Below are 72,089 nucleotides of genomic sequence, written 5' to 3'. Positions count from 1 at the left end.
TGAGTAGTGGGATCTTGGATTCCACTTTGCGCTCTAAAGGCTTCGGGAGCCCCAAGACGACTCAAAGGTGTATTCTCTCCCATTTTTGGGGGTTTCAAACTCTCAAAGTCAAAGGTAAAAAAAAGATTGATTTTCGAACACGGTGAAGAACTAGGACTACCTACGTCTTCACTTGAGGGTAAGGAAATGCTCATTCATTGAAGTTGAAGTTCTACAAAGAGATTGACTAAGCTTCTTCTTCAAATTCCAAGCTCAACAATGAAGTAATCCATACTTTCTCTCTCTAAAATGCCAAAACTAATGGTGTTTCTCTCTCTAGATTAAGCTAAAAATCAGAAAATTAAAACTAAGCTAATCTCCCCCTTTAAAACGTTCAAAAAGGGGGCTTATATAGCCCGTACAAAATTGGCTGAAATCAAGAAAAGGTTCGACCGAACTCTGGGTAGGTTCGGTCGGACATCTGGGTATGTTCGGTCGAACCAAGGGTAGGTTCGGTCGAACCTCCCTGCTCTTGGTTCGGTCGAACTTCTGGGGTTCGACCTCTCCTGCAAAAATGCTGAAAACTGATATGTCTCTGCCTCCAATGTTCGGCCGGACACTTGAGTAGGTTCGGTTACACCTCAGTTCGACCGAACCTCTGAAAGGTTCGACCACACCTCTTCTTGAATTTGCTTCCCTTGGCTCCCTTCAACCTAAAACCTTCTCCTCTTTGAAAACCCTGGTTCCTACAAGACACAAGCAAGAAAATCAAAGTAGAAAGTAGGCAAAAGAGAGAAAATCTAGGAAAGAAGGCAAATAAAAGAAAGGAGAACTAAAGGTAAGAGAAAGGGGGGCAAACAAGCTACAAGTATGGGGAAAACTCATTAGAATGAACTCTTAATCGTGGCATAAATGCCACTCGTCAATAACCCTCCTATATAGTCATGTGAATTTACCAGTTAGCCCTCCTATATGCATCTCAAATAAATAGCTGCTATGCACCTAGTAGCACTCCAATGATGAATCTATCTCTAAACTTGGGCAAAAGTAAAATATACCCGGCCTCTATAAATTTCCATGAACTCTTCTCTCTATAATCTCAATGCTAATAATACAACATTTTCATCTTGATTTGGAACTCTACTACTAATTAAACTAGCTTCTTCTGATCTTCTTGATACTCTTAACACTTTATTTGAATAGAAGGAAATGGAAGCTAAAGAAGGGAAGAGAAAGGGAAGAGGACAAACTCTCTTAAATGGGTAAATGATTGGGAGAGGAAGGGAAAGGAGAGGGAGGGATCCATTTTCCCTCTCTGTTTAATAAGCATAATCCTCTAAAATTGGGAGATTTGGAGGGAAAATGGAGCTCACATCCCCCCGTCCCTTTCTTTTCCTTTCTGTTCCTCCTCTTTCCCCCCCCCTTCATTTCCTTCCTTATTTAAGTTATTTTCTATAAATCAAAACAAAGCATAAGTCTTATGCTCAAGCGCGAATTACTATTTTCAGTAGCTTGATTAATACTAATGTGGAAGTGTTGAAGAACTTGAACAATTAGCAGCATCAATAACAACATTTTCCTACTCCTTTTCTTTGGTATTTTCTTCAACTTTCTTTGATAAATCACTTTTAACCTTGTATGCATCTAACTTATCATAAATATCCTCAAATTTATCAGTAAATTGAAATTCATAACTCTAATTTTAATAGTTATTATTAACCCTTCGACCCTTTTTGGTTCAATATTAGTTAAGCAAGGAAGAGAAAATAAAGGAAAGGAAGAGAAAAGAAAGAAAGAACAAAGAAGGGAATGAACGTAAAGTGATTTTATTTTCCAATGTTTGATAAATGTAAGTTAATGAAGGGAAGAGAAAGGAAACATCTTTCATTTTCCCCTTAATTTGAGAGGAAAGGAAAGTGAAACCCCCCAAAAAATTGAATTATCTACCTTTAAGATTGATATTAGAAGATTTATCATCAACATCAAGAACAAGATTAAAAACTGCAATGAGAATCACAGGGTGAACTCATCTTCTCTTTCTTCTAGAACTAGTAGAAGGAGATTTAACGAGTAAAACAAAATGTTTCTTGTCTCTTAAGTTTCTTTCAGGGGTATCTTCGACGACAAGAGTAGAAATTAGGGTTTCTTCATCCCAACCCGTCATTGCTTCAGCTGATTTGAATCTTAGGCTAAACATACTCATTGAATTATTGGGATTTGGGTTGAATTATTTGATGGGGGTGTTTATGATTTTGGAGTTTTGGGTTGAATCTTGTGACACCATTGACAGCTTGTTTGTTTAGAGGGATAGAAGAGGAGGGACAAGGATAACTTGTCTTTTGTTTTGTTTAGAGAAATGGGGATAGAAATTAAAAGGGAGTTATCCCTCTAAAATAATAATTATGGGAGGTTGTATAAGGGATGAGGATTAAATTTAATGGGTTAAAGAAATTTCTACCCTTAATAAAAAAGGAAAAGGAGAAGAGAGTGAATAAAGGATAGTAAGAATAGTTATGTATTTTTATTAGATATCTCAATCTAATCCAAACTACAGTAATTATTAATTTTTTTTATATTTTTTTCATTATCTTGCTATTAGGTCGATATCAATTCATTCATGTGTCATTTTTCCATATCGTGTCATTTATATACGTTTAAGTTTAAAAAAACAGGAAAAATACACTTTAATAATCCGCCCAATTTACTTTAAATAATCCCAACATACGATTATTCTACAATAATAATCCTAACTTTCATCTGCATTTTATATTCTTCATTCTTCAATCCCGATTACCGGTAACCTTGATATAGGGTTAAGTTTTTAGTATAAAATTTAATTGCCACGTGTTGCTTGTTTATTGGTTTTAAAAAAAATTGATAAGTTATTTTTTTATTTTTTATTTTTTTCAAAAAAAAATAATTTTTTTTAAAAGAAAAAATATCAAACCCCAAGCCATGACTGTAACACCCTAGAAATTCCTTCCTTTTTCAAATACCTGTTTTGCCCCGTTTAAAACTTTAAATAGGAATATCTAAGACATTACCGTCACCGTGAAAACGGCTAAGACAACTATCAAAGACACACAGCGGAAGACTAATTTCAAAACAAGTCAACTTGAAAAGTCAATTAACGAAAGTAAAGTCAAACTAAAGTCAAACGAAGTAAAATAAAATCAACCTGCAACTTGAAACCATTATAGACCCTTATTAAAACCAAACCAAATTCAAAACATTTTCGTTAGTCATGCATAATATCAATATCATAAATAATTAAGGCAAAAAACACATCATATACTTATAGAAACTAGCATGATTCGCTCTTCACTCATGCCCATTCATGAATATGCTTTATCACCTGAAAAGCTTATCTCTACCTATTTCCACTACTCTCCATTAAAAATGGGTCATCATAGGGCCAAGATAAAGACAAGGCCAACAAACACACAAACACACAATCAACAAAGCTGAGTACATAAGCATAGTTAACACACTAGCATACAATTACCTATCAACACACGACTTACCTTGTTGCACCTGTCTTTTTCAAGCATACAACATTCAATAAAAGTTCTCACTACACACTAAATAATTTATTTAGCGTTGATTACGCATCGAACGAGTTTCCCACTAACCTCCCCCAATAAATTGAGGTTACTGACACGGGAGCTAACCGTGCCAGCATCAAAAACCACTCGTAAGTGGCGGAATTCCTGCGCATAATAATAATAAAAGGAATGTACAGCGTCCTGTGCTCCAGTAGAAGTTATGGTTAAATATAAAACCCCATAACTCCCCCCATATGTTCATACTCAAGGTATATATATTCCAAGAGTTTGGTGTGTAATCTCTTTCACTTTACATTATTTACAGATTATTAAACTTGGTGATGACCCTCAAACCATAACCATTCAATCAACAATAATTAATCAAACAATCAATAAATACCAATTTAATTCTTGAATAATTAGTGACCACATAATATTTAATGTTGAACCCTTTTTAATTCTACCTCGGTGCCAATGACACCTTAAACGCATAAAGCGCCACAAATCCTATCCCTCGGTGTTAAAAACACCTTAAGTGCACTAAGGCACCAACATACAATTTATTCCTCGTGTACATAGAAACTTATATAGCTCCCTCCTCATGCTTAAAGCATCAATAAAATTATATGAACCATAATAAAATTCCTTTTCAATATCTCAAATCAAATTAAACATTTAGTTTAATTAAACATGCTCTCTAACATGCCACAAATAAATATGTGGTTCATAAACAATATTCAAAACTATAATTTTCCATCCAATAATCCAGATCAATTAAATCATGCTTCATAATCCAATCACCAACAACATCCAATTCATAATTTCCAATCCAAACCTAGCATGATACTACTTGAAATCAATTAAACACCTTTAGCATGCTACTACATCAATATAATTATGCTAAGTACGCGAACGTACCTTGTATACGATCTTAAAATTGCCACAATTAATAAAAATCACTCACTTCAAAGTCTCCTACAATTTAAAATCATAGAAGAGTATTAAAATCCTCTCTACACAAATTTCCAGCAATATATACTATTATAAAATCCCTCATAATTTAATTAAAATAAGCTGAAATTATATTTAAAACATCATACTCTAATCCCAATTAATGGGTAATTAAAATTCCTTATAGAAACTTGATTTTAAATGCTCTACTTAAAATTCCAGCACTATAATTTAATTAAAAATTGCTGTAATTAAGCTTTAAAACACTTTAATCAAAGGTTTAACCCATTATACATAATAACCCTTCAATAATTTATAAATCATGAACCTAGGGTTTCAAAATTGGGGCTTTTTAATTTAAAACATAATCTGAAAATTAATTAACATAAGACTCACAATCAAATATCAAAAATCAAATCACAAAACCCATAATTAATATTTAGATCTAGGATTAAATTGGTTTTTAAAACAAAGATTTATTTTTTTTTTTGTTCGAAAAGGGTGGATGGCCGGCCACCACTGCCAGCTGCCGCCAGCCGCCGGCTGTTGTTGCTGGTGGCTGGCGCCGGCGGCCCTCCGGTGGTTGTGCTGGCCGGCGGTAAGGGGGAGGCCAAAAAGGGGAAGGGGAAAAGAGAAAGAAAAAGAAAAGAAAAATAAAGAGAAAAGGGAGAGAAGTTTACCTTGGGTTTTCTCCACTCTAGGCAAAGTTGATTTGCCTCTTATGTGGGATATTTATACCCCTTCTCTAGAAACCCTTCTCCCAAAACTTTCCTCTTTTAATTTTCCTAATCCCTTCCCTAATAAAACTTTACTTAAAATAAAACTTTCCTAAATTAAACCCAAACTTAATTAATATAATTAATTAAATAAACTTTCCTGTTATAAAATATTTCCAAACTTATTAAAATAATTAATTAAAATACAATAAATAAAACATTTCAATTTAATTAAATACTTCTCAAAATACTTATTTTAATTAAAATACGTATAAAAATACGAGGTATTACAATGATCATCGCCGGTGGCCACAACCTCCCTAACCCAGCCCAATTTCGAACCCAAATTTTCGTTTTCCAGCGCCCAAAAATGTAAGCAACTTTGGGAGGTTGGGGACAGATTTCGAAGCTAAGGTGGGAAAGGGAGAAGGTCGGTTTCCAGGTTGAGAAAAGGGAGGAAAGACCAGTTTCGATGTTGTGGGAAGGGAGGGGGCGCCGATTTCGACGGTGTGGGAAGGGAGGAGGTCCAATTGGGGGGTTGCATTGGGGAGGGAATTGGTATAGTGGCTGATTGGTGGCGTTGTGAAGAGTGATGGCGGTTTTCGAGGTAGGGTTAGGGTGAGGGGGCCAATATCCGGTGTATGAGGTGGTTCGACAGTAAAAATCGGTGGCTGGCAACTGGTGGTTGGTTGGTCTGGGGTAGGCATGGGAGAAGGCCACCGTTGGTGGCTGGTGGTTTGGGAGTTTTATTTAATTTTTTTCTTTTTATTTTAATTTATTTTGTTTTTCTTTATTTATTTTATTTTATTTTTTTATTTATTTTTGAACCACTCACGTATCGACACGTGTCAAGTAACCTACAATAATAGATTGTTGACTAGTTTGGGATTATTGGAGGAAAACGGAGTTGAAAGTGGGATTATTGCAGAATAATCAAAAGTTGTGATCATTAAAGTGTATTTTTTTAAAAAAAAATGGAAAAATTGCCAAGAATAATCCCACCTTTGGGTCGTCCGCTAAAAATAATCCCACCTTTGGGTTATTTTTAAATAATTCCACCTTTGATATCAATCCGCTTTAAATGGTCCCAACCGGTCATGTAACTTGTTACATAGTTACTTGACGAGTGTCGGCCTGTAATTTGTCAAAATAAATAAAAATAAAATAAAATAAAATTTAAAATAGTTTAAAAAAATTTAAAGAAAAAATTAATAAAATTAATAATTATTTACAAAACCACCACTAGCCCAAGCCTTCCCCATCGCCCCTGACATCCCTGCCCCGTGGCTCCGGTCACCAGGACCCCAGCGACAGCGCCGACATTGGCCTGAAGCTCCTCACCTGAAGCACCAACTTGCCTCATGCCCTCACGAAACCAAGCAACATCCCCCTCGAAAACAGGTAATCGGACACCTGGGACCATTGGAAGTAGATTGGGGTTAAACGTGAGATTATTTAAAAATAACCCAAACGTGGGATTATTTTTAGCGAACAACCCAAAGTGGAGACTATTAAAGAGTATTTTTTCTAAAAAAAAAAAGGCAAATAATAAGTTGGGTTAGGTTGGTTTGAAATCATGTCAAGTCAATATTAGGTCGGGTGAAAATCGGATTAATACACTTAAGATAATTGCATGGATATTTTTCACTACACTAGTAAACTATTCCGTATTTTTGTTTTTTCCTTATACGTACTACTCTCTTTCTTTTGCACCCCCCTTCATAAACTCCACTCTCCTCTCTTCAGTCTTCACCAGTAGCACGGAAGGAGCTGTCGTCTTCTCTCTCTTGGGTTTTTACAGAGGTCAAGTTCTTAACTTTATTTATTTTTGTAAGTAATAAAGTTGTTAATTTAATGATGATTATGTTTGATTTAGTTGAAGATGACCGTAATTCTGTTTATTTGCTTACTACATTTCTTTAACGAAATTGCTAAAAAAAAAGATGAAATGTATGTTTTTTATTGTTAATCTTTCAGGTTAAGGAAGGTTTATGATTTAGGTTTGAGAGTGAATAGGGGAAGAAGAAGAAAAGGTATATACTTGTAGTATGTAGTATGGAGTAGTATTAAAATAGGGAGTAATAATGAAGAAATATCAGTTATATTTCCCGCTTTGAGGGCCGTTTTAATGGTGGTCGGAGAAATCATCGGCTAAAGATGACCGCCGTATACGGTGGTTACCATGGAAGAGGGGCAAAACGGTCCTAGAGGCTAAAGACACTTATTTGATTTAGTTGAAGATGACCGTAATTCTGTTTACGCTTTGATTTAGTATGTTTGTATAGTTTTAACAACATGTCATGACCCTTCTTTTGCTTACAGTTACTGTTAGTTTTGGATGTTTAAAATGTCACGACACTTCATTTGTGAAGTTTAGCTATGTTAAAATTGGTAAGCACTGAATGGAATTTGTGAAGAAGATGAAATCAATGGCAAAAGAGACTCCTAGCTCCAGTTTTCTATTTATGTAAGATATGGTGGTCAATGTGACAATTATTTTCAGATGTATGAAGATTTAAGTATATAGTAATATATAGTGGTGCTGCAGTGGGATCTTGTATTTTCTGGTTGTGTTATTTAGAAATCTAAAGAATCTGTAAAATTGAATCTGTTCTACAAGCTATAGTCTTATAAAGAATTTTGAGACTGCCTCATTCAGAATTTTTGACTACTACCTAAATGGTTTATATTTTAGGTTGAAAATTTCTCAAAATGTATGGAGAGTCAAGGATTGACATTGAGAACATACAGAATGTAGAGCACCTACAGGCAGTCTCGAATCCGGAGCATCCTTCCTACCATCAAAGTAAACTGACCAGCTACTTTAGGCGTCGCACTCGTGCTGTGGACGAAGAAAATCCCCTTCAAATCTCTGAGGTAGATGATGATGTTTCTAGCCTTCGTCGTGATGCTATGGAGATGGAAATTCCCCATCAAGAAGATGATGTTTCTGGGGGTCGTCAACCTGGACCTGGTATATAGACTTCATGTGTTGCATGAGCAAAATCCTTTGGGATCAAGGTTGGTAGTTTGGGAGGAATTATCTAGAGTAAAGTCAAATCCTGTTCATCTCAAATTGGAAACTGTCTTAAGATGTGTCTTTGCTGCGGAAGAAATGGAGAGGCCAAAGGGGAGAATGGTGGAAGAATGGAGGGCCAAATAACAGGATAGAAACAAGAGATGTTGCCGCTATACTTGGGGTAACTATTGGCTACTGCATCTTTTTGGTGAAACTCTATTCTATGATGTTCGATAAGATTACCACCAAAACTGTACTGGGGAAAACGATCGAAACTAATTCAGGCGTTTTGGTATTGGTCATGCTAATTTTGGTGCCCGGTTACCCTTGTCATTGGTTCTGTGCTTCCAATCAATGCGCTGAAGTGTCTAACGATGATATATGAATGCTTTGTCAGGCCTCCATACAACACTTCCTCAACGTAAGCTGACCGTGCTAGCATGGATCTGTCTATGGAATCAGCAAATAACCAGCTTTTACGCCAGTGACAGAAGCATACTACAATATGTTATTAGTTTGTTGGTTAATGAATTGTTCGAATTCAAGTTGCATGAAGGGTTTCTTTTTCTTCACTTTTATTGATTTTGTGTTCTTGTTTTTGAGCTTAGTATGTGTGAATTCTATGAACTTGATTCCATAGCTTAGTAATGCTCTTAATTCTGCTTAATTTAACTCGGATATTTGGTTTTCTAAACCCCGAGGACAGAGGGGTTTTGAGGTGTTTGAAGTTATACAATTGTTAATGTTGAACTTTTTGGAAACTATTCACTCTATTAGACAATTGATTTTCAATGAATTTATTGAAAGTATGTTTTCGTTTCGGAACAAGTGAGAAGCTTTTACAGGGAATTTTCACATCTTAAACTCTTAAAGTGGGTGATAAGAGATGGGTCAGGATCAGATGTCTTTCCTTTGTTTGACAACTAAATTGGCAATGGGCACCTTATACTTTTGCTTGATTGATATAAAGTCAATGGCCGAGAAGGTAATCGAGCTTAAACTGCAACATGTATGAGAGATTCGGCTCTCGTCTGAAGGAGATTGAAGAGATAATACATCGAAGGAATAAGGATTTTAGTCTAAGGATTAGAACTGGTGTTGGTGTCCCTCCATATGAACTGCTTCTACCCCCCTTCTGGTCCGGGAGTCATTGGCCGTGGCATCCCTAATAGCATTTCTATCTGAACAGGAACCATTATTATACTTCGAATTCTTTTGTACAAATTTGCTAAATATTCTGGCAAACCTTTCTTGAAATAATTTTTCCATTATGAATTTGAAGAATCTCTGATTTGCTAACTGCATTTACAGTAATCAAATATTAGAACAACTTAGAGTTTATAACTCGCAGGTTCAGGCAAGAAGCAATCCAAACTATATTACAAGTGGGATGAAAGGTTAAGCAGCCTAATATAATTTGACTTCACCATCATCTAAAGTATATTTCCAACAAAAATAAATAGGAAAAATTGCTGGGAATAATCCCACCTTTGGGGCGTCCGCGAAAAGTAATCCCACCTTTGGGATTTTTTTAAATAATCCGACCTTTATACCTAATCCGCTCAAAATGGTCCCAACCGGTCATGTAACCTGTTATAAAAAGTTACATGACACGTGTCAGCTTGTAATTGGTCAAAAAATAAAAATAAAATAAAATGAAATAATTTTTTTTTAAAAAAAGGTTAATTTATTTAAAGAAAAAATAAAAAAATTGAGAAACCACCCACCAGCCCTAGCCACCCTACCCCGCCGCCCTTGACTCCCCTGCCTCGTGGCTCCGGCCACCCAGGCCCCCAACCCCAGCACCGGCCCCGGCGCCTGACTCCCCTCCCCTAAACCATCACCCCGCCTCCCTCTCCCACGAAACCCAGGCTGCAATTTCGCCCGATTTCAGCCGCCCAAACCACCATCCCACTTCCTTCCCCCACAAAACCTAGGCTCCAATTAACCCACGAAACCCACCTCCCCACCCCTAAACCACCAACCCACCTCCCTTTCCCGGACGAGCCAACCAAGATTCACGCCGTTTCCTGGGGTTTGGTTTGGTGGATTTCGATTTTTCGAAGGGGGTATAATATCACCTTTGGGGTTTTGGGGTAGGGCTGGATAGAGTGGGAGCCTGGTCGTCGTCGAAGCGACGATTTATGGGTGGCGGTCGTTTCGGGGCTGGGTGGGATCGTGGTTTTGGGTATGGGTTTGGGTGAGGATGGTGGTGGGAGAAGCAGCTTAAGTGGTGATGGTTTTTTCTTAATTTGATTTTACTTTTTTTTTTTAAATTTTTTCTTTTTTTTGAACAAATTAAATTGTGACACGTGTACATTAATCTTAATGAAAAAAAAATACCTATTCAACCGGTTACATGTCACTTGGGACCATTTGAGCGGATTGAGTATAAAGGTGGGATTATTATCGCGGACGCCCCAAAGGTGGGATTATTTATCGCGGACGCCCCAAAGATGGGATTATTCGCAGCAATTTTTCAATAAAAAAACAAAATCCACTAAGGTTTTCCTAAGGCTTCATACTTGTAGATATCTTCTTAGATGTGTGCTAGGCAGCACAAAGCCAGCTCTTCTTTCCTCAAATGAGTATTCTTTCTCTTCATCCTTTTCTTCTACCAAATTATCACCAAAAAGAGGTTATAGAGGAGTTGGTGTCATCGATGTTTGCATAAGAGCTGAGACTGTCATCGGGATTGTAGGTGAAGTGGTGGAGGGAACAACATTTTTTTGGGAGTGTGGTTTTCTTCATCACCAGTCGGAATCTTCTTTGAAGGAGTAATTAATGAAGTGTTACTTATATTAGCTACTTTCTGGGATGTCTCATTTTTTGCCAAAGATTTCTGCACACTGTTGTTTTGCAGTATGTTCTGATCGTCAAAGAAATCTCCATTTTCTCTAGATGATGCCACAAAAGAAATAGGGGAGAAAGGTCTTCGTGCCACAGTAGTTGGGTGAGACTCACGACCGCTAAATGTGAAGTTTGTAGCCGGGAGATTGACAATGTCTAGTGCCCTCCTCGCTACAATTAACGAAACAAATGGTTGAACATTAGCAGTTGGAACAAGGAAATTTTAGCTGAAAAAAACATCTCTCAAACCTGTATCATAAATGTTCCAGGTGTGGATCCAAGAGTTCTGATGGCACGAGCTGGGTCTCGTCGATGACCTGCGCAAGGCAGCACACGTAAATTGCCCTCGGGGGTGGCTCGAGGAACCCCCCATCCGATGCTTAAGTTAGAATGTGTTTAGAGAGAGAAAGTGTAATTAGAGAGATATAGAAAGTGAAATAACTTGTGTGTCTAACCTCCTTTCCGTTATACTTTGTCCTTTATTTATAGGTGTACGATCTCCTTTGTGGTGAGTCATACTTGGTCAGCCTGCGGGCTGACTCTGTCGGGCTGAGGAGCCCCTTCGACTATTCTTCCAACGGTGAGTGCGCACCCTGGGTGCCACTCTAGGAGCCCGGTGATAGCTCACCAGGAGCTATCCTATACAACTAGCCACTCAAGATGTGGTATGAGGTCACTCATGCCGGCTCTTACTTGCGCGATGAATCCTTTTTTTAATGGTTCCGGCTAGAGGAAATAGCCCAGCAGGAGCTATCCCCTACAACTAGCCCCTCAATATGTGGTATGAGGTCGCTCATGCCAGCTATTCTGAGCGCATGGTCTTATCGGTCGTCGCTCAACGGGTCGTCTGGCTAAACTTCCTCATGTACCAGTAGCCCCTCAAGTCTCAGTGATTGACTACGCGATTCTGAGACTTAAGTGGTCGTGTTGAAGGTTGGTGGGGATGTGTTGCGTTTGTGCTTGGTGATAGTGGCTTTTTTCTGCATGTGACGTGTACGCCTTTCTATGTCGTTGTATGTTTCATTTATTCTTGCTGATGCTAGAGGAACAATTTTTCATGGACGAGACCTTAATTGTTCTACCTGGAATTTAAGACGTGACAAGCTTGCAGGAAGGAATTTCGATTACTCCCATTGAAGTCTGAGAAATGACGAGCTTGCAGGGAGGAATTTCAATTACTCCCGTTGAAGTTTTAGAAATGATGGGCTTGTAGAAAGGAATTTCGATTACTCCCGCTGCAGGGTGGAATTTCGATTATTCCCGCTGAAATCTGAGAAATGATGAGATTGCAGGGCGGAATTTCGATTACTCCCGCTGAAATTTTTTTTTGGTGGGAACAGTGTTTTTCATGAATGGGACACGTGTCGGCCATATGAGTGGTAAGTTTATTTTACTGAAGTGACATGGCAGTTTGGCTTTATTGCTTGACTCAACCGCCTATTTATTCCCCCATTAAATTTGTCTCGGCTTCTTTCTTTTTACCTTCTTCATTTTTTCATCTTCCCCTTTCTTTTTTCAAATTTCTCGCTCTTCATCTTCTTCATAGACGCGCGTCATTTCTCCATTGCCATTGTAAGTTCTCATCTTTCTCGTCTTTGTTCTTGCTTTATTTTCTTGCTTTGTTTGCTCGTTTTCTCTTACACTTTAGTTTCACTGAATTTTCTTACTTTTTAGTTGCAGTTTGAAATCCTATTCTCTGTTTGGTTTCTTGGATCGCCATTGTTGTTGTGTTTCGATGCTTCTGCAACTTCTTGTCATAAAGGTACTTACTTTGTACCTTTTCTTGTATGTATATGCCCAATTTTATTTCCTTTTGTATTTTTCTCTGCAAAATTGCGTCTTTTGATCAATTTTAATTGTCTTCGTCCAATTCATTCCATTCTGTTGTTGTATTTGTATTCTCAATTCTTTCTTCCGATTCTTGCGTTGCTTTTCTGCACTCGCTCTTTTGGGATTAGATTGATCTTTGATTTTTGGCACCCCATTTTCTTCATCTTCTTTGGGGATTTTAGAATGTCTGACGTTTCTGACAGTCAGAATATGAGTGAGCCTCGTATGGCCACTGATTCAGGCTCTTCTTCCGAGTCATCTCATTCAGATGAGCGCTCTGCGCACACTCCTTCTATTTCTCCCCCCTTCCTTTACAAATGGTTATGCCTTTCGATTATCCTCCTGCTGCGGGCAGGGCGATTACTGCTGCGACTCTACCTGCTGCGAGCAGGGTGAGTACTACTAAGACTCCTCCTACTGCACCTGGGTAAGGTATTAGTCATCCTGGTGAGGGCAGCGCTTTTCGTCCTTTTCGGTCCAGGTCTCGTCCTGATTTCTTTGACCCTTATTGCGAGCGGGTACTTATTGAGGATGGGGTACCTGTATCCCATCTCACTCGTTTAATGAGGCGCACGCTGCGCCATGAGATATTAGCTGACATGGTTAAGGCTAATCCCCCTAATGTTTCTCTTGTTAGCCCCATTCCCCATGTTCATCCTTTAACCAGTTTTGCTTGGCTTGATGACATGGCTGATGTGAATCGGTTTGACCATTATGTAGTGCGAGGTAGCAGCGTTGCGACTTCTTCACCATCTCATTCTCCAGCTGTGAATATGAGCGAGGTGGCTGAATCTCCTGGTGAGAGTGCTTTTTGTGACTGTCAGCCCATTTATGTGGAGGAGCCCGTTGAAGAGGGCAAACTTGACTTTTTTCTGGATGAAAGGTGTCATGGCCCCAAGAATTGCGTGCTGGACTCCAACTAGCGTAAAGATGCAAGGAAGTTGGACCTTGCTGATGTGGGGCAGAAGTTCTATGGTTTTGTTCAGGGCTACAAGCTAGTTTTTCCAGCTGAGGGCTCCAAGTTATCTACTCCTCCCACCGGTCATATTGCTGTCTTTTCTTCTCAACTAGACTTAGGCTTGAGATTCCCTCTTAACCCTACTTTGGATAAGGTCTTTCGGGCCTTTAACCTTTGCATTGCTTTGCTGCATCCTGCTTCTCTGCACACTTTGATATGCTTACGGTGGTTTCTGCGCTTTCGGAGGTATCCAGAATCACTACATCTATTCAAATCTCTGATGAGCCTGAAGAGGTCATCTTCTGGTTCTGAGTCTGGTGGTATTACGTGGCTCCCAAAGAGGGCCGAGTTTTGTCTTACCCTAAACTTGGCCGTTTTAGGGACTAGCCTGTCAAGTTTTTTTGGGTTGCAATGCCTTCTTCTTTTGTTGTGCCACGCAATTTTAGGGATATTCGCACTAATATGGCTGGAGTTACTGTTTCCCCCACTGAAGCTGCTCGCAAAACAGACGCTTTTGACATGCTGCAGGGAGCGGGCACAGGTGACACTAAGTTTCCCAAGTTTTAGTTGCCTAACTCCTTGTACATTGTGGGCAATGCGCAGCTTTCTGCTATGCGCTTGTGTTCTACTCATGAGCCTGGTAAGTCTTGTTTTTTATTCTACCTTTTATTTGTAAGGGTTTTTCTCTCCTCGCTTTTGTTTATGCTATGCTCTTATGTCCTTTATTTTGTCTCTTTTGCTGCCTGATTTTCAAGTTATGACAAATTGGATAGGGGAATTCTTGGGCTGAAAGACAACTGGAAGGACCCTCTTATTGCTACCCCTGATAATCCTCCTGAGCTTTTTGAGACCCTAGAGGTTTATGCTGGATCTTTGAAGGGTGAAGTTCGCTTAGCCCCAGCTGAACTGAGGGCTGTTTTTGGCACTATAACCACTGCTGATCGTGCAGGGTCTAGTCGTGTTGAAGCTGAGCCTTCCTTTTCCACTGTTGGGGGTCGACGGGAAACTCGCCCTGCAACTAGGGAAGTTACCTCAGGGTCTGAGGCATTAGTGGCATAGGGTGCTTCTCCTGAGAAGCGTTCTGCTGTGGCATTCGGGCACGTGGCACCTCAGAGTTCTTAAGTTTCCCGCTGAGGAGGCTGAGACTACTGCTGCGGTGGGTGAGAAACCCACAACTTCTGCTGAGCATGTTCTGCTCTATTCTCCCAGCATTGGTACTACTGTTGCTACTAAGGACGCTACAGGTCCTTTTACTGAAGCTTTTGATTTTCAGCTCCTAGATGAGACTATTATGGAGCTACCAAGGATTCCACCTCGTCCTTCTAGGTTGCGAGGCCGCCTGTGAAGCGCTAGCAGGGGAGGGAACTCTCAGCCTGGGGGTTCACACAAGCAGGATCATCCAGTTATTAATCTGGAGGATGATGTTGTGGTCTGTCCCTTAGCTGATGTTGATCAGCCTGCTGCTAAAAAGGCCCGTACTTCTTTTGCTCTTGATCCTTTTGCTTCTCACTCTGCCAACACTGGGCTTCTTGGTGAGAACACTGTTAGGGAGACTAGCACCTAGAACTCCAGTGAGCTTAATCACTGTGTTCACCGGTTCTTGGGTGATGCTTTTGAGAACCCACTCTCTACGACCTCAATTTCTACTGGAGGCACTTTTCGTCCTACTAGACCTATAAAGTTTGGGGAGGTTCCCATTGATGCTACTCTATGCCCTCTGTTGTGCCCTGTTGGGGCTGAGAATGCTCCATTCCGCCCCTTGATGAATGTTAGGGCTGATGAGTCCTTCTTTGTGGACAACCCGCAAAACGGTGGCACATTGGGCTATCGTCTTACTCAGGGCATTCGCCTCCCTGCTGACTCTACTAGCAGCTCAGTCAGTCTCCCTGCTGCCACTGCGTGCCATGATCTGCAGAAGGTTAGCTTTTATATTTCTAGCTTTTTCTTTTTGCTTTGGTTTCCTCCTTTTGCTTATTTTCTTATTTTTGCCTTAGTCTGTTTTTGTTGCTTTGCTTATCTACTTCAACTTATTTTTCTTTGCTTTTTCCTTGACTTGCTTTCTTTTGCTTCTACCTTAGCTTGCTTTTTGTCTGCTTTTTGCTTTAGCTTGCTTTTTGTCTGCTTTTTGCCTTAGCTTGCTTTTCCTTGCTCTTGCCTTGGCTTATTTTCGTCCTTTTATTTGTTTACAGCTTACCAAGTCTGTTGGCGACTTGGCTAATGCCTTGCTTACAGTGGAGAAGGAGTATCAGAGCAAGGCCTGGCCCTTTCTCAAAAGGATAAGGAGATTCAGCAGGCTCGTTTTGAGAGAGATGCAATGGCTGATGAGGTGACTCCCTAGAGAGAGGCGGCCACTAGTGGAAAAAACGCTATTAGCAACCGGCAAAAAGTTACTTTTAGCAATTGGCACATGGGGCTGCTATTGCGGGGGCTACTAATAGGAATATTATTAGCAACTGGCACTTGCTAGCTGCTAATAGTCATTATTTGCAGCTGGCACATTTATTAGCCAATTGCAAATAGCCTATATTTACATCTAGCATATAGTTTGCCCCGCTGCTAATGGTACTTAATTGCAACTGGCATATAATTAGGCCAGTTGCAAATAGTATTTTGTTTTAAACTTAAAAAGGTGTTATTCGCAACTGGCCGAGTACTAGGCCAGCTGCTAATAGTACGTATTTGCAGCTGGCATATAATTCAACCAGTTACGAATAGTCAATTTTTAAAACAAAAAAAAATTGCAAATTTTTTTAGCCAAATTGACGTATGAAATTTATCATAGAAGGTACTACTGTAACAAATTTTTTGTTAATTTTGCATTATACTTTAAATACAAACGTTTTTAAAAAATTACAAGGTTAGCAGTCTATGCTACAAGAAACATAACTACTTCAGGAATGAGAGTACTGGATCAGTATTGTTTTTATTCGTGCCAGAGGTTCTTTCTCCCTTTGTTGAATCGGCAGATTGTGGTTTGTCTTCGAACAAAGATCCTGAAAATAACCGGTTGCTACAATTTTGAAAATAAATTAATAAGCTTCAATAAAAAAAAAAAAAAAAAAAAAAAACTACATCAGACATCACTAGAAAAACAAACAGGGAGGAAGGGAGGCTTACAGTAACACTTTAAGGCAACAATAACACATTAATATCCACAACAAATATTAGCCAGCCCCAGCTAGCCAGCCACTAGCAGACAGCAGCAGACAGCCAGCTAACAGGCCACCAGTTGCCTTGCAGTAGCAGCTGCTAGCTAGACAGCAGCACTGAGCCAGCTAGCACCGCAACACCCAGCCAACAGCAGCCAGCCAGCGAGCCTATAGCTACCAGCAGTAAACAACCAGACAAGAGCAGCCATCCAAGCACACACATGTAAGCAAGCTACAGCAAGTTAACAAACAGCAAGCAGCATCATAGCAGCAACTACATAGCATAGTTCCTTTATATTTTATATCAAAAAAAAAAGCAATCAATCGTTAAAAAAAAAGACATAACCATAAGAAAAATTTAGCTGTATTGTTAAATTTACCCAACCATATTGTTTTATATAGAGCTATGATGTTGTGGTTACATGTATTCCAGTACAGATTTCAATTGGTATTAGAATTCAAAGTAATAATTCAAGATCATCATGCTTACAAATCTTTCAAGTTTATGCAAAAGATTTATGTTCCAAGTATAGTTTGACTTACCTCTTTAATCCTTCCCCCCCAACCCCCTTCACGCGATAGTTATACTCCTTAAAGTTCCCCCAAGATATCTCCTTGTTGGCTGCCTTCGACCATGGTCACTATTACCACTTATGCTAGTTTAAAGGTCACATGTGATTAATGGGCCCTGCATTTGATGATTATCGGTGTTAGACAAGTGTGACAGAGTTTAGCACAGTTTTAACACTAAAAATAGATGCTCAAAAAATTTAATGGCTCATCTCTTAAATAACATATATAGATCATGTGTAAAGAAATCTAGGAAGGAGGAACCTATTCTTCCATGAAGAGCCGAAGAGGTAAGTCAAATTATACTTGGTCAGCATCAAGAATTGATCACACCAAATCATAAGGATATATACTTTTTTATATTTTCATGCTTGAAATATTAAGACCTTGAAATAAATAGCAGCAACTATCTACTATCCTTATTGTAAGTAGTAAAGTAGCAACAACATCCCCAAACTAAAAACAATAGTAGCTACAAGATACAATTCCTTCATTTACATGATTTTATCTAGTAGAAATTCAATTCCAAAAAACAGCGAGATAATATTTAGGAGAGAAGAGCTATTTGTTATCTTCATTTAGCTCGTGGTCAATCTGAAAATGTCATGCTAAGAAATATGACATGCAAATCAAGTTATTTTCATATAATCAAATAGTAACTATTAGTTATGTTCCAAGATCATTAGTAGCTCTTTTGTGGAACTGCACTCACAAGAGAAGAGATTCAGCCACTATATACTTCAATATACAGAAAATTAAACCTCAAGTGTGTTGTTCTTTCTAGTATTCGATATTTAGGAGTCTACAAGTCAGGTGTCTTGTACATACGAAGCTGTATATAGGGAGTGTGTTTGATAAAAAATCTGAAGAGCATATGATATAAGTTCTATAGACTAATACAAAACCAATACTTGTCTAAACACATCCCTATATTATCATCGAAATTTAAATATTATCATAAAAATTAATAACCAAAACCCAGAGAAATCATACCATCTAAAGGAAATAAGGGCAAATTACAAGCCCATAATTCTGTTGGTGATGGTAAATCTCATACCACAGGTAGACCGATAGTTACCAAACCAAGAAAGGATTTCTAGTAGATCATATAAAAGGAAAATATAATGAAAGGATAACCTTCTCAGCCGAAGGATGAATAGCTGATGTATTCATATTAGCTTCTTCTTGAAAGCTATTGTAAAACCTGCAGTTAAAGGGAAGGTAAAAAGGATCAGCTAAAGCAATCTGGACATTTCTAAATGAAGGGGAAGCAATAAAGAGATTTGTAATAGAGAGAAGCAAACTAACAATAAAAAAAAAATCTTCTATTTCAAGAACCTACAACCTTATAATCATCTAAGGTGTTTACATTTATATACAAACAAATACTCGAAATTATATCATCTCAGCAACAAAAAATGCATGTACTTAACTGAAACACAATAATGAGGCCTTGCAACAATTTTAGACAAGAAATGAAAAAAGTTGTTACATTAAATTGTTGTTATCAACACAAAAACATATCTAGAAGAGTTAAGGCAGATAGTAATTTACCAGTCATGGAGGATGCGGCACTACATAGTACAATGTTCTAAACACATTAAATATTCCTCTTCTCAGTGTGATATCCACAGTGGCATTAAGATTCTCATTAACCAAACAACCATCCACCACCTAGCAGGCTAGCACCCCATTGAGAGTTCTAGTAAAATTAGACTGCAACCATAACACATATAGTACCCCATCAAAAAAATGAAATATTTTCCCGGTGTGATATCCATATCGGCATATAACCCTGTGCCGTTTTAATCACTAGTAGCCAAGTGCCCTGCATAATATCCAATTAAATAAAGCTGATATGTCATTTTTGCATAAAAGTATGGCACTTATCATATAAATTTTTTTCTAAGAGAGGAATCGCATTTGATAAGTTAACAAGAAGCAGATACAAAAGCTAGTATCAATCAATTTCAATTGTAACTACACATCCCCATCTATTAGTGCTTTAAAGCAATAATAATTTAACATACAAACTAAATTCAAATATAATCAAATCTTATTATACAAAATTAAATCAGACTTAATTATAATCAAAACCACAACATGTCAACAGTCCATCAGGGCAATGAAAATTAATCAAACCACAGCATGTCAATAGTCCATCGCAACAATAAAAATACAATAAAAAAAACTCCAATTATTTAAAAAAAATAATACAGTAACCTATGAGTTAGAGTAATGATAAACAAGCATAAATCAAAATCAAAGCAGCAAAAATCAAAATCAGAGCAAAATTACAAATGTGAAATGCAAAAAATTAACAATTTTAAATATACAACACCAGAATTACAGAACAAAAACATTAAAAATAAGAGAAATCAAGAAAAAAAATTGTCGAATACCTTAGGGAGGAGCAACGCCTCATCGTAAACGACAACACTTCTTATATCAAACTCCAGGTAAATAATTAAGAACTCCATAGTTTCCATTGTAAGAGCTTCTATTTTGAGGTATGAGAAAGATGATTCTTTGAAGCAACAAAGGATTGTAAGGGGCATTTTCATTTTTGAGCAGCAGCCACCTCGTTTACTCACTCCGCCTTCTCCCTCGCTAAAACCCTAAGTAGCTAAATCAATGAAATATGCATGCATTCCCTTCTTTAAGTCTACCCAAACCTCACCAAGTAGACAAAACAAACTTCGAAATTATTTTAAATAAAACGGTTTAAAACATACTTAGTTTCGAAAAAAAAAAAGAAAAGAAAAAAATTATTTTAGCCTTTGAATTCAAAATCTTCAACAATTAATTAGGCGCCTAAGACATACTAAGCTAATGGGCTTTAGTGGTAATTAAATCTAACCTAAGCTCCCAAATACCACTTTGTAACACCCCAATAATTCTCTCTTTAAACTTGTGAGGACCCTGAACAGTATTCAAGAGAATTACTAGTGTGCTACCACCACATGTTCAAACGTTAAGGCTATATCATAAAATAGCAGCGGAAAACTAAATCAGTTATAAATAAGTTTCAAAACCAATCACCAAAACCAAATTAAATCTTACAACTTGGAACCATTAAGGCCCTTATTCAAAACTCAAACCAATATAAGTAGTATAAAAGTGAAATTAAGTTTAAATAACTTCAAAACTAAACAGCAATAAAAATAAGAAAGCAACCAACACTCCACTCAAGATCCCACCACCTAGATACGGATGTTGCATGTGTAAGAACCTGTGGTTAATCTGCTCCCCAATATTGCAAGTGTAAAAATTGGATAGTCACAGGGTCATTGAAAGGCGAAGGCCATGACCAAAGAAAGATACATAAAGCACGCAATCAGCAAAGCTGAGTACATACAAGCTGCGAAACATAATAAGAAATCCCTAGCATGTTACTAATAATCAATCATCACACATCATTAATTTGTAGACTCAACACATGACTCTACTATCAATTTACTAAGACTCCACTAGTTAAAAGTAGTTAACTCATCATTTTTATTCATTGGATTAAACAATAGACAAGGTTGTCCAACCCATGCTCCATTTGGAACATCAACAAAAGAAAAACCCCATGCCTCCTTTCGGAAACATCAATAAAACATCCAACGACCACGGGCGCGACTCCGTGACCGTAGCTAGTATAAGATCTCATCTAACTCCTAGTTTTTTTAAAAAAAAATATTTGAAATAAGAGACTCGTAGATCAGACGGCCTCAAGAAAAGTGCACGGCTAATACCCTGTGTACCCCAACCCCTGATTGTCATTACTCCAGATGTGCACAAATCCAGATTTTTGTTGCTCATCCATCTTGCACTTTACGTGATTTACAAGTTTAAACTTAGTGATGACTCATTTGCAAAGCAATACAATCAACCAATATCAATTCAATCAAGCAAAGCAAATTTCCAATTTCAATTCTTGATTTATTAGTGACAAGCAATATTTATTATTGATTCTTTTAACTACCTCGGTGTATAAACACCTTGAGTGCATAAGGCACCCCAAAACCTTAACCTCGTCTTATAAAACTTAACTTCCTCCTTTACTCATTCTATTTCAATATTCATGAATGAGTAATAAATGAATCATTTCACCAATCACATACCTTTGCCTCTAAGCGCACCTTACATGATTAGAGCATAAACAATACTTGCAATATAGAATAGTGCACAACATACGGAAATCACAATGTATAACCAAACAATTTAGCCCAGTCTTCTCTATACATGATACTAAGCTCTCGATTCGTCCTTAACATGCACCTAAAAGCAAGGTTTCGTAACTCGTACGTACCTTGAGTAAACGAATTGGTATGCCACTTTACTCACTAGAAATCACCTTCTATAAACTCTTCTCCTAAACCAAACAACGAGAATTAAATTAATACCCTAACAAATAAATTTACAGCAATACGAAACTACTTTAAAACCTCTTAAACCATCAAAACAAAGCTTTTAAATTGTTCCCATAAGTCAATAATAATAATATAACACCCCAACTATAAGTTTATATGTTAAAATTATAAAAATATAGTGTATAACATGAAATACCAGCAGCTTTAAAGTAACTAAATAAATCTGAAAATTTAGTTTAAGTATATAAAATAACCCCATAAGCATAATTACTTGAAATTATCATTATATAGCAAGTTAGTGTGTTAAAAACCCAAAAATATACCAATTCAATGCAATTAGAATCTTCAAATTAAAAGTATACAAATCTGAAAATTTATACTTGAGGTTGTAATTTAAAGTTCAAGGGTTTTTAAACATAAAATACCCACAATAATTATTTATAGGCTTAGAAGCATAAAAAACATGAAATTAGCATGACTTGCTCATAAAAATCAAAACTTTAATAATTTAAAATTTTATATATAGTCAAAATAATTACACTTTGATGAAATTTTAAACATAGTATAATTAGATAACTTATTTAGTACGTTTTCAAGCCCTACAACATAAAAATTCAATGTTTAAACCCTAAATTTTATACATACACAAATCTGAAAATTTATATAATAAATTAAACATGTCAAAACTCATAAATTTATAATCTTTTATAATCTAAACATATTATCAAACCATAATAATATAATTTAGAACAAAATTTTAATTAAAGATTGAAACTTTAAACAATATAATAGGATAATAAAGAAAATAAAAAAAATAAAGGGAGAGAGGGAGGAAAGGGGCGAACGGCAGCAGCAGGGGCGGCTGGACGGCGGTCGGCCTGGTGGCGTGTAGTGGTCGGCGGCGAGCAGGGAGGTGGGGCGTCGGCTAGCAGCAAGCAGAATTTTTTTTTTCTTTTTTTTTTTCTTTGTGTTGTACGTGAGTGAGGGGAAAATAAAGGTTTTGGGGTTTATATACTCTGTGGGCTTGGTCTCCAAAGTTAAGTGGGAATGGGAGTTGTATTTGGGCTTGAATAGAAATTTTAGGCTCTCTTTATTCAAAATTGGGCTACTAACACCATTTATAAAAATAATTTCAATTAGGTTGGTGCTTAATAATCTAATAAAGTTTAAATAAATTTTGCATATACTAATTTAATTAATGAAAACAAAGTAAAATATTTATTTAAATAATAAAAAAATACAATAATTTATTCTGAAAATATGGGGGATTACAATCTACCCCTCTTAAAAGAAGTTTCGCCCTCGAAACTTAACCCAAAAGCCATAATTTTTCCAAACCATTCAAACTTTTATGTTTTGTATTGCTGTAAATTGCTTGATTCTCAACACTTATACTCAACAAACTGAACTTTGTACTCAATGAACTCATACTTGGCCAAAGTTTACATACTTTTATTGTATGTAAACACAATAATGATGCATAATAATAAGCAAAAACATGCAAACTCAAGCAATAAAAAGCATAATTGAGGTAAAAGCGCGAAATTACATCGCATTCTACCCCCTTTAAATGAAAAGAGTTACGCCCTCGTAACTCACCTCGTCAAATAACTCGGGATACTTGTTCGTCATCTCTTCCTCGGCCTCCCAAGTAGCCTCTTCGTACTCTTGTTCGACCAAAGGACCTTCACTATCTTCACATCTTTGGTTCTAGTACTACGCACCTTGTGATCTAGGATTTTGACTGGTCTTTCTTCATAAGTTAGAGACTCATCTAGTTGAATAGTCTCTGGTTGCAAACATGGGTTTCACTAGGCACATACTTCTTTAATTGGGAAATGTGGAACACATCGTGCATTTTCTTGAACTCCATTGGCAAAGCCAATTTGTAAGCCACTTTCCCCACACGTTGGAGAATTTCATACGGACCCACATACTTAGCACTAAGCTTCCCTTTCTTGCCGAATCGCATCACACCTTTTGTTGGAGAAACCTTTAGAAAGACCTTGTCCCCAACACTAAACTTATCATCCCTTCTCTTCAAGTCGGCATAACTCTTCTGTCTATCTTGTGCTGCTTTGATCTGTGACTGAATCGGTCTCACCTTGCTCACCATATCTTCAATAAACTCTGTTCCCAAAGTAACCCGTTCACTGTAATCATTCTAGCACACTAGGCTTCTGCACTTCCTTCCATACAATGCTTCAAAAGGTGCCATCTTGATGCTTGTATGGTAACTGTTATTGTAGGAGAATTCGATCAAAGGTAGGTGATCCTCCCAATTCCCTTGGAAATCTAAAGCACAGGCTCGCAGCATATCCTCCATGGTTTGATTTGTTCTCTCGGTTTGACCATCTGTTGCAGGATGAAAGGCAGTACTCATCTTCAGAGCTGTTCCAAGGTTTTCTAGCACTTTTTGCCAAAAATTAGATAGAAACCTCGAATCTATATCCGACACTATGTCCCTGGGAACTCCATGCAAACGAACTACATTCTTCACATAGACACTTGCTAGCTATTTCTTTTTCCAGGTCTCTTTGATAGGAATGAACATCGCTGACTTAGTAAGTTTGTCTACAATCACCCAAATCGTGTCATTCCCAGTACGAGTCTTTGGTAAGCCTGTCACAAAGTCCATGGATATAGAATCCCATTTCCATCCTGGTATTTCTAATGGTTGCACCTTTCCCATGGGTCTTTTGTGGTCTATCTTCACCTTCTGGCACGTCAGGCACTTTGATACAAACTCAGCAACCTCTCTCTTCATATTCGGCCACCAATAGAACTCTTTCAAGTCCTTATACAACTTATCTCCCCCAGGGTGAACTGAATATGGTGTATTATGGCACTCCTCCATGATTTTTCTTTTTATATCCTCACACTTCTGTGGTATACTGACAGGCTAAAGTCATATCACCTAATCAAAAGTAATTCCTAAAACCACTAACTAAAATAGATAGGGAAGTAGGGTCGAATCCACAGGGAAACGAGTCTTTCTATTCCTAATTAATTAATATAACCTAGATTATTAAGTACAAAATAATATAATCAAAGGGAAACTAAACTACTTAGATTAAGGGTAGAGAAAATCAAGGAATAAAGGTCTAGGGTATAGGTTCACCAATAAATAACATTCCAGGGTAAAACATAATAATCTATCATCAATGCATCAATTAATCAGATCATAAAGGGCTTTCGCTACGTATTACAATCACAGAATTAATCTACCGGTATTAAATCTCATCTCTCGAATCTCGACTTAACCATTTAAAAATTAACATGCCTATTGAAACTAAGCCTAAATATCAGTTCTCATCTCTCGAATCTCGAATTAATATTGCTAAACTCATACATAAAAGACTAGCTCTAATCTAGTTGCAGAGCATTAAATCAATCAATAGGAAATTAATCAAGCATTGACAATCAACAACAATAATTTACCCCTTCATATTATTTATGGATCCCCATAAACCCTAGAAAGAAAACTACTCAGACATAACTAAAACTTAACTAATCAAAGCAATTAAACAAGACATGATGAAAATAATAAAGTAAATAACTGAGATTAAAGTAGAAGAAATCGTTACCAAAGTAATCGGAATTAAAGAATTGAATTAAGAACAAAGTAGAGAACAAAGTTGTAGAGAGAGAAAATAATCTAAAACTAAGTAAAGAGAGAAAGTCTAAGAAGAGAGGTCCCAAAACAAAAGCATTAAATCGTATTTATACAAAATAATTACTCCTAATTAAAACTAAGAAATTCCGCTGAACAGAACTCCTCAAAATCTCGCGCCCGATCGGGCCCGCCTTTCTTCCATCATAAGCGTTTCTCGCGCCCGGCCGGGCGCGAGCTCGGGCGCGAGGCCTTTTTCTTCATTAACCCCGCCTGGTCGGGCGCGCCTTCGGGCGGGAGCTTCCTTGGCCGGGCAAGGACACTTGGGCAAGCTTGGACTTCGATTGGGCTCCAATTCTTCGGCCCAATCCGGATTTCCTCTTCGGGTCTTGAATACTTGGTCCAAATGCCTCGGAATCTCAAATGTTGAGCCCTTAACCACCGGTTCGATGACTCTACCCGGCCCTGGGCTATAAAGGATGGTCGTGCTCCTCCAATGCTCGTAGTTGCTCCATAAAAATCCCGGGAAAATGCTCCAAAGGTGTAAATCCCTACAAAAGTCAACCAAAACTACGAAAACACTAGAAAACACCAATTAGTAATAAAAGTGGCTCTAAAGAGCCAAAAACACTACCAATTATGACCAAGGAACGGGGGTAAAACACTATATAAAATGGATATATCAAACTCCCCCAAGCCAAACCTTTTCTTGTCCCTAAGCAAAGATCTCATCAATGAATAAATAAATACATGCCTCACCCCAAACAATCAAAATCAAGCACAAACAATTCAAAGAAAATCTAATAAACATGCTTCTACATCAACCAATCTCATCCATCCAATCACTCGTCCTCCCTAACAATTGTCAAATAGAGCAAACCACTAGAGCATATAGAATTCAAGACTAGTGCTCACACACTCAACTCTCATTTATGTGGCGAGTAAAAGATGTACTCGATCGCTCTCCATCCCAACCCCTTTATGTGAACAATGCCCTCCCAAACTCACAACACTCATGTGTTTAAAAAGACAAGCACTCAACCTAATAGTCGACTCGAAATATGTCAAGTCATTCCTTGCATTGATAGGCAACACTTTCACATTCGCACGACTCTATGCACAGGGTCGGAAGGTCTTTAAAGCTTGTAATGTAAGGCTAGGATAAAAGGGTAGGAAATATTTGGGAAAAAATGAGAGAAAAGCTATGCTTAAGGGAGCAAAACCCTAATAAACCCAAGGTCAAAAATAAATAATGACCAATCATCTCCAACATACTCAACTCCAACAAAAGTTCACCAAATATAACTCCAAACATAACAAATAATCCCAACATTTACAATATCACTCACAAAAGTATAACAATGTAGAACTTAAGTGAATAAACAAACCTTACTTTCCAAACTCTGATTTTCATTGAAACTCAAAAAAAAAATTTCTTTTTATCAACCTCCAACTAGAACATTTGAACATTAAACATTTTTTTTTTCTTTTTTTCTTTTTCTATTGAAGTTCACTTATTTTTTTTCCCTTCATATCATCATACTTTATTTTTTTTCTCAAGAAGATTAAACTTTCAAACTCATCAAAAATAAACTACGATCAAGAACAAAATAACTTCTCAAAACCCACCCATATTGTGCAAATAATAAGCACACTACAAACTCCCTCACCTCACTCACTAATAGCTCCCCCAAGCCAAGCTTGGGACTACTAAATAATGGGGAAAAATAGGCTTTTAATGTGGTTTATAAACAACAAAAAGTCAAGGCAGCAACATGGGTTGCAAGAAGGGAACAAATGTATCTAAAATCATCTGAAGGCTACCTAAAAGAACAAATGCCTTCGTCCTCCATAATGTGCATAATAATGAGACATGAAACACTACTCATAGTTGCAAATCAATACTCAAATTCATTGACATACCAGGAACTAACATACATTCCTAACCAAATCAACTAGTCAAGCACTATATTCACAAGCAGTTGGACAAAATTGACACATGTTAGGGCATCCAAGCAATCAAACTTCAAATCATGATCAACAAATCCACAATGCTCATCATCATGTACCAAGAATCAAAACAATATTTTTTCAAGTATGGGACACAGGGAAGCATGATTTACAATTCATTGAAACGTATTTCTGGATTTTTCTGATTTTTCAATTTTGTATTTTTCATATAAGAAAGCAATAAAACTATACTAGAAAGCAATATATCTAATCTAAGAAAACACACCAAAAATAAAAGAAAAGGAAAAAAAAAGAAAGATACCTGTAGGGAATATTTCAAGCATTACGATAACCCCAAACTTGAACCCCACTGTGATCATACACTAAAGTACGGTGGCGTTCCAAAGGGAAAGACAAAGAGCAAAAAGAGAGTCGCCAACAAGTTTTAGGAACTTGTAAACCCAAAAGACAATCCAAAAGGACCATCAACTACTCCATAAGGTCTTGAACCAAACAGGGTCCGGGGATGAGGGTATGAATCCAATCTACAAAAGAAAGGACCCGTCCTATAAAATAGGCCTCTACTTTGTTCTACTCGTATTCATGTGCGCTTTTCGAATAACATACAAACATTATATTAAACCTACCCTGTTTATCTATGTTGGTTGAAATTAATGCACAAATAAAACTATTATGGGCGATCACTTGAATTAAAATCACATTAGCCTAAACCAAATTATTAATTATCTTATTAAGCGTGATTTCAAGTACAAATTCCCTTTAACAATCATAAAAGGTGTGATCAAGCAATAACAATAAAATAAAACAAGCAACATAATAATAAATCAATAATGAATAATAACGATGATAATAGCATGATAAGGCATAATAAAGCTTAATAATAATAGCAAGATCCTAGGCATGATACTAACAAGATTAATAACATCTCCTAGCATGATACTAGAAAGCAATAAATAACATCCTAACATGATACTAGAAAGCATTAAAAGCATCCTAACATGATACTAGGAATTAACAATAATAAGCATGCAATCTACATTGTGAAAGAAATAGAGAGTAAGCTAATCTACTTACTTTGAAGCCTCGTACCTCTTTCTAATAACAAAATACACAAGTTAGTAAACTTCAATGAAAATAATAAAGAATAATTAAATAATTAAAGAATTAAATTAAAATCAAATTAAATAAAGTTTAGACTAGTTTTGGACCAAACCCTCAGAAAATATCAACCTTTCACGTCTAGGGCGAAGGCAACTTCGAACTTAGCTAAGAGACTCTAAGTCTTGTGAATGCGGAATATTGTATGTAAAAAGCTAGTTTAGAAATAGAGAGAAAAATAAGAATTAAGTAATTCTTAATGAGAGAATAGAGAGAATTGATGGTTGTGAATGATGATGAAAGTTGATGAAGAGTTGATTAGAGAATTGGGAGAATTGATTGGGAGAATAGATCAGAGTTCATGAATGAAAACAGAAGTTCGGACCCTATTTATAGGAAAATAGTCCGGAAAATCATAGAATTTGATAAGGAATAAAACTCCACTCTGTCGCTAATCAAACCGACCTTGTCGCCAAAGATTTATCTTGTCGCCAGGCAACAGAGTCTGTCGCGAGGCGACAAACCTGTCGTTTGGCGACAGAGACAGTTTTTGCGGATTTTGTTTTTATCATATCTTTTGATCTAGACGTCCAAATAAGTCATATAATATGTCGTTGGAAAGATCTTGAAGTCTACTTTCTAATGCAATTGGAATCAGATTAAAATCTTTTTTAGATTAAAAGATATGGACGAAATAGTAGGACGGTGTCAGTTTTGGATAGAGTTTCGTATATCTTTAATATCTTTTTCGTTATAGCTCGGATTTATTATTATAATATATCATTGGAAAGATAATTTCAAGATCTATCCAACCATATAAAATTTGGATAAAAAATATGAGGCACGAAAATAATATATGACTATCTTTGAGCATCTTTAAATCCGAATAGAATTAGGAAAGTTTATATTCAAATCAAATTCCATGATCTTATCTTTTCAAAAAAGGATAATTAAGATATTTTAGAAACTTATAGAAGATTCTAATCAATCCTAATTAGTTTAGGAATAGGATTAAACCTTTGGACCCTCCTCATGATCATTGGGTCGTAGGTAAAATCCGGTTTGGGCCCAGTTTAGTATTTTGGCCATAACTTCCTCATTATTCATCGGAATTGGGCTTATAATATATCGTTGGAAAGGTCTTTTCAAGCCCCATCCAACTACACCATTATTGGACCCTTATCATGGACCAAAATAAACTAAATTGGACGTTTTCAAATAAACAAAGTCATTTTCAAAAACAGAGAGAGAAGAAATTTAATTAAAACTAAACCGCAACACTCGACTTTCGAACCACTTTCACCTAATTCGATAATAACACAACGTGCAAGGCATTCATCACTGGGTTTGGTTTTGGGGAGACACAAATGGGTGTCTACAATACCAAATCCAAAAATCTCCCCCTAGCCAGAATCAGACAATTTCCTCATTAGCTCGGGAACTAGCTCAGCTGGCTAATCCTCATCATCCTCATCCATGGAGCCGAATCCTCCATCACTACCACCTCTCGCCCGCAGAGTTGCTCAAGCCGTTCTTTTTGCTCCCGGGTTGCAATTCGGATGATTGGCTATTGCGGAAGTTGCAATTCCGGATCATATTATTGACTTGAGCTACAACTCCTCCCAAGAATTGTCCTTGACCTCTTTGATGCCATACTTGCAAAATGGGTATGATTTTTTTTTCTTTTTTCTTTTTTTTATTGGAATTGGGGGACTTTGGTATAGAAATGTAGAGGATGAAGAGAGGGTTAGAAAGATGTAAGAATTATTGGATTTGGGTGAGAATTGGAGAGGAGATCTTAGAGAGAAGTTAGAGAGTTTAAGGTTTTAGAGAGAGAAAAAAATGGTGGAAAGAAAAGGAAATGAGAAAAAAAAGAAGGAAGAAGAAGAAAAGCTAGGCGGAGAAGCTCGCGTCTGGTCAGGCGATCTAAAACTCAAAAATTGTATAGCTCTCGCGCCCGGTCAGGCGACAAAAACGCTCGATTTTTCTTCAACTCTCGCACCCGGTTGGCCGCCCTTCGCCCGGTCGAGCGATGAAAAGTTCCGTACTTCGTCAAATTTCGCGCCCGGTCGGGCGCCCTTCACCCGATCGGGCGTAAATTTCTGATTAAGGACCCGTACTCTCGCGCCCGGTCGGGCGGTGTTTTGCCCGGTCGGGCCCGTGACAAGACTTGGTACGAGAAAATCCTTCTATTTTTTTCTAAATTTGACTAAATCTTTTACCTTCAAACCTGTACAAAAACTCAATAAACACATTAAACTCCCTCCTCTCTCCTCTCACAAGAAAAAGAAAGAAAGCTAGACTAAAAAGCAAGAAAATATGGGTTGCCTCCCGCAAAGTGGTAGTTTATGTAGGTCCTGCACGATCCTCTTACCACAAGACTAAAAATTAGGACCCTTGGCCTACCGCTTGATCGGGTGGTTTCTCACCCGGTCGAGCGGTGTTTAGACCACAATGCGGCTTCCTGACATGCCCTGTGGGACGCCAATTCACCTTATCTGGTGGATCCTCCTTGTCGTGAACTGGGGGTTCTTTACTACTACTCACAAGAGAGCTCTTTTTGATCGACGGTTGCTTCAAATTATCACTAGATTGAGCAATTGCAACTCGATCTGGTGGAACACACACTATAAACTCAGTTTCCGCAACTTGCTTGTTAGTTTCCACCTTCTCATCTTCAAAGCCAAGACCGACAGTGTAGAGGGCTCTTTCTATTGCATCAACTTCCTTTTGCCATCTGTCTATTTCATCTGTAGAAGATGCAACACAAGATACCGCCTCCAAGGGATCTTTTACAAGAGCTTGGGGCTTATTAGAACAATTATCAACCACATTAACACTAAAACACTTCTCCTCTGTCATGGGGCTTTAGGGGTATTATTCAAATTGAAAGTAATTTTATCATCCCCTACTGATAGTGTCAGTTTGCCACATTTCACATCTATAATTGCTCCTGCAGTGTTAAGGAATGGTCTACCCAAAATAATTGGAGTTTGCAAATCCTCAGCCATATCAAGAACAACAAAGTCAACAAGTATATAAAATTTACCTACTCTAACAAGAACATCCTCTAAAACACCTAAGGGGTATTTAAAAGAACGGTCGGCCATTTGTAGAGTAATATTAGTAGCTTTTAATTTACCCATATTTAGCTTGGAACACACAGACAATGGCATGACACTAACGCTAGCACCCAAATCACATAATGCATTATCAATCATTAAATTGCCAATATGACAAGGGATAGAAAAACTACCCGGATCTTTCAATTTAGGTGGAGATTTATTTTGTAGTACGACACTACATTCTGCAGTAAAAGCGACTGTCTCTACCTCACTAATAGATCTCTTTCTAGTCAATATTTCCTTCATGAATTTTGCATATGCAGGAATTTGTGTAATTAGTTTTGTGAAGGGAACCGTTACCTGCAAATCTTTAACCATCTCCAGAAACTTACCAAACTGCTTATCCAAATTTGTTTTTAAGTGACGATTGGGGAATGGTAGTTTGATAACCGACTTTGGAGCATTACTGCTCTTATCTAGAGCTGCTATCTTCCCTGGAGTTGTACCCTGTAATGTATTATCAGAAATATTAGTACTACTCTTTAGCCCTGTAGGGCTATTAGCAACATTGTTAGGTTTAATGGAATTAAGATTAGCATTATTCATAAAAACAGGTTCATCATCTCTGGGCATAGAGGGCCCTTCATAGTGTGAACCACTCCTTAGAGTAATTGTGAAAACTTGATCCGTAGGCCTGGTTGGCTGTGTTGGCAAGGCTCCCTATTGACGGGCTTGTAGAGTAGAAGAAATCTGCGCAATTTGATTATCTACTATTTTGTTATGTGCTATGATTAAATCAATTTGAGCATCTCTACTCTCCATGTGCTTTTGCATACTAGCCAGCATCGCTCCAATTTCTGCCAAAGCAGGGCCGGAAGATGAGGAGGGTTGTTGTGGTTGGTTCTTCTGGCCAGCATTGGGGTGGTAATATTTCTGCTGTGGTTGTTGTGGCGCCTGTGATTGTTGTGGAGGTGGCGGATTCTGAACATTGGTGCTCCGGTAAGAAAGATATGGATGATTCCGGAACCCAGGATTGTAGGTGTTGGAGTATGGGTCATTCTGCCTATAAGCTTGAAAGGCATTGACTTGCTCCACGGAACTCCTGCAATCTTGCTCCCAATGACCTACAATTCCACAGTTTTCACAGAAAGCCTCATTAGCATTATTATTAATTGTAGAAACATTAGCTATATTTGCAGTACTAAGATTATCTAATTTTTGACAAATAGAGGTTAATTGAGCTTGTAAAAAGGATACAGAGTCGACACTATGTTTCCCTTTGTTAGCAAAGCCTCTAGGATTCCCATATTGGGAATTGTAGATTGCCATATCTTCGATAACTTGACCTGCATCATCAACATTAAGGTTCATAAACCTCCCACTAGCTTCAGAATCCAATATTGTTCTAGATAAATTTCCAATCCCATTATAAAAGGCTTGGATTAACTGCCACTATGCCAAATTATGGTGGGGACACTCCCTCTGCAGATCTTTAAATCTTTCCCAAGCCTCATACAAAGTTTCATCTAGCTCTTGGGCAAAGTTTTGAATTGCGCTTCTTAGCAAAGCTGTCCTCTCTGTAGGGTAATATTTATTATAGAAATTTAAAACAAGAGTCTCCCAGTTAGTTATACCAAGTGCAGTTCTATTTAATCCATTATACCATAATTTGGCTTTTCTTCATAAAGAAAAAGGAAAGAGAATCTCCCTGATTTGGTCCTGTGTGACCCCAGCTTGCCTGATGGTATTACAATATTGACAGTAGTCTGGAAAATGAAGATTTTGGTCTTCACCCTTAGCTCCACTGAATTGCTTCCTTTCTATCATCGTGATAAATTAGGGTTTAATCTCGAGTTGTACCCCATCAAGAGCCGGAGTGGGAGTAAGATGTGGAAAATCTGTAAGCGTCGGCTGCGAATAATCACTGAGCTTCTTAGGTTCCGTCATCTCTGATTCCGAATCTGAAGGTGCTTCTGAACCACTAGAATCAGTTGGAGAGTCTCGGCAATTATTGTTATCCCCAGAACCCGCCAGGATTTGCCTATAAAGATTCTTTTGTTTATGAAAAGAGCGTTCGATCTCATGATCGAATGGGATATAACCTGATCTGAAACACCTGGGCATACACAAAGAACTAAAAAGCAAATATGAGACTTGCCTCAAAGAACTAACGTTCTCTAAGACAAGAAGAAATAACCTAGACTACAGAAAACAATCAGAAATAAAAATAAAACCGTTTCCCCGGCAACGGCGCCAAATTTTGACAGGCTAAAGTCGTATCACCTAATCAAAAGTAATTCCTAAAACCACTAACTAAAATAGATAGGGAAGTAGGGTCGAATCCACAGGGAAACGAGTCTTTCTATTCCTAATTAATTAATATAATCTAGATTATTAAGTACAAAATAATATAATCAAAGGGAAACTAAACTACTAAGATTAAGGGTAGAGAAAATCAAGTAATAAAGGTCTAGGGCATAGGTTCACCAATAAATAACATTCCAGCGTAAAACATAATAATCTATCATCAATGCATCAATTAATTAGATCATAGAGGGCTTTCGCTACGTATTACAATCACAAAATTGATCTACCAGTATTAAATCTCATCTCTCGAATCTCAAATTAACCATTTATAAATTAACCTGCCTATTGAAACTAAGCCTAAATATCAGTTCTCATCTCTCGAATCTCGAAGTAATATTGCTAAACTCATACATAAAAGACTAGCGCTAATCTAGTTGCAGAGCATTAAATCAATCAATAGGAAATTAATCAAGCATTGACAATCAACAACAATAATTTACCCCTTCATATTATTTATGGATCCCCATAAACCCTAGAAAGAAAACTACTCAGACATAATTAAAACTAAACTAATCAAAGCAATTAAACAAGACATGATGAAAGAAATAAAGTAAATAACTGAGATTAAAGTAGAAGAAATCGTTACCAAAGTAATCGGAATTAAAGAGTTGAATTAAGAACAAAGTAGAGAACAAAGTTGTAGAGAGAGAAAATAATCTAAAACTAAGTAGAGAGAGAAAGTCTAAGAAGAGAGGTCCCAAAACAAAAGCATTAAATCATATTTATACAAAATAATTACTCCTAATTAAAACTAAGAAATTCCGCTGAATAGAACTCCTCAAAATCTTGCGCCCGATCGGGTAATACTAGCACTGGTGCAGTGGTCAATACTAGCACTGGTGCAGTGGTCAATCGCTCCTTGAGGGTTTGAATAGCTGATTCACAACTCTCATTCCACTCAAACTTGCTCTACTTCTTCATAAGGGTAGTCATGGGTCTGGCTATCCTCGAAAAATCTTTAACAAACCTTCTATAATACCCAGCTAATTCCAAGAAACTACGAACATCAGTCACATTCATAGGTGTAGGCCACTTACTAACCGCTTTGATCTTTGCATGATCCACAGATACACCCTCTTTTGAAATGTAGTGCCCCAAAAATGCAACTTTCTCCAACCAGAACTCACACTTAGAAAACTTAGCATACAGCTTGTTCTTCCTAAGAGTTTCAAGGGTAGTTCTCAAGTGCTGAGCATGTTCTTCCTCATTCCTTGAATACACCAAAATGTCGTCAATGAACACAACTACAAACTTATCCAAGTACTCATGAAACACTTGATTCATCAAGGCCATGAATATGGCAGGTGCATTGGTTAACCCAAAAGGCATGACTGTAAACTCGTAATGCCATACCGAGTTCTAAAGGTTGTCTTTGAAATGTCTTTATCTGCAACCTTCAACTGATGGTACCCCGACCTCAAATCGATCTTTGAAAACACACTTGCCTCTTTCAGCTGGTCAAACAAGTCATCTATCCTAGGTAGAGGGTACTTATTCTTCACAGTCACATTATTCAACCCTCTGTAATCAATACAAAGCCTCAAACTCCCATCCTTCTTTTTCACAAATAAAACAGGTGCTCCCCAAGGTGATGCACTAGGCCTAATGAAACCCTTGTCCAACAACTCCTGTAAATGAGTCTTTAGCTCCCTTATCTCGGCTGGTGCCATTCTATAAGGTGCTTTCGAGATAGGTGCAATTCTTGGAACTAAGTCAATGGTAAACGCAACTTCTCTTTTGGGTGGCATTCCTGAGATCTCTTCTGGAAAGACATCTAAGAACTCATTCACAATGGGTACATCCTCCATCCGCCTACTTTCACTCATATTCAAATCTTGAACACAACAAAAGTACAATGGACACCCCTTATTCACTAGCTTCTTGACTTTCAAAGTAGAAATAATCCCAAAACCACCCTAAACGTCTATAGGACACTGTCTTACCCAAAGGGTCACTCAGCTGCACCCTCTGCATCTCACAGTCTATCTTGGCCTTGTATGAGCTCAGCCAACCCATCCCCAGAATTACATCTAATTCCCTTAAATTAAACTCAATAAGATTCGACGGAAAGATAGCTTAAGGCAAGCCTTTGAATATTTTATTACAATGAACAAGTTTGCCCGTAGGCAGACTGCTTGACACATCAACATGACTAGATTCAGTTAAGTTTAACTTGCGCACAACAGAAGTAGAAATGAAAGAGTAAGCTGCTCCAGAGTCAAACAAAGTGTTGACAGAGACAGAATGAATAGAAAAAGTACCAGTAACTACATCCGAGGACCTCTCAGCTTCTCCCTTGCTCATCACAGACAAGCGCCCGGGAGTGTTGTTCCTTACTTGGTAACCATTGTTGTTGTTTCCGGAGTTGTTGTTGTTTCCGTTGCCAGACCTGTTGTTGTTGTTGTTACTATTCCCAAACTTTCTATTCTGACCATTCCCCTTATTCCCTTAGTTGTTGAAATTATTAGGCCTCTGTTGGGTATTCCCACCATTCCCACCATTTCCCTGTTGCTTCTGTTTGGTGTAACACTCGGATTCCCTGTGCCCCTTTTTATTACAGAACCGGCAAGTCACCAAATTCCCATCACAGTCCCTCCCAGGGTGGTTTCTCCTACACCTCTTACAGTAGAAGGTTCTCTCTCCATTGTTAGCATTAGAAGAACTGCTAATATTTTGGTTACCCCTATCAAACGAGTTCCCATTCCTAGGCCTCTTAAAGTTACTCTGGTTCTCAGATTTCCCAAAGTCTTTCCTTTTCTCCCCAGACTTAGCACTCTCACCCGTATCCTTAGAGTTCAAATGGTACAGGTGTGCAACTCTCTCATATACCTTATCTAGGGTCTTAAAAACCTTCCCAGCTAGATCCTTTTGTAACTGTTTGGTCAACCCCTGCTCAAACCTCTGAGCCTTCAGTTCCTCAGTCGGCACAACCTCAGCAGTGAACCTAGCAAGGGTCATAAACTTATTATAATACTCAGAGATTGACATTCCTCCCATTTCCAGACTTATAAACTCCTGAGCCTTCTGTTTCTTTAGGAATGGAGGGTAAAACTTGTCCCTTGAGGAGGTCTTAAATACTTCCCATCCAAAGTTGGGTTTGGCTCTAACAGTCACAGCATTGTCCCTCCACCAAATATCAGCTTCGTCCTTAAGGTACATAGCGGTCTGGTCCACTTTCATACCCTCAGGACAGTTGAGTGCCACGAACAGTTTGTTAAACTCTCGAATCCAACTTTCTAGGAAAGTAGGGTCAGCACCTCCCTTAAAAACTAGTGGCCTAACTTGGGCCAACTTCTTAAACATCTCTGCTTGGGGGTCGACTTGGTCTCCCCGATTTTGGTTCAGATTTTCAGCCAACAAACGAATAGCATCAGCTAAGGCAGCGTTTTCAGCCATTCTAGTTCTACGCCTGAAAGAAAATAAATATGCACTCCATTTTAAATGAAATTCAAATACCATTCACACATATTCATTGAACCACAATATTACATTTTGCCACATAAATTGGTTCAAAAGGGTACTTTGAGATTGCACCCCTTTGTCCCAAGCAAAATCACACAATATAAACATGATTCATACGCAGGATTAAATGAAGTTAAGAAAATAATTCCCCGTCCCGCGCCATCTTACTAAATTTAGTCATAGACAAAGAAATTCATCCCAAAGATTATATGATCACGAAAATTTAACTTTTTCTTACTCACGAATAAAAGTAAAATGAAGCTCTTAAAATAAAATAACAACTCTTATTATAACTTAAATAAAGATATTAATCCAAATAATAATTCTGTAGCTCTAGCTACTTATTAAGATTCAATAATCTAAGTCAAACTATAATGAGGTTCTAATAACCATTATTAATGGCAAATGCCTTATTCATACTAACTCCACCCTAACAAATATAATCCTCAAAGAATCACATTACAATTTTTGTCTTTCTCCTCACTATAAGTATTAACATCAAAATCAGGGTCATTTTCATCATCTGAGTCTTCAATAATTATTGCCTTGTAAACCGGATTCAGGTTTCTAGTAGCTCTCCTCCCAGCATTTGGATCTTCAAATGGTGGTTGTAGCAATTCAAGATTATTTTCATCTGGAAATTCAATAAGAGTATACTCGTGGAAAATTCTATTATAGGTTTTTATCTTATGCTTTTTATTCTTTGCTGTCTTAAACTCATATAAGCTCTGGTAATCCTCCTCATCAGGTTCAGGAATTGCTGGTATAAGAATCCTTTCCATATTTTCCAGAGTATCTTCACTTTGAGTATCATTCTCGTCCTCAGACACGACTATGGGGTCGGTCATAGCACCATTCATGCTTTTAGACGTGATTACTAAGTCGCTCATCTCCTTTCTACGTCAACCCAACGCAACGACCATTCAAAAAGCATAACACAAGCACATCACAAAAATAAATCAATTAGAACACCAATTGCAACTTGTTAAATAAAATAAAAAAATAAAAATAAAAACACTTCATGTGATAATTAAATGGAAAGATATGTATGAAATATGCATGCATTCCCTTCTTAAGTCTACCCAAAGCCTCTTCGTACTCTTGGTTCGACCAAAGGACCTTCACTATCTTCACATCTTTGGTTCTAGTACTACGCACCTTGTGATCTAGGATTTTGACTGGTCTTTCTTCATAAGTTAGAGACTCATCTAATTGAATAGTCTCTCGTTGCAACACATGGGTTTCACTAGGCACATACTTCTTTAATTGGGAAATGTGGAACACATCGTGCATTTTCTCGAACTCCATTGGCAAAGCCAATTTGTAAGCCACTTTCCCCACACGTTGGAGAATTTCATACGGACCCACATACTTAGCACTAAGCTTCCCTTTCTTGTCGAATCGCATCACACCTTTTGTTGGAGAAACCTTTAGAAAGACCTTGTCCCCAACACTAAACTCATCATCCCTTCTCTTCAAGTCGGCATAACTCTTCTATTTATCTTGTGCTGCTTTGATCCGTGATTGAATCAGTCTCACCTTGCTCACCATATCTTCAATAAACTCTGTTCCCAAAGTAACCCGTTCACTGTAATCATTCTAGCACACTAGGCTTCTGCACTTCCTTCCATACAATGCTTCAAAAGGTGCCATCTTGATGCTTGTATGGTAACTGTTATTGTAAGAGAATTCGATCAAAGATAGGTGATCCTCCCAATTCCCTTGGAAATCTAAAGCACAGGCTTGCAGCATATCTTCCATGGTTTGATTTGTTCTCTCGGTTTGACCATCTATTGCAGGATGAAAGGCAGTACTCATCTTCAATGTTGTTCCAAGGTTTTCTAGCACTTTTTGCCAAAACTTAGATAGAAACCTCGAATCTCTATCTGACACTATGTCCCTGGGAACTCCATGCAAACGAAATACATTCTTCACATAGACACTTGCTAGCTGTTTCTTTTTCCAGGTCTCTTTGATAAGAATGAACATCGCTGACTTAGTAAGTCTGTCTACAATCACCCAAATCGTGTCATTCCCAGTACGAGTCTTTGGTAAGCCTGTCACAAAGTCCATGGATATAGAATCCCATTTCCATCCTGGTATTTCTAATGGTTGCACCTTTCCCATGGTTCTTTTGTGGTCTATCTTCACCTTCTGGCACGTCAGGCACTTTGATACAAACTCAGCAACCTCTCTCTTTATATTCGGCCACCAATATAACTCTTTCAAGTCCTTATACAACTTATCTCCCCCAGGGTGAACTGAATATGGTGTATTATGGCACTCCTCCGTGATTTTTCTTTTTATATCCTCACACTTCTGTGGTATACACCATCTCTCCTTGTATCTTAGACTCCCATCTTCGTGAATCTTGAATTCAGTTTCCGCCTCACTAGTCACTCGATCCCTGATCTTCTGAAACGACTCATCTTACAACTGCTTCGCTTTAATCTCCTCAAATATGGATGGTTGGATTGTCAGGGCACTCAGCAATCCCTCTAACTCTCCTTGATTAACAACCTCAAGGTTTAATCTTCTCATATCCTCACACAACTCATTGGCCACAATCAAAGCATTGACATTATGACTTAACTTTCTGCTAAGGGCATCTGCAACAACATTCGCCTCTCCCTCGTGATACTGGATGTGGACATGGTAGCCTGTGAGAAACTCTAGCCATCTACGTTGCCGCATATTCAAGTGATCTTGGGTGAAGACGTATTTCAGACTTTTATGGTCTGTGAAAATCTTACAAGAGACACCATAGAGGTAGTATCTCCAAATCTTCAAGGCGAACACAACGGCTGCAAGTTCCAAGTCGTGCGTAGGGTAGTTGACCTCATGAGACTTCAGTTGTCTAGATGCATACGCGATCACTCTTCCGTTCTGCTGCAGGTTACATCCCAAACCATTCTTCGAGGCATCACTATACACTTCGGATCCATCTCTCCCATCGGGTAATATTAACACTGGTGTAGTGGTCAATCGCTCTTTGAGAGTTTGAAAAGCTGATTCACAACTCTCGTTCCACTCAAACTTGCTCTACTTCTTCATAAGGGTAGTCATGGGTCTGGCTATCCTCGAAAAATCTTTAACAAACCTTCTATAATACCCAGCTAATCCCAAGAAACTACGAACATCAGTCACATTCTTAGGTGTAAGCCACTCACTAACCTCTTTGATCTTCACAGGATCCACAGATACACCCTCTTTCGAAATGTAATGCCCCAAAAATGCAACTTTCTCTAACCAGAACTCACACTTAGTAAACTTAGCATACAGCTTGTTCTTCCTAAGAGTTTCAAGGGTAGTTCTCAAGTGCTGAGCGTGTTCTTCCTCATTGCTCAAATACACCAAAATGTCGTCAATGAACACAACTACAAATTTATCCAAGTACTCATGAAACACTCGGTTCATCAAGTCCATGAATATGGCTGGTGCATTGGTTAACCCAAAAGGCATGACTGTAAACTTGTAATGCCCATAACGAGTCCTAAAGGCTGTCTTTGGGATGTCTTTGTCTGCAACATTTGGCTGATGGTACCCCGACCTCAAATCGATCTTTGAAAACACACTTGCTCCTTTTAGCTGATCAAACAAGTCATCTATCATAGGTAAAGGGTACTTATTCTTCACAGTCACATTATTCAACTCTCTGTAATCAATACATAGCCTCAAACTCCCATCCTTCTTTTTCACAAATAAAACAGGTGCTCCCTAAGTTGATGCACTAGGCCTAATGAACCCCTTGTCCAACAACTCTTACAATTGAGCCTTTAGCTCGCTCATCTCGGCTGGTGCCATTCTATAAGGTGCTTTCGAGATAAGTGCGGCTCCTGGAACTAAGTCAATGGTAAACTCAACTTCCCTTTTGGGTGGAATTCCTGAGATCTCTTTTGGAAAGACATCTAAGAACTTATTCACAACGGGTACATCCTCCATCCGCCTATTTTCAATCATATTCAAATCTTGAACACAACAAAAGTACAACGGACACCCCTTATTCACTAGCTTCTTGACCTTCAAAGCAGAAATAATCCCAAAACCCTTAGGCTTCCCTAAACTCTATAAGACACTGTCTTACCCAAAGTATCACTCAGTTGCACCCTCTGCATCTCACAGTCTATCTTGGCCTTGTATGAACTCAGCCAATCCATCCCCAGAATTACGTCTAAGTCCCCTAGATTAAACTCAATAAGATTCGATGGAAAGATAGCTTCCCCTATTTTCAAAGGCAAGCCTTTGAATATTTTATTACAATGAACAAGTTTACCTGTAGGCAGACTGACTGACACATCAACATGACTCGATTCAGTTATGTTTAACTTGCGCACAACAGACGTAGAAATGAAAGAGTAAGCTGCTCCAAAGTCAAACAAAATGTTGACAGAGACAGAATGAATAGTAAAAGTACCAGTAACTACATCCGAGGACCTCTCCGCTTCTCCCTTGCTCATCACAGACAAGCGCCCGGGAGTGTTGTTTCTTCCTTGGTAACCATTATTGTTGTTGCCTGAGTTGTTGTTGCCATTCCCAAACTTCCCATTCTGACTATTTCCCTTATTCCCCTGGTTGTTGAAATTGTTGGGCCTCTGTAGGGTATTCCCACCATTTCCCTGTTGCTTCCGTTTGGTGTAACACTCATATTCCCTGTGCCCCTTTTTGTTGCGAAACTGGCAAGTCGCCAAATTCCCATCACAGTCCCTCCCAGGGTGGTTTCTCCTACACCTCTTACAGTGGTAGGTTCTCTCTCTATTGTTAGCGTTAGAAGAATTGCTAACATTTTGGTTACCCCTATCAAACGAGTTCCCATTCCTAGGCCTCTTAAAGTTACTCTGGTTCTCAGATTTCCCAAAGTCTTTCCTTTTTTACCCTGCCTTAGCACTCTCACCTACACTTTTAGAATTCAGATGGTACATGTGTGCAGCTCTCTCATATACCTTGTCAAGGGTTTTAAAAACTTTCCCAGCTAGGTCTTTCTGTAACTAGTCAGTCAATCCATGCTCAAACCTCTGAGCCTTCAGTTCTTCAGTCGGCACAACCTCAGGTTCGAACCTAGAAAGGGTCATAAACTTATTATAATACTCATAGATTAATATTTCTCCCATTTCCAGACTTATGAACTCCTGAGCCTTCTGTTTCTTCAGGAATGGAGGGTAAAACTTGTCCTTTAAAAAGGTCTTAAACACTTCCCACCCAAATTTGGGTTTGGCCTTAACGGTCACAGCATTATCCCTCCACTAGATATCAGCTTCGTCCTTAAGGTACATAGTAGCTTGGTCCACTTTCATACCCTCAGGACAGTTGAGTGCCACAAACAGTTTGTCAAACTCTTGAATCCAGCTTTCTAGGAAAGTAGGGTCAGCACCTCCCTTAAAAACTGGTGGCCTAACTTGGGCCAGCTTCTTAAACATCTCTGCTTGGGGGTCGACTTGGTCTCCCCAATTTTGGTTCAGATTTTCAGCCAACAAACGAATAGCATCAGCTAAGGCAGCGTTTTCAGCCATTCTAGTTCTACGCCTGAAAGAGAATAAATATGCACTCCATTTTTAATGAAATTCAAATACCATTCACACATATTCATTCAATCACGATATTACATTTTACCACTTAAATTGGTTCAAAAGGGTACCTTCTAATTGCACCCCTTTGTCCCAAGCAAAATCATACAATATAAACACGATTCATGCGCAGGATTAAATGAAGTTAAGAAAATAATTCCCCATCCCGCGCCACTCTTAGTAAATTTAATCATAGACAAAGAAATTCTTCCCAAAATTATATGATCACAAAATTTAACTTGTTCTTACTCACGAATAAAAGTAAATGAAGCTCTTAAAATAAAATAACAACTCTTATTATAACTTAAATAAAGATATTAATCCCAAATAACAATTCTGTAGCTCTAGCTACTTATTAAGATTCAATAATCCAAGTCAAACTATAATGAGGTTCTAATAACCATTATTAACGGCAGATGCCTTATTCATACTAACTCCACCCTAACAAATATAATCCTCAAGGAACCACATTGCAATTTTTGTCTTTCTCCTCACTATAAGTATTAACATCAAAATCAAGATCATTTTCATCATCTGAGTCTTCAATAATTATTGCCTTGTAAAGCGGATTCGGGTTTCTAGTTGCTCTCTTCCCAACATTTGGATCTTCAAGTGCTGGTTGTTTCCATTCAAGATCATCTTCATCTGGAAATTCAATAAGAGTATACTCGTGGAAAATTCTATTATAGGTTTTTATCTTATGCTTTCTATTCTTTTCTGTCTTAAACTCATATAAGCTCTGGTAATCCTCCTCATCAGGTTGAGGTATTGTTGGTGTAAGAATCCTTTCCATAGTTTCCAGAGTATCTTCACTTCGAGTATCATTCTCATCCTCAGACACGACTATGGGGTTGTTCATAGTACCATTCATGCTTTCAGACGTGATAACTGAGTCTCTCATCTCCTTTCCAAGTCAACCCAACGCAACGAACATTCAAAAATCATAACACAAGCACATCACAAAAATAAATCAATTAGAACACCAATTGCAACATGTTAAATAATAATAAAAATAAACACTTTATGTGATAATTAAATGGAAAGAAACGTATGAAATATACATGCCTTCCCTTCTTAAGTCTACCCAAATCTCACCAAGCAAGTAGACAAAATAACTTCGAAATTATTTTAAATAAAACATTTTAAACATACTAAGTTTTGAAAAATTAAAAAAATATTTTAGCCTTTGAATTCGAAATCTTCAACTATTAATTAGGCGCCTAAGACATACTAAGTTAATTGGCTTCAGTGGTAATTAAATCTAACCTAAGATCCCAGACACCACTTTGTAACACCCCAATAATTCTCTCTTTAAACCTGTGAGTAACCTGAACAATATTCAAGAGAATTACTGGCGTGATACCGCCACGTGCTCAAACGTTAAGGCTATATCAGAAAATAGCAGCGGAAAACTAAATCAGTTATAAATAAGTTTCAAAAACAATCACCAAAACCAAATTAAATCTTACAACTTGGAACCATTAAGGCCCTTATTCAAAACTCAAACCAATAGAAGTAGTATAAAAGTGAAATTAAGTTTAAATAACTTCAAAAGTAAACAGCAATAAAAATAAGAAAAGCAACCAACACTCCACTCAAGATCCCACCACCTAGATACGAATGCTGCGTGTTTAAGAACCTGTGGTTAATCTGCTCCCCAATATTACAAGTGTAAAAATTGGATCGTCACAGGGTCATTGAAAAGCGAAGGCCATGACCAAAGAAAGACACACAAAGCACGCAATTAGCAAAGCTGAGTACATACAAGCTGCAAATCATAATAAGAAACCCCTAGCATGCTACTAATAATCAATCAACACGCATCATTAATTTGTAGACTCAACACATGACTCAACTATCACTTTACTAAGACTCCACTAATTAAAAGTAGTTAACTCATCATTTTTATTCATTGGATTAAGCAACAGACAAGGTTGTCCAACCCACGCTCCATTTGGAACATCAATAAAAGAAACCCCATGCCTCCTTTCGGAAACATCAATAAAACATCCAACGACCACGGACGCGACTCCGTGACCGTAGCTAGTATGAGATCTCATCTAACTCCTAGTTTTGAAAAGTATTTGAAATAAGAGACTCGTAGATCAGACGGCCTCGAGAAAAGTGCACGGCTAATACCCCGTGTACCCCAACCCCTGATTGTCATTACTCCAGATGTGCACAAATCCAGAGTTTTATTGCTCATCTATCTTGCACTTTACGTGATTTACAAGTTTAGATTTGGTGATGACACATTTGCAAACAACACAATCAATCCATTATCAATTCAATCAAATAAAGCAAACTTCCAATTTCAATTCTTGATTTATTAGTGACAAGCAATATTTATTATTTAATCCTTTAACTACCTCGGTGTATAAACACCTTGAGTGCATAAGGCACCCCACAAACTTAACCTCGTCATATAAGACTTAAATTCTTCATTTACTCTTTCTATTTTCCATAATCATGAATGAGTAATAAATGAATCATTTCACCAATCACATACCTTTGCCTCTAAGCGCACCTTGCATAATTATAGCATAAACAATACTTGCAATATAGAATAGTGCACATCATACGGAAATCACAATGTATAACCAAACAATTTAGCCCAGTCATCCCTATACATGATATTAAGTTCTCGATCCATCCTTAAACATGCACCTAAGAGCAAGGTTTCGTAACTCGTACGTACCTTGTGTAAACAACTCGGTTGGCCACTTTAGAAACTAGAAGTCGCCTTCTATAAAGTCCTCTCCTAAACCAAACAACGAGAAATAAATCAAAACCCAAGCAAATAAATTTACAGTAACACTAAACTACTTTAAAACCTCTTAAACCATCAAAATAAAGCTTTTAAATTGTTCCCACTAGTCAATATTAATAGTATAACATCCCAACGATAAGTTTATACGTTAAAATTATGAAAATATAGTGTATAACATGAAATTCCAGCAGCTTTAAAGTAAGTAAATAATCTGAAAATTTAGTTTAAGTGTATAAAATAACCCCATAAGCATAATTACTTGAAATTATTATTATATAGCAAATTAGTGTGTTAAAATCCCAAAAATGTACCAATTCAATGCAATTAGAAGCTTCAAATTAAAAGTATACAAATCTGAAAATTTATTCTTGAGGTTGTAATTTAAAGTTCAAAGCTTTTTAATCATAAAATACCCACAATAATTATTTTATAGGCTTAGAAGCATAAAAACATGAAATTAACATAACTTGCTCACAAAAATCAAAACTTTAATGATCTGAAAATTTATACATAGTCAAAATAATTATACTTTGATGTAATTTAAACATAGTATAATTAGATAACTTGATTAGCACGTTTTCAAGCCCTAAACATGAAAAGTCAATGTTTAAACCCTAAATTTTATACATACATAAATCTGAAATTTTGTATTATAATTTAAACATATCAAAACTCATAAATTCATGATCTTTTATAACTTATGTACATAATCAAACCATAGTAATAATAATTTAGAACAAAATTTAATTAATTATTGAAACTTTAAACAAATAAATAAAACAAAGAGAAGTGAGGAAAGAGGGAAGAAGAAGAGGCGACTGTACTAGGTGGCTGCTGGTGCGGTGGCGTCCGGTGAGGGGGGGGCGGCGGTGAAGGCGTCGGCTGGGCAGCAGCTTCGTGAGGTGTTGTTTTTTTTTCTTTTGTGGTGTACGTGAGAGAGGAGAAGAGAAGAGAGGGTTTTCCTTTCTTCTTTTCTTACGTGACAGAGAGTAAGAGTTGTGAGGGTTTTGGGGTTTTTATTTGGGTTTTATTTTCCTAATCTTATTAGGAGTATGGACTTGTAATTTGGGCTTGAATAGGCATTAAGTGTTTGGGCTAGTAACTTAAAAAGGGTTATAAATAAGACTAAAACTTAATGGTTTAGCTTACTAGTAGTAAAATCTTATTATTTTTATATTAAATAATTCATATTATAAAATTAAAATAAAAAAATATTTGTATAAATAATAAATAAATATATTAAAAATATGGGGGATTACAAGTCATGGCAAGACCTGTCTTCTTCCCTTCTCCTGGAGGAGTCAGAATGCTGCTTGAACTGGTTCAGGTATCCTCTCCCAACTAAATCCTCTATGTTGTCCTTCAAGTGTGTACATTCATCAGTGGTGTGCCCATGGTCCTTGTGGAAGTCACACCATGTGCTTGGATCACGGTTTCTATTCACCATTCTGGGTGGTCTCTGCCACTTATTGTCAGCCTTGTTCACGCTGAAGATATGGGACCTCGAATGAGTGAGCGGAGTGTATTGATCAAACCTTCTAGGCCTGCCTCCTCGTTTCTGGTCTGATCTTCTTACTCCCACCACCCTGTCTGCATCCCTGCGACCTTGTTTAGCTCTGCTGGGTTGATCCACCTTGGCTGTATTTTCTGCCCGGGTGACTTCAGCCCACTTAACTGGGTCACTTGGTTCTTTTCTGTTCAGCATTGACTTGTCGGTCTTATCTGCTTTTATGAACTCGTGCGCTTTTCCCAGCGCTTTAACAAGCGTTTTAAGACTCTTTCGTCCCATATACGCTCTGAACAATGAGCCCGGCAGCAGGACGCTTTGCATTGCTAGCAGCGCTACCTCCTGGCTCATATTTGGGATGGTTGTTGCTTCTTTGTTGAATCTGGTGATGAACTCTCTTAGGGGTTCATCTTTTCCTTGCACTAGTGACATCAGCTCGGTGGTCAATTTTGTACGATCCACTAGGGTGACAAAGTGCTCCATGAACATTCTCTTCAGCTGATTATAGGAGTAAACGGATCTCTTTGAGATGGCTCCGTACCACTCAGCCGCCAGCCCTTCAAAGGTCGGTGGAAATGCCTTACACCAGATTGAGTCTGTCATGGTGTACAGCACCATGTAATTCTTAAACGCCAAAACATGGTTCTTAAGTGTTGTGGTTCCATTATACTTACAACTGGGCATCTTTATTTTCTCCATCAGCTCCTCCAGAATCTCCCTGTAAAATGGGGAATCATCTGGAATAACCTGGATCCGTGCTCGCTTCTCCCTGTCCAAACTTGGTCCTCGCTCAGAGGCCGGTGACCTGCTGCAAGCGACTTGAGCCTCCGGGCTGCCTTTTTCTTGGGTTGCCTCATCTACACTCTACTCTCGATTCAGGTTTCAAGCTTCTAGTTCCAACACCTTCTTCCTCAGCTAGACCAACTCTGTCTGCTCCGAGGTGAGAGTTATGGGTGTCGCCTTCTTTATGGCTGATTCTGTAGCTGTAGCTACTGGTGGGGAGCCTGCCCCTTTACCGAAGTTGGTAAGGACTGCTGTCATGGCTGCCAACTGCTCTTTACTGCACTTAGAGAGGTTCTGCAGAATGGCTGGCATATTGACGGGCTACGGTTTCTGGGTCACTGGAGTTGAAATGATGGGTTCATTGTTCGCGCCAGTCAATGGCATCCCGAACTTAAAAGAAGAACTAGACCCTATCGGATCTATTGGCTTCACCGCCGCTTTGGTTGCAGCAGAAGTCGATCCGGTGGGATTAGATTTCTGGGAGATATTGGATTTGGGTTTTTCAGTTGATCCTTTTGGATCGAGAGTTATTGATGCTGTTTTTTGTGGTGTTTGGTTGGCTTCGTTGGTCTTAGAGACTGGTGTTTGTGTAGTTTCCTTATTACCCCAAAGTTGCAACTAAAAAAAATCGGGGGTAGTATAAATATAAATAGAGGCTACGTGACTCTGTCTCCTTAGAATAGCTACAATATTTTACAAAACTGCCAAATGCTAGGAGATAGGTAATTAGGAAAAGTCGTGGTGTTACTAGAATTGACGTAATGATACTTTAAATATATCATGCACGTGGACAACGTGGTTGGACAACTTATCCCAGTCAAAGCACACCATCAAGGGTCGTAAACGTACGCCAACAAATTTGGGTCTCAATTTAGAGATAATGACATTTTAGTCGTCTAAATTACAACACTCTATTATGGTAACGAAAATGTATAAGAACTCGCAATGTATATCAATTAAGCAAATAGGAATTGCATGTCAACATAACATGTTTGTAATCGTGACAAATAATAATCAGGGCTTGTTCTCTTCAGCATATTTTTAGTTTAGTTCAGTTCAGTTCAGTTCAACTCAGCTCTAATAAGTTCAGTTCAATTCAGTTCTGATCTTAGTTTCCTTCTCTCATAAAATATTCAGTTCAGTTCATTTCAGCTCCAATAAATTCAGCTCATTTCAGTAACTCAGAACAAGCCCTCAGTAACATTTATTCAATTCAGTTTTACAAGGGATGGATTAGTAGATTACAATATGACATAAAATTTAGACATCAATTTAATTTTTAACATGCACAAAAATCGGACAAGATGAAAATTTGCAATGATGATTAATAGAAATCAATTTAGTAGTAAAAAGAGTAATAATGATGGTAGTAGGCTAGTAGTAGGAGTAGGAGTAATGATGATGGTAGTAGGCTAGTAGTACGACTAGGAATAATGATGATATGGGATATTTCATCAACAAAATCGGCAAATATGGAGTACAAGAGTCACGTCTTCAATTTGATGACGTATTGGCGAGCAAAATGATTTGGCAGTCGTTAAGTTCAATAATTAAAATAAAAAATTCAAGTCATTAGGATAATTAAAAAAAAAATACCAGTGTCTATCATTGTAAAACAAAACATGTTTAAACCAAGGGTTAAACTTAATATCGCTGGATAAGAATTGTCGTGGTTAAACAATTTTGGCAAGTCGAAGCACTTAGGGCTATATATAAGCATTATATATACTTCCTAAAATGAAATTAAGTTGGGAATTATGACAAAATCAAGCGCATATCGGTGTAATATATGTTAATTTTTAATCAAAATTTTCTTATTGAGCTTACATAGCCCTAAAGGCTATATTTACCATTTTTCAAATAATAATACTCCCTTCGTTTCATAATATAATTCCTTTTTCATATTTTGGAGAACCAAATTGTTATTCCTGTTTCTATTTTTGGATAATAGGTAAAGACCATTATACCGTCCTTTATTTAACTTTATTCATTGTATTTCCTATTTTACCCTTACATTTTGCACATGCTTTAAATTTTTTTCCACTTTCTCTTTCTAACTTTTGTCTATGATTAGATTGTACTTTTCACTTTTATTAACGTACTTTATCCACTTTCTCTTCTTATTTCTTAAATATCGTGATAAACACAAACAAAAACTGCCGAGTGTATTATTAGATGGTAGGACTAAAGGAGTACTTCGTTCGTATGAACCAAAAAAAAGGTAGTAACCTTTACCATGGAGAAATAGGTAAAAGGTGAAAAAGTGCAATGATGAGAATAGTATACTACTAGTAGTAGGGGACTAGCTTAAAAAGAGTAATGATGATAAGTAGGCTAGTAAATTAGTAGTAGTTGGAGTACATTTATGATGAAGAAAGGTATGGGAAGATCAAAGTATCAAACAACAAAATCGGTAGACATAGAGTTGAAAATCGTGTGATAAATGTCAGAAATATTGTCTACAAAATCTATGGATTGTTGGTATATGTGATGACGAACCCTTGATAATGACGTCCTATAAAGAAATGAGAGGAATAGTGAATTGCTCTCTAGACTAGCACTCAAAATTGTTCTCCAGATTTTGTAACAGTAGCTTATCGGTTACTTTTTATTTGTGAAGTATTCAGTTTCATATAAAACTTTCTCCACTTTCACACATTATTTTGTTGAAAATATATTAACTTTTATTTGTATTAATTATTAAAAGTAATTATTTCTTCAGTCTTTTATTGATAGCCCCTATTGGACAATTAATAAACAAGGGAAATTATCAACATTACACCCTAGTATTGCTACGCACCAACCGTGACATTCCCTATTTTATTATTATGCAAAATGACCCCAATTAAAGAATTTATCTCCCTTGTGACATTATTGAGAGTTAATTTATTAAAAAATTAAAGCCATGTTTGGTAATTAGCTTATTTGACCAATATTAACTTATTGAATACACACAATTAAATAAACTAACTTAAGGTGTTTGGTGGGAAGCTTATTTAAAAAGCTTATTCCATTAAATAAGCTCGTTTTCAAAAAGCTCTATTTAGGAGCCTTTTCACTTAGCTTATCCAATTGTTATGGTGAAACGACACTTATACCCCGATTAAATTAAAAATTATATATGAACTACCTATCCCACAATTAGCTTATTGGTCATTTCACATAATCAATATGTTTTATACAATCAGCTATTTACCAAACACTTTTCTACAATTTTGTGAATATTCGATTTCGGATTCGGTTTATCGGTTTTATAGGTTAGTTGATTACATTAGTAAATATTCGATTTTGGGTTCGGTATATCGGTTTGACAGGTCAGTTGATTATATTTGGAATCATTAAGGTATCTATTCGGGTCAATTAAATAGGTTCGTGTCATTTCGGTTTAGTTTGTTATTACAATTCCTTTTCGGGGCGGATTGCTATTGGTACGGGTCATAATCGGTTTCAAAACAGGTTTTGTCAGTTTCAAGCGGGTTCTGGGTCGAAACATATTGGGTCCTAATCGGGTTGGGTGGTTCTCGATTTAGGTCATAATCGGTTCGAGTTGAACTCGCCCAATTTGAAAACGGGTTTTTAGGTTTCAGAGTGGGGTTGTATTCAGTACAAATCATAATCGATTCAGATTGGATCCGTTTGTGTTCAAACAAATCGAATCGGGTATAATCGGTTCATGTCAAGATATAAAGACTAAAACAAGTTACACTGATCAAGTAATGAATTACGACGAGCCGAGTTGTAAACTTGTAATAGGTTGGGTTATAGACGCGTTATAGACTTATAGTAATAATTATTACTGTATTAGTTGTATAATTATAGACTTATAGTAAGAATTGTATTAGTAGTAATTACGTAGTCAGGATTACAAAAACCTAATCAAAATCGGCCAAAATTTATATCAATCCCTAAAATCCTCATATCTTATTCCTCATGTTCACCCTTACCGCTTTAGGCAAAACACTCTCTTTCTCTCTATCTCAATTTTAATTTCTTTCATAACGCGTTCAAACTTACGGGTTATAACGGTTAAGTCATATGCAGTTACGGGTTGTAAACGGTTCGGTCATATCTGATTACGGATTATAAACAATTTTAAATTAGTAGTTAAGTTCAGTTCTTATTTTCATACACAATTCATTTCAGCTTTACCAAACTCTATTCAGTGCAATTCAATGCCAATCAATTTAATTTAGTCAAATTCATTTGTTTTTAATAAATCGCAACCGACACAAAGTTCTCTCAACTTGACATTTGTGAACTTAATTAATACTTCAAATATGTACACTTAAATTGACATTTTTTACCTTACTCTGATCTTTATATATGTAAAATCGAATAACTTGCTTTCCATACACTCATCCAACCCTCTATCCACTTGTCTTCCCATACACACTCTTCCATTTCCTTTTGCATTCCCTTTCCTTTCCATCCGCCCATCTATTCATGGATACCCTTCTACCTTTACTGTGCCCTCCCGGATATTTTCCTGCAAAACCACCAAATATTATCTATATATGGCAAGCATGCGGAGGCCAAACCCCTGAAATTAATTGTAACGATTTTTTTTACAATTATAGTTAGGACGGTTTACCATCCCGCGATGTGCCACCTAAAGCGTATAGATTGTGAAATGGGGTATTGTACAGATGCATTTCAAATACTCCATGTTAGAGCTGATATAACAACAGTGAATTATGTCGTTTCTTAAGAACACTTGTTACAAAGTGAGCCATGGACTCGATACCATACCATAAAATTGAGGCCTGAAATCAAAAGAGGGAAGCTAACCCTTGAAGTTGGATCCAGTATGGTTATGTGGAACATAAGGAGCATCACTCGTAAATCCTTCTATGAGGATTTCAGTTGGGTTGTAAAGACTCACAAACCTATTTTTATCATCCTGACCGAAGCTCGTGTCCAAGAACTAACATGTAAGAGGGTTATGTGACCTGACTGCGATGGATTGGAGGTTGGATAAGAGCATGGGTCTCAACTACGGGGTGCTTGTAATGTGGGATGCAAGTAGAGTCAATTCCAGAGTTATCGTAAGCCATTCTCCAACAACTGTTATTCGCATGCTTGGGTCTTTTGGGCCAAAAATGGTAGGGTTAATTCCTATAGTACTTTTATTTTAACATATCAAAAGTTTTTTAATCAAATTATATTGTAAATTATAATTACTGAATACGTTATTGTATGCAGCCATGACGACGGTGGTGAGGGCTCCGGACCAAGTGCTGCTTGGGAAGATTGACCATAAGTGAGAATGGACTTTTGAGGGTGTATTTTGATGTTTGCTTAATTACGCCTACTTGCTTGGGTTTGGATAATTTTAATGCAAGTAGTTGTTAAGTTTAGTTAATCTTTTAAGTTATTAGTTTAGCATTACGGGGTTGATATGACTAAGTGCGTAAATGTGTTGTAGTGGGGCGCGATATGTAGTCCGGTGATTCAAGAGGTAATATGTAATTATAATAGTTAACATTTTAATAATAATCTATCTTTTAAATTATTATTATATTATGCATTTTAATTATCGCATCAGTTAATTCTGAATATAATTCACACTATCTGTATGGGTCCAAATCAAACGGTTTTTTTGTAGAAACATACTGTTGTAAATTGCAATCAAATGTAAATTTAATATTTATTAATACTTGCTAAATGCCAATAAACACAATAATTACATACAACTCCACCATGGCCATCAAAATGCTTTGGTTAAGCATCACTACTTAATCCAATATTACCAACATTTAAGCCCCCTTAAATTAAACATTGAAATTAGTTCTACAAAGTTTAACAAAACTGAGAAAGGCACTCGATTATACAATTCCATCATAGTTTCTTGGAGTACGGAAAAGGCGCTCGAATCTGTGGATGAAGCGTCCTTGTAGTCTGCATGGTACATATCATCACCCCCATTGTCATCATCAGAACCCCGAGCTACTGTTATCATAACCCAAACCATCATCAGAATCACCGTATGGGTCCTCATCATTATTTCCACCTTCACCTTCATCTTCACCCCTGTACTCGGCTATTTCGGTATCTGATTCTACCTGTTCCCTTGATTGTTAAATGTCATCATCTTCTTCATTTTCAATTTCAGCCTCATTGTTACTGTTTTCCTCAATTGCGGCCCCAGAACCACCCTCTTCCTCAATTCCACTCTGTTCAACGAAATTCCCTTCTACATTGCCCGAATCCCCTTTAATTTCAGCTTCAACATGACCATATCCCTCCACAGCATGAATGGCGACGGAGTTTTCCCTCATTCCTTCAATGAACATCCGCACCGACATAAATTAAACCTTGATCTTCCCAAAATTGTCCATCTTAACTGCAACACCTTCATCTAAATTAGCCCCTTCGTCCTCTGAAATATCCATACTCTTAACTTGACTGATTACTCAAACACCAACATTCCCAATACTACAACCATGCCACCTCTCAACACCAACAGCTAGGGCTGAGCAAAACTACCCGAAAAACCGAAAACCCGAAAAACCGATCCGTAACCGTTCCGAAAATTAGGGTACCCGATCCAATAACCATAACGGTTCGGGTACCCGTTCCGATAATTTGTTATCGGGTATGGTTATGGGTATCATTTTAAAATTAACGGTTACCCGATCCGATCCGATAAGCATTTTTTTTTGCTTTTTTTCCCTACTTAAATCTATTAATATAAATCTAAATTTTTACTTTACTTCATAATCACTTTATTATATCAATGATTAGTAATATTATTAATAATTTAGTCAAGATCATATGGTATTGTTGTTAATTAGTTGTAAATTATATCATAATAACTACGTAATTAAGTATAATTATCATTATTGGATATCTTATTGGGTACCCGATAACCGATCCGAAAATCCGGGTACCCGAAGTCCGGGTACCCGAACTTATCGGTTCCGGTTATGGGTATCACTTTTAGTGATTTTGGTTATCGGGTACCCGAACCGTTAGTACTAACGGTACGGGTACCCGTCCCATGCTCACCCCTACCAACAGCAACAAGTAGGGCTGGCAAAAGCTGACCCGACCCGAACCCAACCCGAAATTAACGGGTTTTGAGAGAGTTTTTCAACTCGTTTATGTAATTGGGTCAACCCGAACCCAACCTCAAGTTAAATAGGCCGGGTTCAGGTTGAAAATCCCAACACAAAACCAACCCGCCTAAACCAGTTTAATTAATCGAGTCGGTTTCAGGTCGAGTCAACCCGAACCCAACCCGCTTAAACCTGTTTACCAGCCCTGATTTTACACCCTAATATTAAAGTATGGGCTAAACCCAAATCATCTAATGACAAAAGAAAAACCCTAACCTTTCTTACCAGTAGCATGCCGCTTTCCTCATCACTCATTCTCTTTCACTCTCCTCTGTCTTTCCTCTCTCTTCTCTCTTATTTTCATTTTTTTTCTATGAAAATTGTTGATTGAAGCTCGTGAATCTTCATCTCAACATTCTCAAAGGTAATAATTGTTAATTCATTCTCTTTACTTAATTTTGTTTTGATTTTATGCGTTTTAATTCATCAATTTCATCTCAACATTCTTTTTGTTTTTAAGCGTTTACTTGTTTGCGATTTAAGTTCTTCAATTTACTTCTTTTAATCTGATTTAAGTTCGTTTGTTATGCGATTTTGTGTATGCGATTTTTTCATTCTCTATTTATGCGTTTTGTGTATGCGATTTTTTCACTCTATTTATGCATTTATAGCCTGCGTTCATGAGTGCTTATGTGACCAAATGTGCGTTTATGATTTTGTTCATCATCTTACTAATCTAAATCCATTTGATATTTTCATGCACTTTTAAGTTTGCTTATGAGTGAGATTTTGCAGTTCTAAGTCTGATTATGAGTGAGGTTACTTGTTTTTTCCAATATTTTTCATGAGTTTATCAGTGAGATTATGCGATTTCATTTGATTTCTTAATCTGATTATGTGATTCTAAGTCTGCATTTGGTATTTTGGTAGAGTAAGCTTAATTATGTATTTAATTTATTCTTTATCAACAGATGGCTGATAGCGGATGATACACCAAGTCCTTGGAAAAGTGCACTTCAAGTCTTCAAAGTCTAGCAGCTGCCATGGGGAATCAAACCTGATTTGTAGTGTTTATTTATTGAAAAATAGTTGTTTTATGAAGTATTTTGGTGGTCTTTTGGACATGTTTTCAGCTTTTAGCTTAAACCTTTATTTGCCAACTATGTGGAACTTTGGAAGTATTTTGGAACTCTGGTGTATATCTGTGGCTTTGAAGTTTGAATTTGCATTTTATACAGTTACATGTTACATGTTTATTTTAAAAAAAGAATATCAGGTTAATTTAAAAAAATTACAGGTTTAATGGTTATTTAAAAAGATTACAAGTTAAGAAAATTACAGGGTTATTTAAAATTAAAAATAAATAATAATAATAAAAATAAAAAAAAAAAAAAAAAAAAAACAGGTCAAGACGGGTTGGGTTTAGGTCAATCCGTTTAAAATCAGGTCGGGTTCAGGTTGTATTTTTGACCTGTGGGTCCTGACCTGTTTATCCTGTTTATGTAAACAGGTCGACCTGAACTCGACCCAACCCGACCTGTTTGCCGGCCCTAGCAACAAGCAGTCTTGCTTCATCTCTTACCTCAACAATAACATAAACCCCACTAGCACTACATCGCCGAAAACATAGCCCCCTTCCCACACTGCCGAAATCGGAGCCCCATCCTTTCCCACAACACCGAAGCCGGTCTCCTTTCCTTTCCCTCAATCCAGAAACCAACCTCCTCCATTCCTCACCTTCGAAAAAATCGATCGCAAACTCCCAAGACACAAAGAATTGGTTTCGAAGCTAGGTTGCGGTGGGGGAAGTAAGGGTCACGGCGTCGCAAATTAGCTATGGGGGCCGAAAATCGAGAGTCTGGGTACGAAGTAGGGCTGGGCTAGGGAGGTCGTAAGTCGTGACCACCGGTGGTGGTCATGGCTAGGTACGAACCAAAGGTCGTGGCCATCACCAGAAATTACCGGGGCCTTCGATTTTTTTTCCTTTTTTTAAAATAAGTTTCTTTTTTTTTTAAATAAACTTATTAAATTTTTTTTAAAAAAACTAATAAACAAGCGACACATGAGAATTTAATTTTTTTACAAAAAATTTAGCCCTTTCTATAGGTACCGGTAATGGGGATTGAATAAAAAAAAACACATGTTAAAGTTGGGATTATTGCAAAATAATCAAAAGTTAGGATTATTTAAAGTAAATTGGGCAAAGTTGGGATTATTAAAGTGTATTTTTCCATTATTAAAACCAATTTTTCCTTTTAAATGGTATGATTTTCAAAACTTTATTTATTTCAAGTAGTGTTTGGTTGTCAAAAAAAATAAAGTAGTGTTTGAATCAAATTGCTAAAAGCTACTACCCAATAAATTTTATAGCCCATGAAACAATTTTTTTAGTTCATGAGAACCCAAAATTAAGAACCACCACCACCCCCCCCCCCCCCCCCCCCCCCCCCCCAAAAACAAAAAAAAAAAAAAAAGATATAATTTAAATCATGTACTGGAGAAGAATGAAAGATTTAACACCCTAATCCTCAATAATCACGTTCAAACCTATAAAGGCTATAACTACTCTTTGTACATCTTGCTATTAGCCAACTTGGCATCATCCTTCACTAAGCAGACTAGCTTTCATCAAATGCATAAAATATGCATCATGAAGCAGGTGTAAAATGATGCCCAAATTTCCGCCTGTGGCGACTAAAGTCGGACACAAACCTGAAAGTAAGGCCACACCCTTCTATCTTGCACTGATATGGACGTTCACCAGTGTGTAGTCTCATGTGCTCAGTCCTAGCCCATGCCCATTTGAAAGTCATAGTGCAGCCTGTCCATGAGCACTTTAGAGGCCTCTCATCGTCATGAACTCGTTGATGAAGAACCACAGATTTATGGGATCTGAACTTCTTCCCGCATCCTCTTTGATGGCATTTATTGTTTTTGTGTGATAAGAGATCAACCTTCATCCTAAATGTCATTTGACAACCCTCACGACTACATCTGTAAGAAGTTTTATCATCTAGCACTTGATTGCAGGAAGCTCTGCCTGAAGATTTCTTAAGTTTCTTAGTCGGGGGCTTTTCTTCCTTTAGTTCAGCAACATTGCTATCAAGTGTGTGAACTAAATCGTTTCGATTCTTCCTAGGCCTTAAACCTTCACATGGACTTTTTATAAAGTTTTTATGGGCTTCAGTTTGCAGCTCTACTTTTCTTCTTCTTTTACTTCCATCCCTAGAACTCATTTTTGCAGTAGCCAATTTAATTTCCTGTTTTTCCTGCAGGCTCAACAATGAAGAAGCACACCCACCAGTGTGAGAACTACCAGTGAGGTTATTCTTAGGTAAGATATGCATATCTACCTCCACAGTAGTAGTACCATGTTTGCAAGGCTCACTCTGACCCGCATTATTCGCTGCATTAGCATAAACCTCAAGCTTATTGCGGGAGTTGTCTGGGACTACAGTAATCTGATCATCATTTAGCTCTTCAGGTATGCACAACATTGCATGACCACTTGCTTTAGCCATGCAGCCATATTCACCTCCTACCTCCTTTCTAGCACTATTAGATATCCCTGCAGAACCAATTAAACTAGAATAATTCTCAGCATCCAAGTGCTCATTAACATTATCAGTCTCCCCAGAAATTCTGAGCACATTGAATACACTTGATGCAGATGTTAAAGCTTCATTAATTACAGGATCCCTGTTCAGAGCAGGCGCCTCAACTTCCCCACATACTTCAAATCGTTTTTCCAAACTCTTGAAACAGGAAGTCCCTGGAATGTCCTCATTGTGATCATTAACCTTTCCACGATCAGCATCAGTCACTCCTGTTGGGCATGCCAAGCTACACTCAGAAGCATGTTTTGCTCCAGTAAAAGTTCTTGTTGTAGTCCTATACTTCCTCCTAGAGTATTGGAGAAGTACCTTTCCTTTACTTTCCATAGAACTGGTAACATGAATAATCTCATCCTTCTTTGAGAGATTGCCATTACAATTTGTAGCAAGAGTTCTGCAGTTTGAATTCCGTTTTGTCCGAGATTTTCTAGAACACCATTGGATATATGAAATTCTTGAATCAGGAGCCATAATGGAAAGTAAATAGTCAATATTCAGCGCATGCTCTATCTTCTTTGGGAGACTATCTTTTCTGGTCTTGACACTAAACCTTAGGTTGATTCCAAGTTTTGATGTCCAGTCTTCGAAGTCATTAAGCTTCTCATCAATTGCAATATCAATTAGATTCAGTTCTTCCTGAGAGACAGAATCAAATCGAACCTCTTTATAATTAAATGAGGTCCTCAGTTCTTCAGCAACAGCTACAGCATTTGCCTTATACTTTTGATAGTCTGCAGTACAAAGGCAACAAAAGATTAGGAGGTAAAAGTCAAAAGCAAGGAAGTCATTGCAAATTTGCAACTATTCAAGTTTGAAGCTTTGATGCCAGACAATCTGTTAAAGAAGATAACTCTCTAGAAATATGACACAAATTTTAGATATAAAAATACAAAATGTTCCCATGTTCATAAATCAACAAAGCAAGAAACAAGAAGAAAGTGCGAACATCACGAACACAATTCGCACTTATTTGCAAAAATGCTAGTGAGCTACTTTAACATCACTTCAAATGATCTTGAGAGGCCCTTTGTACAGATCTAAACCCCTACCAAGACTAGTGAGACTGAAAAAACACAAGCATGTAAAAACTCCACAATTTGCTGACTATGTTCAGATGAAAGGTTTAGAGCAATATTATGCACCAGTGATGATACAGAAACACAAAAGAATGGCTTACCAGAGTGGCAGATTACAAGCATCTTTGCTCCACCTTTGGGTCTTAAAAGCTCTTCAATTTTTACAGCATGCTCCAAGCAGAAAATCCTTGGTCTCAAAAACCCAGAAGTATCCCATGTCTCATCATCATTGGTCTCTGTACCAAATAAAGAAATCATTTAAACTACCTTTAGACCTGTGTGGTACACGATAAAAAATATGTAGATTAACATACTTATGAGACATCATTTCTTATATTCAAAACATCCTTGCTTCTGCATATCATATATCATAATTCGATCTAATTTTAAAGTATATTTCAAACTCTTTCCAATAGTATGAATATTAGAAGATTTTGAATTATTATAAAAAATGTAAACTTAGCTTACAAATTATAAATGTCTTTTTTTCAATTATTGATAAGTTTCCTAAACTCTTTCCAATGGTATGAATATTAAAAGATTTTGAATTATTCAGACAAAGATACTTTTTTTTCTTTTATTTTCGTTTTTTTTTTTTAGGAAAAAATGAAGGTAAGACTAACAAATTTTTATAGTCCTATTTACAGATATTTAAAATTTTCCTAAACTCTATTGATCTATTATTGTCAAATGATCCCTGATGTTCAATTGTTCATTTTATTTCCTAAAATCAACTATACCTTCCAGAAAGATTTGTATGCTTCACATCTTTATTTCTCCAAGTTCTTTACATTTTTTTGCTTTATCAAATTTTGGCAAACCTCATTTACTACCTATTTCATTCAACCAACAACCTTAATTTTTCCACCTTTTCCATACAAAATACTCCGTAACTTTTTTGGTTTTTACACTCTTTCCAGAACTTTATACACCTTTTTTCTTATACCCACTCCAACATCAACACTCTCTCTAATAGCCTTGTATAATAAATTGTGTGCAAACAGAAATCGTAATAAAATTTTGGAAACATATTTTTGTCCAATATCTTACAGTAAAAAATTTATTATTTGTACTCTATATATCTATATCCTTAACTCTATAGTGACATGGCAATTCCATGCGGCCCTTCCAATGCTACCAAATAAATAATGCCTAATAAAAAAAGGAAGAAACTTAAAGGCAATCAGCTGACTAGCTCACCACCATGCAAGTTCAAACAAATTTTTATAAGACATTTGGTTTTTATATTTTAGCAAAAACATATCATAATGACTGCCAATAAAACTGAATTTCTGCAATAAATCACACGAATTCTATTGGACTATCAATCAAGTACGCGTACATAAAGAAAGAGGTCATCCAGTGAAATGGGGAGGTAGTAACTCACCATTATTGCAAACAAGTGAATAATAGCAGTTAAGGGAAAAAAGCAATTCAACCCAATCATGCTATAACTAATTAAGATTATGATGACATACCTGGAGGAAAGATCTTAGTGCTGCATTGAATGTGACGCAAATCTGGTTGTCTTGAAATATCAACCACCCCAGATACATTCATCTTCACTGCAGATAAATTTTCCATTGATGCCTTCTTTGATGGTTGAACCACTGACATAATTGGATATCCAAGAATTCCACAAGCAACACACACCAAGGTTCCAGAGTCAACTTGAAAGTCACACAAAATATCATTACTATCCAGACATAAGGCATTAGGAGTTTTCCTATGTGAGGTTAGCTGGAGAAAATCCTCATTCACACCCTTATATGGCAGGACAGACATATCAACACCTTTTATGGGGGCAGCATCCACAATAGTTCCAGCTTGAGAGTATTGGGCAAATGATGGAAGTGAATCAGGGTGCCATAACACAGCACGAAATGCAGATTCTTTTCCTAGTAGAGTATTTAATAGATGATTTTCCTTGAGAACATCTTCAATAAAAGCTTTTTTAACCATCAGCTCTCTTTCTTCCTTCAAACGATTTCTCAAACGAGAGCTGCGTGCACCAGGAAGCAGAGTTCTTGGGACCCTGCTAGATTTCAAGTATAAAAAACAAACATAAGACAGCATGAAACCATTCAGCCTCAAAATAGAGACACACACACAAACACACACCATCATTATCATCATTCAACATATATATATATATATATATATATATATATACCAAGAATAGGTTCGTATGTGAGAATACCATAACTATCAATTCCCGGCCCGACCCGATAACCCGACTTGACACGAATCAGAACACAAGTTACAAAGAGAGAACCCAAACCTGACCCAAGTAACCCAAATTGACCCAATTTGATCCATGTATCATTTTGTAATGACCCAAACGACTCTACCCAAATGACCCAAAAACTTTCCCGAACCCGACCCGTTGACCCAAATTAACAGGTCTTACTCTACTTATATAAGACAATCTAAACCACTAGATTAGTTTAGATCTAAAGATTGAGATTCACTTATCATTAAAGCAAAATGGTAATTAATCACATATTTCTTACACACTAAATCAGATCATATCATCATCCCTAATTTTCTCTCTCCAAAATTCCCCCATTTTCTGTCTCTTGAAATTCCTCAAAAATTTCTTCAAATTTCATCAATAGTTTTTATCCTTCATCAACAATTTTCAAACTTATCCTAAGTTTACCCACAACTATTCATAATATGCAGTAAAATGGCTACACACATACTAATTTCTCCAAATTTTTGAATTGTAAAAAGAAAAACCCTAGATTTCGTGAATTGTCACATGAAATTCAACGGAGAAAAATTAGCAGCGAAATCTCCAACATATATCGTGAAAGAAAAAGGTAAGTATAGATTTGTGATTTCGAGCTTTTATCATGTGAATTTCGAGTATTAACAATTATACATTCGTGGTTTGAATTTCAGTGTAGAAAGAATTGTCGAAGTCATCAGAAATTCATAATTACACATTGATCTTTTTCAATTGCTCATCCTACTCATCTACAAGCAACAAGGTAATTACAAACTTATTAGAATTTCCTAATTTCAAGTAATTTGCGAATTTTGAGGTTCAAATTAATATTAGTCTAAACTAAATATTATGATGGTCCAAATTTTTAATGAAATTTTCTTATTGTTTTATAATGTAAAAGTTAATGTCAAACTTAAACATATATATAATGAGAAGGATGAATATGCATATTATTTCTACTAAATATGCAATTTAGATTTACGACTTACTACTTTTTACGAAAATTTATGCTCATTATGCACAAAAAAATACGCACATTGAATTTCAGTCAAATTTTTTGCACATATATGATTTAAAATTGGAATATTTAACAAGAATAATTCAAACTTTGCTGTGTTCTCTCAAAATAATCCAACCTTTTGATAACCCTGCATAATCCTAAGTTTACTACCCATTTTCTCCTAACAACCCTAGCAGGTCTCCCTACCTATTATAACCGGTTACCATCCACGTGTCACATCCTAACTGGTCATATTATTATTTATTTAATCTTTTAATTCTAATAATAATTATAAATCAAAAAAAAAAAAAAAAATCCTTTGTTCTCCTCCCTCATGCTCATCCTGCTCCTATCTCTCTTCTCCCCTTTCATGGCCACCATTAACCCCATCCACCACCACACTCCAGCCACCCAACATCAATCACGCAGCAGCCCGGCCTTCTATTGCCACCAGCAACACCATAAAACAGCTGGCAGCAACCACCAAACTGAGCCACGCCACCACACCACCAACTTGACGCACCTCCCTGCACAACAGCGGCCCGTCCACAGTGGCAGCTACACTCTCCATAGGTTGCCGCCTGTACCATCCTCATCCCACTGCCGCAACAACCCACGGCAGGTCGGCAGCACCCACACGCATCTATTCTGCCACCATTCAATCTAGACGGGCAATCAACAATTCAAGCAATGCCATGCTCCAAGGAAACCAATTCAGTCCACAAGCAGTCTACAAATAGCTTAAATTCAGCCCCAAATCAATTAAAATAGAGTGTGGTTCACATTGTGGTAGTGAGCTGATTGGAGGGAGGGGGGGGGGGGGGGTAGTGGGGCGGGCTGGTTGACAGGGAAATCGGATAGGTTGACAGGGGTGAGGTGGTGGCGGGAAAGTTCAGGGAGGTGAAAAGGAGAGAGAGAGAGAGAGAGGAAGGCCATTGTTAATGGTTGGAGTTTTACATCAATGATATTGAGGAAGGGGAATAAAATTAAATAGGCTTGCTATTAGAAAATAAATAGTAAACTTAGGATTATTCAAGGTTAATCAAAAGGTTGGATTATTTTGGGAGAAGGGGGCAAAGGTTGAATTATTCTTGTTGATAAACTTAAAAATTTAGAATAAATGATTTAAAATTTAGAACAATTGGTTTAAAACTAAGAAAACCAGAGTTAAGACATATGAGTAAAAAATTGGAACATCTAATTTGAGATTTATAAAAGATGAGTACTAATTTAGAACATCTTATCTTAGATTTATAAAATAAGAGTTGTAATAAAACATCTAGTTTTAGATTTAAAACATGTGAGTTTAAACATAGAACACCTGATTAAAATTTAAAAGGCATTTGTAAAGTTTTAGATTACTATAGAGCTTTCATCTCATTAAAGTGTCTATTAATACTTATTACTCCTAATTCATAATGTTTAAACATTTACTTTTTGCACAAGAATTAAGGGGAAAAACTGCAAAAAGATGGGTGATGTAATTAAACAGAGAAAGTGTAGTATTAGAGAGAGTGTAATAAGTTGGTTAGGTATAAGAAAAAGGTGGATAAAGTAAGTAAGGGTAAGTGGAAAGGTGTAACGATGGGTGTAAGAAAATGGTGGATAAAGTAAAAGAGTGAGTGCAAAGGTAAGTATTGTGGAGTAAGCGGGTAAGGTAATAAAAAAAGGACTTGCCAAAAACAGAATAGAGTGAAGTGCTAAAAAAACTCCTTTCTAGTCAAAGATCCAAAAGAGCCACTATGTGATTACTGGGATAAAATTAAAAATGCCTCCCACTTTTTAACATATATGGTTATATAAATATACCCTCTTTAGTCTTAAAGAGTATATAGCATTTGATAGAAATAAATAGAGGATGAGGACCTTTGTTGACGACCACCAAAGATAAAGATATTTGGTTCAAGAGGCAATCCCATCTGATAGGGATTAAAGCCTTGACATTGTTGTTGTTGGCTTCTTAAAGGCATATAGCACTTAATAGAAATGAATGGAGGACGAGGAACTTTGTTGACGACCACCAAAGATAAAGATATTTGGTTCAAGCAGGCAATTAAAGCTTTGACATTGTTGTTGTTGGCTTCTCAAAAGCACTGGATGGTGTGGTATATTTTATTTTCATCTTGACCTTTCAATGCAATAAAAAACATTGTATCTAGACTTATTTTGTTTGAGATGTGACAAGAACTCAAAACAGATTAATATAGTCCATCTAGACCACTACTCACGCAGTCTTTTTTAAGTGCCCCAGTTTGACCAGCATATTTGCCAATGCAGAATTCTGACCAATAATATCTTTAATTATCAAAAATTAAAGTTTATAAAAAGTCCATATTTGAAAACTATAAACCAAGACGACTTTAACATTAGATATAAAGCACTGAGCTTCCCAGGTTTATATCCGTAAGAAACAAACACATTTATCTCATTGTGACAGCTCACCTCATTTCCGACTCCTCTAGCTACTCCACCACCAAACCAAAATATTTCATTCTCTCTCCTCCCCTCCCATGGCCATGCCGATCAACCCACCTATCTCGCCGCTTTGCGGCCGGCTTGGCTGAATAAAAGACACCCTAGTAGCAAAATATATAAATTAGGCCCATAGTAAACCCTTAGGGAAAGGCTTTTTCTAACCGCCGGAACTTTTATGGCCACGAAACTTAAAAGTGGTGGTGGTGATTTCCGTAGCTAGTGCTCGTGTAATGGGGACAAAATTTGGTTTGGTGGTGCTAGTGATCATCTACAGTGTTGATGGTGGTGGAGTAGCTACAGCCTAGAGGAGAGGAAGAAGGTGGGTCTCTTATTATGACAAAATGTTGAAAAATCCAAAAGTGTCCCTACCATTCATAAATAAAAAGTCAAAAATACCCCAGAGATAAACATTTCTGTTTTTCACGGATATAAACTTGGTATTATGGGGCACTTACAAAAATAAATAAATTTTAAAAAAAAAAAACACAGGAGTACATAACAATGTCTCAATTGTATATGCAGAGGAAACAAAAAATTTTAAAAACATTGCTGACCTTAATACAAAAGACATAGTCAATAAGTAAAGCAGTTGTTGATGGGAGAGCATTGGCAAATGATCCATTACAGCCCGCCGCACTGCCGCGTCCTTCGCTATGGTGAGCCATTGAGGTGTGCCAAAGTTAGCAGCTTCTCCACAATTAAAACCTACACACATTACAACGAGCAGATTCAATGGAATCACAGAGGGGTTATTTATGAGAGGCCAATCATCTGCCCAAAGGTATAGGATATATGAAGATAAGTATAAGATAACTAAATTACAAAGTAACCATGAAAAGAGAAAACAGAGGCCAGACTTTGTGTTTACTTATATTCTCCTAATGTGTTTGTACATTACTGCATCACTTAGTTGACTAGTGCAGTTGTGCTCCCTTAATGCCCTCCAACCCACCCCACTCCTTTAATAGTATACTTACTTTTCATTCAACTTATACATTGTTGCATCATTATATTGGCTTGTGTTATTCCCACCCCCACCCCCACCCACCACTATCTTCCTCACATGATATGAAAGTCAGCAACTCAACACATTATCAAACACATCCAGCTGATGCATCAAGAGACAAAGGTATTAGAGACGTTACAAACACAGATCATTTGTTTCTTCATTGTAACCTCCACATAGCTCACTATAATACGATACTCTTACAATAATTAATTTTCCTTACGTACAAGTATTGTTAATAACTCGCAAAAAACAATGAATATGACAAGGCAATAATCTACAGCATTTACGGAGGTAACTTGGTGGCATGGTGGAAATGTAGAGCACAGTCATACACAAGCTAAAAACTCACCACGTTGAATTATAACGTAATATTCTGTGGATTAAACATGAATAAGTTATAGCCACAAAATAATTCATTAGAGACACAAAACAGGGTACATATTTTCTGGAAAAGCTACTGAGTAATTAGGATTTTACATGGTTGGAAACTTATGCTGATGTCAACAACATATAATTTGCAATGATCTATAAACAATTTTGTAAAGTAATTACCATGACTGAATCCTAAATGATAAGCCCTTGGAAACGTCACTACAAATTCACCAGGGTTTTGTACCAACCTACAAAAGATGCATACAATTTAATACTAAAATAAAATTTTAAAAAAAAAAAAAAACAAAAAAAAAAAAGATGGGCAGCAATTTGTAACATATATAGCTTCAAGAATAAAACATACAAAAAACAAAGTAGGCGAAACCACTAGAACTTGATCTTGCCATCAGAGCTTCAAATTTATAAAATAAACATACCTGCAACATGGAATACCAGAAGCAACCACCATCTCAGGTGACAAAAGAGTGGTTTTCTCTCCAAGAATTTTTAATGCAGCTGCGCAAGAGACAACTACCTGAGTTACAATAGTATAGAATTTAACCAATAAGAGAATCCATACAAGAAGATAGAAAAATGGATATCAGTTGGTAATGTAAAAGCAATAACCAACTCCATGTCATTCATTTGTAGGTTGTCGGTTGTCCAATAGAGATTACATCTCAAACATAAAGCGTACCATCTCAATCAAAACCAATAATTTTTTTAAAAAAAGCCAACAAGAGGGGAAAAATGCCAACACAGCTCCAAATTCTTTGAGAATACGGTGTGGTCTTTTCTTTGTCATGACTGATGGAGTGATGGAGCATCAGTGTTCAAATCAATCAAATTAATGAGAATTTTCATGTACTACCTCTGTTTCAGGTTAAATGCAACATGTTGACTTCTCCACTATTCACATATTTTTCTTTGACCATAATATTTCTAATCACATATAATATCAATTGTTAGCATATAAGTTATTCAAAGATTTATCTACATGTATGTTTTCAAGAATTTCAACAAATCAACTTTTCATGATTTTAATTGATAGATAATAAAGGCTCAAAGTTAAGCATTGGCAAGTGTGTAAGTCTTAGGAGGGAGTCACATATTAATGTTATAGGCTTGTAGTGACTCATTTGAATAAATTTACTTACACTTGGAAAACTATAACATGCTAGGAGTTATATTCAAGGCCCAAAGATGAGCATTGGTTTCATTGCTATTTGGTATTCAGCATGGAATTGAGCCATGGGTATTAGGATGCATAATAAAATGTTTTAAAAACCTCTTAAATCATGCACAGTCGCTACAGCCAAACTCATCTGCCCATAATACTGCTCCATTCTCACCAAATATCACAACCACAAAAAAAATTGCCCTGGCAGGCTGGCATGCACGAAGCCAATTTGTGACACTAAAGATAGGGTTTCTCTGCCTTGATTTAGTAGATTGGGGTTACAAACTTATGATCCTAAGTGCACCACTATTTATGCCAAAATGAATTACCAATGCAGAGCCACCACGAAGTAGTGCTTCACAAAAATGTGACATCAAGCACGAACCAACAAAATACCATAAAGGTGTGCAACCATAGCTTCACAGTTCACATATCATAGATCAAGACCCACCATGCATTCCCCAGCACCTATCATATAGAGATTAAAACAAACATAATCTGAATCATGACCCTCCATGTACAATTTTAAGGGACATAATTTATCAATTTATCATGTTTTAGGTTAAATATGTTATCAAGACTAATATAAATACATAATGGGACAAAAATCCCATTAGCTTTCTTTGTGATATTAGTATAGAATTTTCAATCCTAGTCTGTCAATGGCTTTTCCTTTGTGATTCAAGGTTGGCGGCATTTTTTTTCTTCATATATCAACATTTTTGGATGGGGACTATTTTAAACAATGCTTGTACAGCAAATTTTGCTTGATGTTATACAATCAAAAATCTCAAAACCACAAAAACAAGCAACTTTTATTTTAAGAGTTATTTTACACAAAATTTGTGAAACAAATTCATCTATACTAATTGATGGAGGATAAAAAAAAATTCAGCTTAAAAGAAACAAAAACAAACATAATCTGAATTAGTATTGAATTAATTGGACAGAATGTATGATTTAGAAGATTAAGAAACTCAAATACCTAATTGTTTTCCTCACTTCTTTATCTTTTAATCACTTCTTCTCTATTAGCCTCTTCTCTATGCTGCCCTCTATATGTCCTTTCTGTAACTTATTTAATGTCTGCTCTATCCCCCTCTTTCAATTTTTTCTCCTCCGACAAAATCTTGGTTGATCCTATTGTGTCCTCTTTCACTATTTTTCTCCTTTAGCAAACTCTTGGTACTTATCCTTTCTCCCTTCCGGTCACGTTGGATTCATAACAAAGATTTGACTGCCCAAACTCAGATTACTTATACACTCTCTCTCTTAACTATACCTCAACATGGTTTCCCACTAGTTTAGTCCACATAGCACTCTATTCCACCACCACCACAACAGACCTATCACCCATAAATAGAAGAAACACTTGGTACTTAGTACTCCTTTTATATATAGGTAATCCACCTAAGTGTATTTCAAATGCATCCCATTATTAGACACACTTTCTGGCCCATTATGAGCTTATATAATCACCGCTAATGTTTTCAAACCATTATTCTCAACAGATGGATCAAAAGGAAAAGAAAAAAGAAAAAAAAAAAAAAAAACACAACTACCATCAACCCGGAAAGACCCTATAATAGATGTCAATAAAAGAGAAAGGATTGCCTATTTCAAACAAAGAATTTGCTTCAAGCTCTTCATAACATCATAAACTTCGAGAATGTTTATAATATAATGATCACTGCTCCAAGAAAATCTCAACTAGTTATGATAGTCATATAACATAAAAATCTAGCTTCTCTTAAACCAAGTGAAAGTTAATAGAAGAGAGGTACATCACTCTCTAATTCCATACTGTCTTTGTCAGCATGAGACATTCATTTTCTCACATATCTCAGTTTTAGACGGTTAATAATACTGACCAGTATCCATCACCAACAATTCAAAATTAATCACTCCCATAATTTATTAGAGCCAACTACCTATGCAAGCTATGTCATCCAGAACCAAATAGTGTTAGCCAACAGGCCAACACTCAGTTACTACATACACCAATCTGCCGGACAATCTGATCATGGGATCACTATACTAGGATAGATTAATGACTTCATGGGATACCATCACTGACTCCTGAATGAGTAACACTAACAGCAAGTCAAAATACTACAAATATAAAAATGACGTACCCAAGTGGTCCATATCTCCTCCATAAGCCTGTTTACGTATAACATCCTCAAAAGCAAATGCATGCTCCCCCGGAATTGCATACCATGTCTTTGGTGAACCCGTATGCAGAAAATTCAAGCTATGAAGTTCATGATCTTCAACATGCCAGGCAAACCAGCTGAACAACATACCAATGTATACCATTGGTGATGTAACACCAGGAATATCATCCAGCATAAAACGAGTAAGTGATCCAGCAGAGCGAGCAATTACTTGTAGGTTCCAAAGACAGTTTGATAACTTCCATCCTGCAGTTCCTTCGAGTTCAGCATCAGCACATAGGTCTCTCTGCTTAGTAGATTGAGGAATATCATCTGGTGATGATGCTTCTTCCAAATCAATATATTTCTTTTCTAATGCTTCCAGTGGATTTGAACTCGGCACTAGTTCTTCACCTTCTACCCCAGCACACGGACTTGCTTCCTTGTTTACACCCTGTTGCCTCAAGTAGGATCTACCTCCAGGACTTGGACCACACATTCTCTTCCTCTTATTACAAGCACGGAAGTGACCCAAAAATCCCTCTGGTTCACCAAAACCAGAACCTGGAACATCATTTGCATATTCAATATATATAGGCTTCTCTGAAGCGGCTTTCCAAAACAATGCCTCAATAGTTAAAGGAGTAACTTCCTTCACTGAACCTAACACACTCCTACTAAACGCTTTTGACTTAGATTCAAACTGTTCCAGTGTGTATAACTCCCCACTTTGCCATACTTGCTTTTGTGCCGCCGGTTGTGACACATCAACCCCACCCTTGCCTCTCTTTGCCTCTTTCCCCAATTCTTGTTGCCTAGTAGTGAATACAGCTCTATTCTCAACCTCATGCTTCTTGTCCTGATTTACCCTCTTCAACGAATCAACGGTTTCTTTCAAATTCACATCCAAACCCAATTCGCGAGTTCTCAAAAGGGTTTTGTTTAGTTTATCAAAAACATATCTTTTTGATGGTTTTGGCAATGGAGGAATCACTTTACATATACCAAAAGCACCAACTTCTTTCTCAATTTTCGATATATAAGCAATTGGGTCAGCGAATTCGGTATCAGTCGGTCGGAATTCCGGTGCTAACGGCAATTCCTTTAGCCATTTGGGTAATACGACATTACCCATTAAAACCCAAAATTCAACACTACACTATCAAAATTGAATAACAATGTCGTCTACAATATCAAATTTCCGCAATTCTACGATTAATCATCAAGAATTCTCGCATAAACCCCAGATTCCAATTCAAGTTTCAATTTTACTCACCAAATGATTAAATGAGATTATATAGAATCCAAGAGCATAGTATAATTGAGATGAAATTGAAGAAAAACTGACAAAAAATTATTAATTTTTATTAAAATTAGGACGAAAATTGACAGTAGAAATGTATGAAATTAACGTAACCTGGAACTGAAGTAAACCGTTTCAGAGGATTTTCAAAGAAGCAGCGATTCTTTAGAGAGACAAGAACTGAAGAAGGGAGCGACTGAGGTCAATTTTGATGTTTATATACGCTTTAAAGCGGTGCAAGATGCCTGCATCTCTCACATTTATTGGTATGAATTCGGATGGTCGGGTCAGTTTTGATTAGATCAACTATTTTCCGAGTTAAAATGCGACCTATAGAGTTGCATGTAGAGTATTCAAATTAGTCAATTCATTGTATGGATTCGGATGGTTGGGTCACTTATAATCAGGTCAAGTACTTTCAACTCAAAATGTAGCTTGCAGAGTTGCATGTTGAGTCTTTAAACTAGCCGATTCATTTATACTACATGTTC

General features: G+C 37.1%; 1 protein-coding gene and 1 long non-coding RNA gene across 3 annotated transcripts; one reads left to right on the top strand and one right to left on the bottom strand.

Moving 5' to 3' along the window:
* The first annotated feature begins 55,441 nt into the window (after window positions 1-55,441).
* Window positions 55,442-56,369, top strand: LOC145563870 (uncharacterized). Its single transcript, XR_014094645.1, has 2 exons — window positions 55,442-55,604; window positions 56,152-56,369. It is a non-coding gene; the product is annotated as an uncharacterized LOC145563870 (long non-coding RNA).
* A 1,316-nt stretch (window positions 56,370-57,685) lies between these two features.
* On the bottom strand, window positions 57,686-71,810 carry LOC145562391 (lysine-specific demethylase ELF6-like). 2 transcript variants are annotated; one of them, XM_081622653.1, is made up of 7 exons: window positions 70,275-71,810; window positions 67,397-67,475; window positions 67,140-67,207; window positions 66,133-66,283; window positions 61,349-61,908; window positions 59,972-60,106; window positions 57,686-59,525 (listed from the first exon to the last, which is right to left on the bottom strand). In XM_081622653.1, the coding sequence occupies exons 1-7, from the start codon at window positions 71,428-71,430 to the stop codon at window positions 57,829-57,831; spliced, it is 3,846 nt and encodes a 1,281-aa protein (XP_081478779.1). In that variant the 5' UTR covers window positions 71,431-71,810; the 3' UTR covers window positions 57,686-57,828. The 2 variants fall into 2 exon arrangements, with proteins under 2 accessions (XP_081478779.1, XP_081478780.1); XM_081622654.1 differs by having other exon boundaries at window positions 61,349-61,905.
* Between the last annotated feature and the right edge of the window lie 279 nt (window positions 71,811-72,089).

The sequence above is a fragment of the Chenopodium album genome, chromosome 10, assembly GCF_948465745.1.
Source record: "Chenopodium album chromosome 10, dcCheAlbu1.1, whole genome shotgun sequence".
Taxonomy (NCBI): Eukaryota; Viridiplantae; Streptophyta; class Magnoliopsida; order Caryophyllales; family Amaranthaceae; genus Chenopodium; species Chenopodium album.
This window is presented reverse-complemented; position numbering and strand designations above follow the sequence as displayed.

Excerpts from the sequence above, each read along its gene's own strand:
- LOC145562391 (XM_081622653.1), bottom strand. The coding sequence starts at position 71,430 with ATGGGTAATGTCGTATTACCCAAATGGCTAAAGGAATTGCCGTTAGCA. Across the intron at positions 67,476-70,274 it reads AGGAGATATGGACCACTTGG|CTGCATTAAAAATTCTTGGA; the intron begins GTACGTCATTTT and ends TCTCTTGCGCAG. Across the intron at positions 60,107-61,348 it reads CACTAAGATCTTTCCTCCAG|AGACCAATGATGATGAGACA; the intron begins GTATGTCATCAT and ends TATTTGGTACAG.